Source organism: Haematobia irritans, chromosome 4 (genome assembly GCF_050003625.1).
Source record: "Haematobia irritans isolate KBUSLIRL chromosome 4, ASM5000362v1, whole genome shotgun sequence".
NCBI lineage: Eukaryota > Metazoa > Arthropoda > Insecta > Diptera > Muscidae > Haematobia > Haematobia irritans.
Window position 1 is genome coordinate 99,849,982 of NC_134400.1, and position 72,089 is coordinate 99,922,070.

Genomic DNA, 72,089 nt, shown 5'->3' on the forward strand with positions numbered 1-72,089 from the left:
TTCGAGTTGAGGAACACAGAGTCCAAGGATTTTATTGCAGGTTGACTGTCTGAGTATATATTAATGCCCACATTTTTTGGAACATTACTTCTCAGCCAATTCGCCACCTCTCTTATTGCTAATATTTCAGCCTGAAAAACACTACAGTGATTAGGTAATCTTTTCGCTATTTGAAGTTCCAAATCATTAGAATATACTCCGAAACCCACTTGTCCATCCAATTTGGAGCCATCAGTGTAGAAATCTATATATTCTTTATTCCCCGGGGTCTGTGTGCACCACGCCTCACTGTTGGGGATTAGAGTCTCAAACTTTTTGTCGAAAAGTGGACTCGCCAAAGTGTAATCCACTACGTTAGGCACATCTGACATTGTTTTGAGGACAGAACTGTGACCGTAACCTTTTTCCGACCACAGCGATAGTTCGCGCAACCGCACAGCCGTTGTTGCAGCTGACTGTTTGGCCACAATGTCTAAAGGCAATAGATGCAGCATGACATTAAGGGAATTTGTTCCTGTCTTGCTGAATGCGCCTGAAATACACAAACACGCCATACGCTGAACTTTATCTAAACCAGTCGGTTTCTGAAGTGCCGGCCACCAGACTACAACACCATATAGCATTATAGGTCTAACCACTGCCGTGTATAGCCAATGCACAATTTTTGGTTTTAGTCCCCACTTTTTTCCTATTGCCTTTTTGCACGAGTACAAAGCTACAGATGCCTTCCTCGCCCTTTCTTCAATATTAAGCTTAAAGTTCAGCTTCCTGTCCAAAATAACGCCAAGGTATTTTGCACAATCACCAAAGGGAATTTCAATACCCCCTAAGGAAATAGGCCTAACCGTGGGAGTTTTGCGATCTTTGCAGTACATGACTAATTCTGTCTTTGCGGGATTTACCCCAAGACCATTGTCTTTCGCCCATTTTTCAGTCATCCGGAGGGCCCTCTGAATAATATCTCTGATTGTGGATGGGAATTTTCCCCTGACTGCCAGAGCTACATCATCTGCGTATGCCACCACTTTTATCCTTTCTTTTTCTAGAGTAACCAGAAGGCTATTTATAGCAACATTCCAAAGAAGAGGTGATAGAACTCCTCCTTGGGGAGTGCCTCTGTTCACATACTTTTGTATGTTTGCTTGTCCTAGTGTGGCTGAAATACGTCTCTTCATTAGCAGTTCGTCTAACAGCCTGAGTATACATGGATCAACATTCAGAGTTGTCAGTCCATTTAATATCGAGCTCGGATGGACATTATTGAACGCCCCTTCGATGTCTAGAAACGCCACGATTGTGTATTCTTTGACAGATAGTGAGCTTTCAATAAAGCTGACTAGTTCATGTAGTGCGGTCTCAGTAGACCTGCCCTTCGAGTATGCATGCTGTCGTTTCGAGAACAAACTTGAATCGATGCTAGTTCTAAGATAAATATCTATCATCCTCTCCAGAGTCTTAAGTAGGAATGAGGATAAGCTGATTGGTCGGAAATCCTTCGCCCTCGAGTGAGAGGCTTTTCCCGCTTTAGGTATGAAGACGACTTTTGTTTCCCTCCACTTTCCTGGGATATATGATAAGTTGATACATCCTGTATATATCACCGACAACCAGGGGATAATTTTGTCAGTTACAGCTTGTAACTCCGCCGGAGTAATTCCATCAGGTCCAGGGGATTTGAATGGTCCAAAGCTATTTAGCGCCCATCTTATTCTAGTTTCCGATACAATTTCCTCGACAGGAAACGACCGCTGAGCAACTGTGGCACCGCCAGTACATGGTTCAACCGTCTGATTTCCAGGAAAATGTGTGTCCAATAGTACCTCCAGCGTCTCCTCACTGGACGTTGTCCAATTGCCCTCCGATGTTTTAATGAAACCTGGAGCGGAGTTGGTGGATGCTAGAACCTTCCGTAGTCTGGAAGCCTCGGACGTATTCTCAATACTGCTGCAGTAAGCATTCCAAGAGTTATGCTGAGCCTTTCTCAGTTCTCGCTTGTATCCTCTCAGAATCTTCTTGTAAGCGTCCCAGTCCTCAGAAGCTCTGGTGGACTTTGCCTTGTTAAAGAGGTTCCTGCAGGATTTCCTCATATTACTTAATTCCGTAGACCACCATGGTGGTCGATGTTTCCCCCTTGGCTTTCCTCTAGGGCATGCAGCTTTCAGTGAGATGTTGAAGGCCTTAGTAATCCGCTCCACTGCGTATTCGATATCTTGCACATTTCTCATATTTGTCTCTGTTATTTCCGGTATCATCATATTGAACGATTCCCTATACCTATTCCAGTCAGCTTTCCTAACATTTGGCGGAAATATGATCTTGGTGATATGAACATCAAATTTGAAACTGATGTAGCGATGATCTGAGAAGCTGTGTTCACTTAAAACCTGCCACTCAGATATCATTTCATTCAGTTCTTGTGAGGCCAAGGTGATGTCCAAAACCTCTTGCCTGTTTTTAGTGACAAAGGTTGGGACATCTCCCTTGTTGCAAACTACCAGATTAGTACGCAAAATAAACTCTATTAGCGACTCTCCCCTTGCATTAGTATCACTACTTCCCCATATACTATGATGTGCATTCGCATCGCATCCCATAATGAGTTTCGTCTTTGTTTTCCGTGACTCCTCCACTAAGGTCTTAACGGCATATGGAGGCATCTCCCTGTCATGTCCCATGTAGACCGAAGATACCCAATATTTGCATTTGGCTATTTCTAAACTGGCAACGACAGTGTCTGTATTGCACATTGAAGGAAGCAGAAACAAGTTGAGCTCGTTTTTAGCAATTATACAGGCTCGATTTACATCATTACCACTATACTGCAATAGTTTGAACCCCGGAGTACTTAATTCACATATTTTGTTTTTATAAACATATGGTTCTTGAATAAGAACTATATCTATGTCCCCTTTCATCAGGAGAACTTTTAAGGCAGCACATGCAGCCTTACAATGATGAAGATTTATCTGGAGGATCCGTAGGACCATCGAGATTTTCAACAACCGTCACATCAGCCACTTCAATCGAGTCATCAAGAATGTCCTCTTCAGAGATATCGGTGACTCTCGCAATAACCATAGGTTCAACTTTGGTGAGTTCTGAGGCAGTAGAAGCCTCCTCACGCATACGGTATCTATCCATGTCTTCAAATGTCTTGGTATCCCCCTCGACTTCGCAAGAGGATCCGCTTACTTCTGATTCAGACAGAGGCTTGTCCATTTCTGAATCCTTTAGCTGATCGTTTTTATACACCTTCATTTGGATATAATGAAAGCCATAACATACACGGCCCTGGGACTTTGCTAGATGTGGCAAAGACTGAGTGTTCAATATAAACACTGCATGCCGTCTTGGCCCATCCACTTCATCCAAACGGCCAACCTTCCAATCAGCTGTTGGAAGATCTGGATTGCATTGTTTCAGTCTATTTAAAATAGATTCAGGGTCAGGAGGGTTTGCAGGTATCCACGCATGTGCTCTTGGTCTAGCCGGTATGTCTTTCTTCTCGACTAACTCTAGAGCAGCTCCTTCCCAAACTTCACCAATTAGTATCAGAGCAGCTTTAAAACATTCTATAGACCTCTGGTCCTCAAATGCGACTAGCTTAAATCGTCCTTGATACCAACCAGCCTCTTGGTGTCGAGGATCTGGGCCGGGAAACTTTTCCAGCACCTGTGAGTAGACGCCAGACAAAGCATTCTCAATTTCCCCCCATTTTTGCTTTGGAACCATACCGTCCAATGCTCCTTTATTAATGATAGCCATCACAAGGCTGTCTTTAGCAACTGAGGCAAACGATCGTTGATCCCTTTTGGAGGATGGCAGCTCATCCGGTGATCGTTCTCTTTTTCCAGCCTCAAGAATTCCTTGAGCCCATTTTAAGGAATCGCTTTGTTTAGCCGACAACGTGCTTGGGTCGACTGATCCTAATTTCTTTAGGATAAACAAAGCATTTCTGCGTTCTTTGAATCTTTTTCGTTAGGGATTACCTCCTTTTGATGCCGTTACCTTGGAAAAGGTCCGACTTGTCAAATTGTCGCCACCTGTCGACCCGTCTACAGGTCGACTAATTGGGCCTAACTCTTGGTCATTGCCCAAATCTATAACTCCAGTCGATACTCGTCCACTGGGCCCTGAAGTTAGCAACCCAGTGGATGTCTTTGAATTTCTCTGCATGGTGGCCTAATATCCCACCACACTTGAAATTCGTAGTAGGTACTTATTACGACGATTTTATCCGCTATTAAAAAACACGTCCGTTCCGTTCGACGGTTGAAAACCTAAAAAAATTGAAATTTTTATATGAAAACCTTCTTTTGCCCATATCTCCTAAACTAAGCGTCCTAGAGCGAAAAGGACTTTAATTCATGACCACCCTCAAAAAATTGAAAAATCCATCCAAAACCTAAAAAAAATTGAAATTTTTATATGAAAACCTTCTTTTGCCCATATCTCCTAAACTAAGCGTCCTAGAGCGAAAAGGACTTTAATTCATGACCACCCTCAAAAAATTGAAAAATCCATCCAAAACCTAAAAAAAATTGAAATTTTTATATGAAAAACTTCTTTTGCCCATATCTCCTTAAATATGCGTCCTAGAGCGAAAAGGACTTTAATTCACGACCACCCCAAAAAATTGAAAAATTCACCCAAAACATAAAAAATTGAAATTTTTATATGAAAAACTTCTTTTGCCCATATCTCCTAAACTTAGCGTCCTAGAGCGAAAAGGACTTTAATTCGTGACCACCCCAAAAAATTGAAAAATCCACCCAAAACCTAAAAAAATTGAAATTTTTATATGAAAACCTTCTTTTGCCCATATCTCCTAAACTAAGCGTCCTAGAGCGAAAAGGACTTTAATTCGTGACCACCCCCAAAAAAATTGAAAAATCCACCCAAAACCTAAAAAAATTGAAATTTTTATATGAAAACCTTCTTTTGCCCATATCTCCTTAAATATGCGTCCTAGAGCCATATCTTCTAAACTAAGCGTCCTAGAGCGAAAAGGACTTTAATTCGTGACCACCCTCAAAAAATTGAAAAATCCACCCAAAACCTAAAAAAATTGAAATTTTTATATGAAAACCTTCTTTTGCCCATATCTCCTTAAATATGCGTCCTAGAGCGAAAAGGACTTTAATTCGTGACCACCCCCAAAAATTGAAAAATCCACCCAAAACCTAAAAAAATTGAAATTTTTATATGAAAAACTTCTTTTGTCCATATCTCCTAAACTAAGCGTCCTAGAGCGAAAAGGACTTTAATTCGTGACCACCCCCCAAAAAATTGAAATATCTCCTTAAATATACGTCCTAGATCGAAAAGGACTTTAATTCATGACCACCCCCAAAAAATTGCAAAATCCACCCAAAACCTAAAAAAATTGAAATTTTTATATGAAACACTTCTTTTGCCCATATCTCCTTAAATATGCGTCTTAGAGCGAAAAGGACTTTAATTCGTGACCACCCCAAAAAATTGAAAAATCCACCCAAAACCTAAAAAAATTGAAATTTTTATATGAAAAACTTCTTTTGCCCATATCTCCTAAACTAAGCGTCCTAGAGCGAAAAGGACTTTAATTCATGACCACCCCAAAAAATTGAAAAATCCACCCAAAACCTAAAAAAAAAAGAAATTTTTATATGAAAAACTTCTTTTGCCCATATCTCCTAAACTAAGCATCCTAGAGCGAAAAGGACTTTAATTCGTGACCACCCCCAAAAAATTGAAAAATCCACCCAAAACCTAAAAAAATTGAAATTTTTATATGAAAAACTTCTTTTGCAAATATCTCCTTAAATATGCGTCCTAGAGCGAAAAGGACTTTAATTCGTGACCACCCCCAAAAAATTGAAAAATCCACCCAAAACCTAAAAAAATTGAAATTTTTATATGAAAAACTTATTTTGTCCATATCTCCTAAACTAAGCGTCCTAGAGCGAAAAGGACTTTAATTCGTGACCACCCCCAAAAAATTGAAAAATCCACCCAAAACCTAAAAAAATTGAAATTTTTATATGAAAAACTTCTTTTGCCCATATCTCCTAAACTAAGCGTCCTAGAGCGAAAAGGACTTTAATTCGTGACCACCCCCAAAAAATTGAAAAATCCACCCAAAACCTAAAAAAATTGAAATTTTTATATGAAAAACTTCTTTTGCCCATATCTCCTAAACTAAGCGTCCTAGAGCGAGAAGGACTTTAATTCATGACCACCCCAAAATATTGAAAAATCCACCCAAAACCTAAAAAAATTGAAATTTTTATATGAAAAACTTCTTTTGCCCATATCTCCTAAACTAAGTATCCTAGAGCGAAAAGGACTTTAATTCGTGACCACCCCCACAAAATTGAAAAATCCACCCAAAACCTAAAAAAATTTAAATTTTTATATGAAAAACTTCTTTTGCCCATATCTCCTAAACTAAGCGTCCTAGAGCGAAAAGGACTTTAATTCATGACCACCCCCAAAAAATTGAAAAATCCACCCAAAACCTAAAAAAATTGAAATTTTTATATGAAAACCTTCTTTTGCCCATATCTCCTAAACTAAGCGTCTTAGAGCGAAAAGGACTTTAATTCGTGACCACCCCCAAAAAATTGAAAAATCCACCCAAAACCTAAAAAATTGAAATTTTTATATGAAAAACTTCTTTTGCTCATATCTCCTAAACTAAGCGTCCTAGAGCGAAAAGGACTTTAATTCGTGACCACCCCAAAAAATTGAAAAATCCACCCAAAACCTAAAAAAATTGAAATTTTTATATGAAAACCTTCTTTTGCCCATATCTCCTAAACTAAGCGTCCTAGAGCGAAAAGGACTTTAATTCATGACCACCCCAAAAAATTGAAAAATCCACCCAAAACCTAAAAAAATTGAAATTTTTATATGAAAAACTTCTTTTGCCCATATCTCCTTAAATACGCGTCCTAGAGCGAAAAGGACTTTAATTCGTGACCACCCCAAAAAATTGAAAAATCCACCCAAAACCTAAAAAAATTGAAATTTTTATATGAAAAACTTCTTTTGCCCATATCTCCTAAACTAAGCGTCCTAGAGCGAAAAGGACTTTAATTCGTGACCACCCCCAAAAAATTGAAATATCTCCTTAAATATGCGTCCTAGAGCGAAAAGGACTTTAATTCATGCCCACCCCCAAAAAATTGAAAAATCCACCCAAAACCTAAAAAATTGAAATTTTTATATGAAAAACTTCTTTTGCCCATATCTCCTAAACTAAGCGTCCTAGAGCGAAAAGGACTTTAATTCGTGACCACCCCCAAAAAATTGCAAAATCCACACAAAACCTAAAAAAATTTAAATTTTTATATGAAAGACTTCTTTTGTCCATATCTCCTAAACTAAGCGTCCTAGAGCGAAAAGGACTTTAATTCGTGACCACCCCCAAAAAATTGAAAAATCCACCCAAAACCTAAAAAAATTGAAATTTTTATATGAAAAACTTCTTTTGCCCATATCTCCTAAACTAAGCGTCCTAGAGCGAAAAGGACTTTAATTCGTGACCACCCCCAAAAAATTGAAAAATCCACCCAAAACCTAAAAAAATTGATATTTTTATATGAAAAACTTCTTTTTCCCATATCTCCTAAACTAAGCGTCCTAGAGCGAAAAGGACTTTAATTCATGACCACCCCAAAAAATTGAAAAATCCACCCAAAACCTAAAAAAAAGAAATTTTTATATGAAAAACTTCTTTTGCCCATATCTCCTAAACTAAGCATCCCAGAGCGAAAAGGACTTTAATTCGTGACCACCCCCAAAAAATTGAAAAATCCACCCAAAACCTAAAAAAATTGAAATTTTTATATGAAAAACTTCTTTTGCAAATATCTCCTTAAATATGCGTCCTAGAGCGAAAAGGACTTTAATTCGTGACCACCCCCAAAAAATTGAAAAATCCACCCAAAACCTAAAAAAATTGAAATTTTTATATGAAAAACTTCTTGTGTCCATATCTCCTAAACTAAGCGTCCTAGAGCGAAAAGGACTTTAATTCGTGACCACCCCCAAAAAATTGAAAAATCCACCCAAAACCTAAAAAAATTGAAATTTTTATATGAAAAACTTCTTTTGCCCATATCTCCTAAACTAAGCGTCCTAGAGCGAAAAGGACTTTAATTCGTGACCACCCCAAAAAATTGAAAAATCCACCCAAAACCTAAAAAAATTGAAATTTTTATATGAAAAACTTCTTTTGCCCATATCTCCTAAACTAAGCGTCCTAGAGCGAAAAGGACTTTAATTCGTGACCACCCCCAAAAAATTGAAAAATCCACCCAAAACCTAAAAAAATTGAAATTTTTATATGAAAAACTTCTTTTGCCCATATCTCCTAAACTAAGCGTCCTAGAGCGAAAAGGACTTTAATTCATGACCACCCCAAAAAATTGAAAAATCCACCCAAAACCTAAAAAAATTGAAATTTTTATATGAAAAACTTCTTTTGCCCATATCTCCTAAACTAAGCATCCTAGAGCGAAAAGGACTTTAATTCGTGACCACCCCCACAAAATTGAAAAATCCACCCAAAACCTAAAAAAATTGAAATTTTTATATGAAAAACTTCTTTTGCCCATATTTCCTTAAATATGCGTCCTAGAGCGAAAAGGACTTTAATTCATGACCACCCCAAAAAATTGAAAAATCCACCCAAAACCTAAAAAAATTTAAATTTTTATATGAAAACCTTCTTTTGCCCATATCTCCTAAACTAAGCGTCCTAGAGCGAAAAGGACTTTAATTCGTGACCACCCCCAAAAAATTGAAAAATCTACCCAAAACCTAAAAAAATTGAAATTTTTATATGAAAAACTTCTTTTGCCCATATCTCCTAAACTAAGCGTCCTAGAGCGAATAGGACTTTAATTCGTGACCACCCCAAAAATTTGAAAAATCCACCCAAAACCTAAAAAAATTGAAATTTTTATATGAAAAACTTCTTTTGCCCATATCTCCTAAACTAAGCGTCCTAGAGCGAAAAGGACTTTAATTCGTGACCACCCCCAAAAAATTGAAATATCTCCTTAAATATGCGTCCTAGAGCGAAAAGGACTTTAATTCATGACCACCCCCAAAAAATTGAAAAATCCACCCAAAACCTAAAAAATTGAAATTTTTATATGAAAAACTTCTTTTGCCCATATCTACTAAACTAAGCGTCCTAGAGCGAAAAGGACTTTAATTCGTGACCACCCCCAAAAAATTGCAAAATCCACCCAAAACCTAAAAAAATTTAAATTTTTATATGAAAAACTTCTTTTGTCCATATCTCCTAAACTAAGCGTCCTAGAGCGAAAAGGACTTTAATTCGTGACCACCCCAAAAAATTGAAAAATCCACCCAAAACCTAAAAAAATTGAAATTTTTATATGAAAAACTTCTTTTGCCCATATCTCCTAAACTAAGCGTCCTAGAGCGAAAAGGACTTTAATTCGTGACCACACCCAAAAAATTGAAAAATCCACCCAAAACCTAAAAAAATTGAAATTTTTATATGAAAAACTTCTTTGGCCCATATCTCCTAAACTAAGCATCCTAGAGCGAAAAGGACTTTAATTCGTGACCACCCCCAAAAAATTGAAAAATCCACCCAAAACCTAAAAAAATTGAAATTTTTATATGAAAAACTTCTTTTGCAAATATCTCCTTAAATATGCGTCCTAGAGCGAAAAGGACTTTAATTCGTGACCACCCCCAAAAAATTGAAAAATCCACCCAAAACCTAAAAAAATTGAAATTTTTATATGAAAAACTTCTTTTGTCCATATCTCCTAAACTAAGCGTCCTAGAGCGAAAAGGACTTTAATTCATGACCACCCCCAAAAAATTGAAAAATCCACCCAAAACCTAAAAAAATTGAAATTTTTATATGAAAAACTTCTTTTGCCCATATCTCCTAAACTAAGCGTCCTAGAGCGAAAAGGACATTAATTCATGACTACCCCAAAAAATTGAAAAATCCACCCAATACCTAAAAAAATTGAAATTTTTATATGAAAAACTTCTTTTGCCCATATCTCCTTAAATATGCGTCCTAGAGCGAAAAGGACATTAATTCGTGACCACCCCAAAAAATTGAAAAATCCACCCAAAACCTAAAAAAATTGAAATTTTTATATGAAAACCTTCTTTTGCCCATATCTCCTAAACTAAGCGTCCTAGAGCGAAAAGGACTTTAATTCATGACCACCCCAAAAAATTGAAAAATCCACCCAAAACCTAAAAAAATTGAAATTTTTATATGAAAAACTTCTTTTGTCCATATCTCCTAAACTAAGCGTCCTAGAGCGAAAAGGACTTTAATTCGTGACCACCCCCAAAAAATTGAAAATCCACCCAAAACCTAAAAAAATTGAAATTTTTATATGAAAAACTTCTTTTGCCCATATCTCCTAAACTAAGCGTCCTAGAGCGAAAAGGACTTTAATTCATGACCACCCTCAAAAAATTGAAAAATCCACCCAAAACCTAAAAAAAATTGAAATTTTTATATGAAAAACTTCTTTTGCCCATATCTCCTAAACTAAGCGTCCTAGAGCGAAAAGGACTTTAATTCATGACCACCCCAAAAATTTAAAAATTCACCCAAAACATAAAAAAATTGAAATTTTTATATGAAAAACTTCTTTTGCCCATATCTCCTAAACTAAGCGTCCTAGAGCGAAAAGGACTTTAATTCGTGACCACCCCAAAAAATTGAAAAATCCACCCAAAACCTAAAAAAATTGAAATTTTTATATGAAAACCTTCTTTTGCCCATATCTCCTAAACTAAGCGTCCTAGAGCGAAAAGGACTTTAATTTGTGACCACCCCCAAAAAATTGAAAAATCCACCCAAAACCTAAAAAAATTGAAATTTTTATATGAAAACCTTCTTTTGCCCATATCTCCTTAAATATGCGTCCTAGAGCGAAAAGGACTTTAATTCGTGACCACCCCCAAAAAATTGAAAAATCCACCCAAAACCTAAAAAAATTTAAATTTTTATATGAAAAACTTCTTTTGCCCATATCTCCTTAAATATGCGTCCTAGAGCGAAAAGGACTTTAATTCGTGACCACCCCCAAAAAATTTAAAAATCCACCCAAAACCTAAAAAAATTGAAATTTTTATATGATAAACTTCTTTTGCCCATATCTCCTAAACTAAGCGTCCTAGAGCGAAAAGGACTTTAATTCGTGACCACCCCCCAAAAATTGAAAAATCCACCCAAAACCAAAAAAATTGAAATTTTTATATGAAAACCTTCTTTTGCCCATATCTCCTAAACTAAGCGTCCTAGAGCGAAAAGGACTTTAATTCGTGACCACCCTCAAAAAATTGAAAAATCCACCCAAAACCTAAAAAATTTGAAATTTTTATATGAAAACCTTCTTTTGCCCATATCTCCTAAACTAAGCGTCCTAGAGCGAAAAGGACTTTAATTCGTGACCACCCCCAAAAAATTGAAAAATCCGCCCAAAACCTAAAAAAATTGACATTTTTATATGAAAACCTTCTTTTGCCCATATCTCCTTAAATATGCGTCCTAGAGCGAAAAGGACTTTAATTCGTGACCACCCCCAAAAAATTGAAAAATCCACCCAAAACCTAAAAAAATTGAAATTTTTATATGAAAAACTTCTTTTGCCCATATCTCCTTAAATATGCGTCCTAGAGCGAAAAGGACTTTAATTCGTGACCACCCCCAAAAAATTGAAAAATCCACCCAAAACCTAAAAAAATTGAAATTTTTATATGAAAAACTTATTTTGCCCATATCTCCTTAAATATGCGTCCTAGAGCGAAAAGGACTTTAATTCGTGACCAACCCCAAAAAATTGAAAAATCCACCCAAAACCTAAAAAAATTGAAATTTTTATATGAAAAACTTCTTTTGCCCATATCTCCTAAACTAAGCGTCCTAGAGCGAAAAGGACTTTAATTCGTGACCACCCCCAAAAAATTGAAAAATCCACCCAAAACCTAAAAAAAATTGAAATTTTTATATGAAAAACTTCTTTTGCCCATATATCCTTAAATATGCGTCCTAGAGCGAAAAGGACTTTAATTCGTGACCACCCCCAAAAAATTGAAAAATCCACCCAAAACCTAAAAAAATTGAAATTTTTATATGAAAAACTTCTTTTGCCCATATCTCCTAAACTAAGCGTCCTAGAGCGAAAAGGACTTTAATTCGTGACCACCCCCAAAAAATTGAAAAATCCACCCAAAACCTAAAAAAATTGAAATTTTTATATGAAAAACTTCTTTTGCCCATATCTCCTAAACTAAGCGTCCTAGAGCGAAAAGGACTTTAATTCGTGACCACCCCCAAAAAATTGAAAAATCCACCCAAAACCTAAAAAAATTGAAATTTTTATATGAAAAACTTCTTTTGCCCATATCTCCTTAAATATGCGTCCTAGAGCGAAAAGGACTTTAATTCGTGACCACCCCCAAAAAATTGAAAAATCCACCCAAAACCTAAAAAAATTGAAATTTTTATATGATAAACTTCTTTTGCCCATATCTCCTAAACTAAGCGTCCTAGAGCGAAAAGGACTTTAATTCGTGACCACCCCCAAAAAATTGAAAAATCCACCCAAAACCTAAAAAAATTGAAATTTTTATATGAAAAACTTCTTTTGCCCATATCTCCTAAACTAAGCGTCCTAGAGCGAAAAGGACTTTAATTCGTGACCACCCCCAAAAAATTGAAAAATCCACCCAAAACCTAAAAAAATTTAAATTTTTATATGAAAAACTTCTTTTGTCCATATCTCCTTAAATATGCGTCCTAGAGCGAAAAGGACTTTAATTCATGACCACCCCAAACAATTGAAAAATCCACCCAAAACCTAAAAAAATTGAAATTTTTATATGAAAAACTTCTTTTGCCCATATCTCATTAAATATGCGTCCTAGAGCGAAAAGGACTTTAATTCATGACCACCCCAAAAAATTGAAAAATCCACCCAAAACCTAAAAAAATTGAAATTTTTATATGAAAACCTTCTTTTGCCCATATCTCCTAAACTAAGCGTCCTAGAGCGAAAAGGACTTTAATTCGTGACCACCCCCAAAAAATTGAAAAATCCACCCAAAACCAAAAAAAATTGAAATTTTTATATGAAAAACTTCTTTTGCCCATATCTCCTAAACTAAGCGTCCTAGAGCGAAAAGGACTTTAATTCGTGACCACCCCAAAGAATTGAAAAATCCACCCAAAACCTAAAAAAATTGAAATTTGTATATGAAAACCTTCTTTTGCCCATATCTCCTAAACTAAGCGTCCTAGAGCGAAAAGGACTTTAATTCGTGACCACCCCCAAAAAATTGAAAAATCCAACCAAAACCTAAAAAAATTGAAATTTGTATATGAAAACCTTCTTTTGCCCATATCTCCTAAACTAAGCGTCCTAGAGCGAAAAGGACTTTAATTCGTGACCACCCCCAAAAAATTGAAAAATTCACCCAAAACATAAAAAAATTGAAATTTTTATATGATAAACTTCTTTTGCCCATATCTCCTAAACTAAGCGTCCTAGAGCGAAAAGGACTTTAATTCGTGACCACCCCCAAAAAATTGAAAAATCCACCCAAAACCTAAAAAAATTGAAATTTTTATATGAAAAACTTCTTTTGCCCATATCTCCTTAAATATGCGTCCTAGAGCGAAAAGGACTTTAATTCATGACCACCCCAAAAAATTGAAAAATCCACCCAAAACCTAAAAAAATTGAAATTTTTATATGAAAACCTTCTTTTGCCCATATCTCCTAAACTAAGCGTCCTAGAGCGAAAAGGACTTTAATTCGTGACCACCCCCAAAAAATTGAAAAATCCACCCAAAACCAAAAAAAATTGAAATTTTTATATGAAAAACTTCTTTTGCCCATATCTCCTAAACTAAGCGTCCTAGAGCGAAAAGGACTTTAATTCGTGACCACCCCAAAGAATTGAAAAATCCACCCAAAACCTAAAAAAATTGAAATTTTTATATGAAAACCTTCTTTTGCCCATATCTCCTAAACTAAGCGTCCTAGAGCGAAAAGGACTTTAATTCGTGACCACCCCCAAAAAATTGAAAAATCCAACCAAAACCTAAAAAAATTGAAATTTTTATATGAAAACCTTCTTTTGCCCATATCTCCTAAACTAAGCGTCCTAGAGCGAAAAGGACTTTAATTCGTGACCACCCCCAAAAAATTGAAAAATTCACCCAAAACATAAAAAAATTGAAATTTTTATATGATAAACTTCTTTTGCCCATATCTCCTAAACTAAGCGTCCTAGAGCGAAAAGGACTTTCATTCGTGACCACCCCAAAAAATTGAAAAATCCACCCAAAACCTAAAAAAATTGAAATTTTTATATGAAAACCTTCTTTTGCCCATATCTCCTAAACTAAGCGTCCTAGAGCGAAAAGGACTTTATTTCATGACCACCCCAAAAAATTGAAAAATCCACCCAAAATCTAAAAAATTTAAATTTTTATATGAAAAACTTCTTTTGCTCATATCTCCTAAACTAGGCGTCCTAGAGCGAAAAGGACTTTAATTCATGACCACCCCAAAAAATTGAAAAATCCACCCAAAACCTAAAAAAAATTGAAATTTTTATATGAAAAACTTCTTTTGCCCATATCTCCTTAAATATGCGTCCTAGAGCGAAAAGGACTTTAATTCGTGACCACCCCCAAAAAATTGAAAAATCCACCCAAAACCTAAAAAAATTGAAATTTTTATATGAAAACCTTCTTTTGCCCATATCTCCTAAACTAAGCGTCCTAGAGCGAAAAGGACTTCAATTCATGACCACCCCCAAAAAATTGAAAAATCCAACCAAAACCTAAAAAAATTGAAATTTTTATATGAAAAACTTCTTTTGCCCATATCTCCTTAAATATGCGTCCTAGAGCGAAAAGGACTTTAATTCGTGACCACCCCAAAAAATTGAAAAATCCACCCAAAACCTAAAAAAATTGAAATTTTTATATGAAAACCTTATTTTGCCCATATCTCCTAAACTAAGCGTCCTAGAGCGAAAAGGACTTTAATTCGTGACCACCCCAAAAAATTGAAAAATCCACCCAAAACCTAAAAAAATTGAAATTTTTATATGAAAAACTTCTTTTGCCCATATCTCCTTAAATATGCGTCCTAGAGCGAAAAGGACTTTAATTCGTGACCACCCCCAAAAAATTGAAAAATCCACCCAAAACCTAAAAAAATTGAAATTTTTATATGAAAAACTTCTTTTGCCCATATCTCCTAAACTAAGCGTCCTAGAGCGAAAAGGACTTTAATTCGTGACCACCCCCAAAAAATTGAAAAATCAACCCAAAACCTAAAAAAATTGAAATTTTTATATGAAAAACTTCTTTTGCCCATATCTCCTAAACTAAGCGTCCTAGAGCGAAAAATTGAAAAATCCACCCAAAACCTAAAAAATTGAAATTTTTATATGAAAAACTTCTTTTGCCCATATCTCCTAAACTAGGCGTCCTAGAGCGAAAAGGACTTTAATTCATGACCACCCCAAAAAAATGAAAAATCCACCCAAAACCTAAAAAAATTGGAATTTTTATATGAAAAACTTCTTTTGCCCATATCTCCTTAAATATGCGTCCTAGAGCGAAAAGGACTTTAATTCGTGACCACCCCCAAAAAATTGAAAAATCCACCCAAAACCTAAAAAAATTGGAATTTTTATATGAAAAACTTCTTTTGCCCATATCTCCTAAACTAAGCGTCCTAGAGTGAAAAGGACTTTAATTCATGACCACCCCCAAAAAATTGAAAAATCCACCCAAAACCTAAAAAAATTGAAATTTTTATATGAAAAACTTCTTTTGTCCATATCTCCTTAAATATGCGTCCTAGAGCGAAAAGGACTTTAATTCGTGACCACCCCAAAAAATTGAAAAATCCACCCAAAACCTAAAAAAATTGAAATTTTTATATGAAAACCTTCTTTTGCCCATATCTCCTAAACTAAGCGTCCTAGAGCGAAAAGGACTTTAATTCGTGACCACCCCCAAAAAATTGAAAAATCCACCCAAAACCTAAAAAAATTGAAATTTTTATATGAAAAACTTCTTTTGCCCATATCTCCATAAATATGCGTCCTAGAGCGAAAAGGACTTTAATTCGTGACCACCCCAAAAAATTGAAAAATCCACCCAAAACCTAAAAAAATTGAAATTTTTATATGAAAAACTTCTTTTGCCCATATCTCCTTAAATATGCGTCCTAGAGCGAAAAGGACTTTAATTCGTGACCACCCCCAAAAAATTGTAAAATCCACCCAAAACCTAAAAAAATTGAAATTTTTATATGAAAAACTTCTTTTGTCCATATCTCCTAAACTAAGCGTCCTAGAGCGAAAAGGACTTTAATTCGTGACCACCCCCAAAAAATTGAAAAATCCACCCAAAACCTAAAAAAATTTAAATTTTTATATGAAAAACTTCTTTTGCCCATATCTCCTAAACTAAGCGTCCTAGAGCGAAAAGGACTTTAATTCATGACCACCCCAAAAAATTGAAAAATCCACCCAAAACCTAAAAAAATTGAAATTTTTATATGAAAAACTTCCTTTGTCCATATCTCCTAAACTAAGCGTCCTAGAGCGAAAAGGACTTTAATTCGTGACCACCCCCAAAAAATTGAAAAATCCAACCAAAACCTAAAAAAATTGAAATTTTTATATGAAAAACTTCTTTTGCAAATATCTCCTTAAATATGCGTCCTAGAGCGAAAAGGACTTTAATTCGTGACCACCCCCAAAAAATTGAAAAATCCACCCAAAACCTAAAGAAATTGAAATTTTTATATGAAAACCTTCTTTTGCCCATATCTCCTAAACTAAGCGTCCTAGAGCGAAAAGGACTTTAATTCATGACCACCCCCAAAAAATTTAAAAATCCACCCAAAACCTAAAAAAATTGAAATTTTTATATGAAAAACTTCTTTTGCCCATATCTCCTAAACTAAGCGTCCTAGAGCGAAAAGGACTTTAATTCGTGACCACCCCCAAAAAATTGAAAAATCCACCAAAAACCTAAAAAAATTTAAATTTTTATATGAAAAACTTCTTTTGCCCATATCTCCTAAACTAAGCGTCCTAGAGCGAAAAGGACTTTAATTCGTGACCACCCCCAAAAAATTGAAAAATCCACCCAAAACCTAAAAAAATTGAAATTTTTATATGAAAAACTTCTTTTGCCCATATCTCCTTAAATATGCGTCCTAGAGCGAAAAGGACTTTAATTCGTGACCACCCCAAAAAATTGAAAAATCCACCCAAAACCTAAAAAAATTGAAATTTTTATATGAAAACCTTCTTTTGCCCATATCTCCTTAAATATGCGTCCTAGAGCGAAAAGGACTTTAATTCGTGACCACCCCCAAAAAATTGAAAAATCCAACCAAAACCTAAAAAAATTGAAATTTTTATATGAAAAACTTCTTTTGCAAATATCTCCTTAAATATGCGTCCTAGAGCGAAAAGGACTTTAATTCGTGACCACCCCCAAAAAATTGAAAAATCCACCCAAAACCTAAAAAAATTGAAATTTTTATATGAAAACCTTCTTTTGCCCATATCTCCTAAACTAAGCGTCCTAGAGCGAAAAGGACTTTAATTCATGACCACCCCCAAAAAATTTAAAAATCCACCCAAAACCTAAAAAAATTGAAATTTTTATATGAAAAACTTCTTTTGCCCATATCTCCTAAACTAAGCGTCCTAGAGCGAAAAGGACTTTAATTCGTGACCACCCCCAAAAAATTGAAAAATCCACCAAAAACCTAAAAAAATTTAAATTTTTATATGAAAAACTTATTTTGCAAATATCTCCTTAAATATGCGTCCTAGAGCGAAAAGGACTTTAATTCGTGACCACCCCCAAAAAATTGAAAAATCCACCAAAAACCTAAAAAAATTTAAATTTTTATATGAAAATCTTCTTTTGCCCATATCTCCTTAAATATGCGTCCTAGAGCGAAAAGGACTTTAATTCGTGACCACCCCAAAAAATTGAAAAATCCACCCAAAACCTAAAAAAATTGAAATTTTTATATGAAAAACTTCTTTTGCCCATATCTCCTAAACTAAGCGTCCTAGAGCGAAAAGGACTTTAATTCGTGACCACCCCCAAAAAATTGAAAAATCTACCCAAAACCTAAAAAAATTGAAATTTTTATATGAAAAACTTCTTTTGCCCATATGTCCTTAAATATGCGTCCTAGAGCGAAAAGGACTTTAATTCATGACCACCCCCAAAAAATTGAAAAATCCACCCAAAACCTAAAAAAATTGAAATTTTTATATGAAAAACTTCTTTTGCCCATATCTCCTTAAATATGCGTCCTAGAGCGAAAAGGACTTTAATTCGTGACCACCCCAAAAAATTGAAAAATCCACCCAAAACCTAAAAAAAATTGAAATTTTTATATGAAAAACTTCTTTTGCCCATATCTCCTAAACTAAGCGTCCTAGAGCGAAAAGGACTTTAATTCATGACCACCCCAAAAAATTGCAAAATCCACCCAAAACCTAAAAAAATTGAAATTTTTATATGAAAAACTTCTTTTGTCCATATCTCCTAAACTAAGCGTCCTAGAGCGAAAAGGACTTTAATTCGTGACCACCCCCAAAAAATTGAAAAATCCACCCAAAACCTAAAAAAATTGAAATTTTTATATGAAAAACTTCTTTTGCCCATATCTCCTTAAATATGCGTCCTAGAGCGAAAAGGAATTTAATTCGTGACCACCCCCAAAAAATTGAAAAATCCACCCAAAACCTAAAAAAATTGAAATTTTTATATGAAAACCTTCTTTTGCCCATATCTCCTAAACTAAGCGTCCTAGAGCGAAAAGGACTTTAATTCGTGACCACCCCAAAAAATTGAAAAATCCACCCAAAACCTAAAAAATTGAAATTTTTATATGAAAAACTTCTTTTGCCCATATCTCCTTAAATATGCGTCCTAGAGCGAAAAGGACTTTAATTCGTGACCACCCCCAAAAAATTGTAAAATCCACCCAAAACCTAAAAAAATTGAAATTTTTATATGAAAAACTTCTTTTGCCCATATCTCCTTAAATATGCGTCCTAGAGCGAAAAGGACTTTAATTCATGACCACCCCCAAAAAATTGAAAAATCCACCCAAAACCTAAAAAAATTGAAATTTTTATATGAAAACCTTTTTTTGCCCATATCTCCTAAACTAAGCGTCCTAGAGCGAAAAGGACTTTAATTCGTGACCACCCCCAAAAAATTGAAAAATCCACCCAAAACCTAAAAAAATTGAAATTTTTATATGAAAAACTTCTTTTGTCCATATCTCCTAAACTAAGCGTCCTAGAGCGAAAAGGACTTTAATTCATGACCACCCCCAAAAAATTGAAAAATCCACCCAAAACCTAAAATAATTGAAATTTTTATATGAAAACCTTCTTTTGCCCATATCTCCTAAACTAAGCGTCCTAGAGCGAAAAGGACTTTAATTCGTGACCACCCCCAAAAAATTGTAAAATCCACCCAAAACCTAAAAAAAATTGAAATTTTTATATGTAAAAACTTCTTTTGCCCATATCTCCTTAAATATGCGTCCTAGAGCGAAAAGGACTTTAATTCATGACCACCCCCAAAAAATTGAAAAATCCACCCAAAACCTAAAAAAATTGAAATTTTTATATGAAAACCTTCTTTGGCCCATATCTCCTAAACTAAGCGTCCTAGAGCGAAAAGGACTTTAATTCGTGACCACCCCCAAAAAATTGAAAAATCCACCCAAAACCTAAAAAAATTGAAATTTTTATATGAAAAACTTCTTTTGTCCATATCTCCTAAACTAAGCGTCCTAGAGCGAAAAGGACTTTAATTCATGACCACCCCCAAAAAATTGAAAAATCCACCCAAAACCTAAAATAATTGAAATTATTATATGAAAAACTTCTTTTGCCCATATCTCCTTAAATATGCGTCCTAGAGCGAAAAGGACTTTAATTCGTGACCACCCCCAAAAAATTGCAAAATCCACCCAAAACCTAAAAAAATTGAAATTTTTATATGAAAAACTTCTTTTGCCCATATTTCCTAAACTAAGAGTCCTAGAGCGAAAAGGACTTTAATTCGTGACCACCCCCAAAAAATTGAAAAATCCACCCAAAACCTAAAAAAATTGAAATTTTTATATGAAAAACTTCTTTTGCCCATATCTCCTAAACTAAGCGTCCTAGAGCGAAAAGGATTTTAATTCGTGACCACCCCCAAAAAATTGAAAAATTCACCCAAAACCTAAAAAATTGAAATTTTTATATGAAAAACTTCTTTTGCCCATATCTCCTAAACTAAGCGTCCTAGAGCGAAAAGGACTTTATTCGTGACCACCCCAAAAAATTGAAAAATCCACCCAAAACCTAAAAAAATTGAAATTTTTATATGAAAAACTTCTTTTGCCCATATCTCCTAAACTAAGCGTCCTAGAGCGAAAAGGACTTTAATTCATGACCACCCCAAAAAATTGAAAAATTCACCCAAAACATAAAAAAATTGAAATTTTTATATGAAAACCTTCTTTTGCCCATATCTCCTAAACTAAGCGTCCTAGAGCGAAAAGGACTTTAATTCATGACCACCCCAAAAAATTGAAAAATTCACCCAAAACATAAAAAAATTGAAATTTTTATATGATAAACTTCTTTTGTCCATATCTCCTTAAATATGCGTCCTAGAGCGAAAAGGACTTTAATTCGTGACCACCCCCAAAAAATTGAAAAATCCACCCAAAACCTAAAAAAATTGAAACTTTTATATGAAAAACTTCTTTTGTCCATATCTCCTAAACTAAGCGTCCTAGAGCGAAAAGGACTTTAATTCGTGACCACCCCAAAAAATTGAAAAATCCACCCAAAACCTAAAAAAATTGAAATTTTTATATGAAAACCTTCTTTTGCCCATATCTCCTAAACTAAGCCTCCTAGAGCGAAAAGGACTTTAATTCATGACCACCCCCAAAAAATTGAAAAATCCACCCAAAACCTAAAAAAATTGAAATTTTTATATGAAAAACTTCTTTTGCCCATATCTCCTTAAATATGCGTCCTAGAGCGAAAAGGACTTTAATTCATGACCACCCCCAAAAAATTGGAAAATCCACCCAAAACCTAAAAAAATTGAAATTTTTATATGAAAAACTTCTTTTGCCCATATCTCCTAAACTAAGCGTCCTAGAGCGAAAAGGACTTTAATTCGTGACCACCCCAAAGAATTGAAAAATCCACCCAAAACCTAAAAAAATTGAAATTTTTATATGAAAAACTTCTTTTGTCCATATCTCCTAAACTAAGCGCCCTAGAGCGAAAAGGACTTTAATTCATGACCACCCCCAAAAAATTTAAAAATCCACCCAAAATCTAAAAAAATTGAAATTTTTATATGAAAACCTTCTTTTGCCCATATCTCCTAAACTAAGCGTCCTAGAGCGAAAAGGACTTTAATTCATGACCACCCCAAAAAATTGAAAAATTCACCCAAAACATAAAAAATTGAAATTTTTATATGAAAACCTTCTTTTGCCCATATCTCCTAAACTAAGCGCCCTAGAGCGAAAAGGACTTTAATTCATGACCACCCCAAAAAATTGAAAAATTCACCCAAAACATAAAAAAATTGAAATTTTTATATGATAAACTTCTTTTGTCCATATCTCCTTAAATATGCGTCCTAGAGCGAAAAGGACTTTAATTCGTGACCACCCCCAAAAAATTGAAAAATCCACCCAAAACCTAAAAAAATTTAAATTTTTATATGAAAAACTTCTTTTGTCCATATCTCCTAAACTAAGCGTCCTAGAGCGAAAAGGACTTTAATTCGTGACCACCCCAAAAAATTGAAAAATCCACCCAAAACCTAAAAAAATTGAAATTTTTATATGAAAACCTTCTTTTGCCCATATCTCCTAAACTAATCCTTCTAGAGTGAAAAGGACTTTAATTCATGACCACCCCCAAAAAATTGAAAAATCCACCCAAAACCTAAAAAATTGAATTTTTTATATGAAAACCTTCTTTTGCCCATATCTCCTAAACTAAGCGTCCTAGAGCGAAAAGGACTTTAATTCGTGACCATCCCAAAAAATTGAAAAATCCACCCAAAACCTAAAAAAATTGAAATTTTTATATGAAAAACTTCTTTTGCCCATATCTCCTAAACTAAGCGTCCTAGAGCGAAAAGGACTTTAATTCGTGACCACCCCCAAAAAATTGAAAAATCCACCCAAAACCTAAAAAATTGAAATTTTTATATGAAAACCTTCTTTTGCCCATATCTCCTAAACTAAGCGTCCTAGAGCGAAAAGGACTTTAATTCGTGACCATCCCAAAAAATTGAAAAATCCACCCAAGACCTAAAAAAAATTGAAATTTTTATATGAAAAACTTCTTTTGCCCATATCTCCTAAACTAAGCGTCCTAGAGCGAAAAGGACTTTAATTCGTGACCACCCCCAAAAAATTTAAAAATCCACCCAAAACCTAAAAAAATTTAAATTTTTATATGAAAAACTTCTTTTGTCCATATCTCCTTAAATATGCGTCCTAGAGCGAAAAGGACTTTAATTCGTGACCACCCCCAAAAAATTGAAAAATCCACCCAAAACCTAAAAAAATTGAAATTTTTATATGAAAAACTTATTTTGTCCATATCACCTAAACTAAGCGTCCTAGAGCGAAAAGGACTTTAATTCGTGACCACCCCCAAAAAATTGAAAAATCCACCCAAAACCTAAAAAAATTGAAATTTTTATATGAAAAACTTCTTTTGCCCATATCTCCTTAAATATGCGTCCTAGAGCGAAAAGGACTTTAATTCGTGACCACCCCAAAAAATTGAAAAATCCACCCAAAACCTAAAAAAATTGAAATTTTTATATGAAAACCTTCTTTTGCCCATATCTCCTAAACTAAGCGTCCTAGAGCGAAAAGGACTTTAATTCATGACCACCCCCAAAAAATTTAAAAATCCACCCAAAACCTAAAAAAATTGAAATTTTTATATGAAAAACTTCTTTTGCCCATATCTCCTAAACTAAGCGTCCTAGAGCGAAAAGGACTTTAATTCGTTACCACCCCCAAAAAATTGAAAAATCCACCCAAAACCTAAAAAAATTTAAATTTTTATATGAAAAACTTCTTTTGCCCATATCTCCTAAACTAAGCGTCCTAGAGCGAAAAGGACTTTAATTCGTGACCACCCCCAAAAAATTTAAAAATCCACCCAAAACCTAAAAAAATTGAAATTTTTATATGAAAAACTTCTTTTGCAAATATCTCCTTAAATATGCGTCCTAGAGCGAAAAGGACTTTAATTCGTGACCACCCCAAAAAATTGAAAAATCCACCCAAAACCTAAAAAAATTTAAATTTTTATATGAAAAACTTCTTTTGCCCATATCTCCTAAACTAAGCGTCCTAGAGCGAAAAGGACTTTAATTCATGACCACCCCAAAAAATTGAAAAATCCACCCAAAACCTAAAAAAATTGAAATTTTTATATGAAAAACTTCTTTTGCCCATATCTCCTTAAATATGCGTCCTAGAGCGAAAAGGACTTTAATTCGTGACCACCCCCAAAAAATTGAAAAATCCACCCAAAACCTAAAAAAATTGAAATTTTTATATGAAAAACTACTTTTGCCCATATCTCCTTAAATATGCGTCCTAGAGCGAAAAGGACTTTAGTTCGTGACCACCCCAAAAAATTTAAAAATCCACCCAAAACCTAAAAAAATTGAAATTTTTATATGAAAACCTTCTTTTGCCCATATCTCCTAAACTAAGCGTCCTAGAGCGAAAAGGACTTTAATTCATGACCACCCCCAAAAAATTGAAAAATCCACCCAAAACCTAAAAAAATTGAAATTTTTATATGAAAAACTTCTTTTGCCCATATCTCCTAAACTAAGCGTCCTAGAGCGAAAAGGACTTTAATTCGTGACCACCCCCAAAAAATTGAAAAATCCACCCAAAACCTAAAAAATTGAAATTTTTATATGAAAACCTTCTTTTGCCCATATCTCCTAAACTAAGCGTCCTAGAGCGAAAAGGACTTTAATTCGTGACCATCCCAAAAAATTGAAAAATCCACCCAAAACCTAAAAAAATTGAAATTTTTATATGAAAAACTTCTTTTGCCCATATCTCCTAAACTAAGCGTCCTAGAGCGAAAAGGACTTTAATTCGTGACCACCCCCAAAAAATTTAAAAATCCACCCAAAACCTAAAAAAATTTAAATTTTTATATGAAAAACTTCTTTTGTCCATATCTCCTTAAATATGCGTCCTAGAGCGAAAAGGACTTTAATTCGTGACCACCCCCAAAAAATTGAAAAATCCACCCAAAACCTAAAAAAATTGAAATTTTTATATGAAAAACTTATTTTGTCCATATCACCTAAACTAAGCGTCCTAGAGCGAAAAGGACTTTAATTCGTGACCACCCCCAAAAAATTGAAAAATCCACCCAAAACCTAAAAAAATTGAAATTTTTATATGAAAAACTTCTTTTGCCCATATCTCCTTAAATATGCGTCCTAGAGCGAAAAGGACTTTAATTCGTGACCACCCCAAAAAATTGAAAAATCCACCCAAAACCAAAAAAAATTGAAATTTTTATATGAAAACCTTCTTTTGCCCATATCTCCTAAACTAAGCGTCCTAGAGCGAAAAGGACTTTAATTCGTTACCACCCCCAAAAAATTGAAAAATCCACCCAAAACCTAAAAAAATTTAAATTTTTATATGAAAAACTTCTTTTGCCCATATCTCCTAAACTAAGCGTCCTAGAGCGAAAAGGACTTTAATTCGTGACAACCCCCAAAAAATTTAAAAATCCACCCAAAACCTAAAAAAATTGAAATTTTTATATGAAAAACTTCTTTTGCAAATATCTCCTTAAATATGCGTCCTAGAGCGAAAAGGACTTTAATTCGTGACCACCCCAAAAAATTGAAAAATCCACCCAAAACCTAAAAAAATTGAAATTTTTATATGAAAAACTTCTTTTGCCCATATCTCCTAAACTAAGCGTCCTAGAGCGAAAAGGACTTTAATTCATGACCACCCCAAAAAATTGAAAAATCCACCCAAAACCTAAAAAAATTGAAATTTTTATATGAAAAACTTCTTTTGCCCATATCTCCTTAAATATGCGTCCTAGAGCGAAAAGGACTTTAATTCGTGACCACCCCCAAAAAATTGAAAAATCCACCCAAAACCTAAAAAAATTGAAATTTTTATATGAAAAACTACTTTTGCCCATATCTCCTTAAATATGCGTCCTAGAGCGAAAAGGACTTTAGTTCGTGACCACCCCAAAAAATTTAAAAATCCACCCAAAACCTAAAAAATTGAAATTTTTATATGAAAACCTTCTTTTGCCCATATCTCCTAAACTAAGCGTCCTAGAGCGAAAAGGACTTTAATTCATGACCACCCCCAAAAAAATGAAAAATCCACCCAAAACCTAAAAAAATTGAAATTTTTATATGAAAACCTTCTTTTGCCCATATCTCCTAAACTAAGCGTCCTAGAGCGAAAAGGACTTTAATTCGTTACCACCCCCAAAAAATTGAAAAATCCACCCAAAACCTAAAAAAATTGAAATTTTTATATGAAAAACTTCTTTTGCCCATATCTCCTTAAATATGCGTCCTAGAGCGAAAAGGACTGTAATTCGTGACCACCCCCAAAAAATTGAAAAATCCACCCAAAACCTAAAAAAATTGAAATTTTTATATGAAAGACTTCTTTTGTCCATATCTCCGAAACTAAGCGTCCTAGAGCGAAAAGGACTTTAATTCGTGACCACCCCCAAAAAATTGAAAAATCCACCCAAAACCTAAAAAAATTTAAATTTTTATATGAAAAACTTATTTTGCCCATATCTCCTAAACAAAGCGTCCTAGAGCGAAAAGGACTTTAATTCGTGACCACCCCCAAAAAATTGCAAAATCCACCCAAAACCTAAAAAAGTGAAATTTTTATATGAAAACCTTCTTTTGCCCATATCTCCTAAACTAAGCGTCCTAGAGCGAAAAGGACTTTAATTCGTGACCACCCCCAAAAAATTGAAAAATCTACCCAAAACCTAAAAAAATTGAAATTTTTATATGAAAAACTTCTTTTGCCCATATCTCCTTAAATCTGCGTCCTAGAGCGAAAAGGACTTTTTTTCGTGACCACCCCAAAAAATTGAAAAATCCACCCAAAACCTAAAAAAATTGAAATTTTTATATGAAAACCTTCTTTTGCCCATATCTCCTAAACTAAGCGTCCTAGAGCGAAAAGGACTTTAATTCGTGACCACCCCCAAAAAATTGCAAAATCCACCCAAAACCTAAAAAAATTGAAATTTTTATATGAAAAACGTCTTTTGCCCATATCTCCTTAAATATGCGTCCTAGAGCGAAAAGGACTTTAATTCGTGACCACCCCCAAAAAATTGAAAAATCTACCCAAAACCTAAAAAAATTGAAATTTTTATATGAAATCCTTCTTTTGCCCATATCTCCTAAACTAAGCGTCCTAGAGCGAAAAGGACTTTAATTCGTGACCACCCCCAAAAAATTGCAAAATCCACCCAAAACCTAAAAAAATTGAAATTTTTATATGAAAAACTTCTTTTGTCCATATCTCCTAAACTAAGCGTCCTAGAGCGAAAAGGACTTTAATTCGTGACCACCCCCAAAAAATTGAAAAATCCACCCAAAACCTAAAAAAATTGAAATTTTTATATGAAAAACTTCTTTTGCCCATATCTCCTTAAATATGCGTCCTAGAGCGAAAAGGACTTTAATTCGTGACCACCCCCAAAAAATTGAAAAATCCACCCAAAACCTAAAAAAATTGAAATTTTTATATGAAAACCTTCTTTTGCCCATATCTCCCCTAATATGCGTCCTAGAGCGAAAAGGACTTTAATTCGTGACCACCCCCAAAAAATTGAAAAATCCACCCAAAACCTAAAAAAATTTAAATTTTTATATGAAAAACTTATTTTGCCCATATCTCCTAAACAAAGCGTCCTAGAGCGAAAAGGACTTTAATTCGTGACCACCCCCAAAAAATTGCAAAATCCACCCAAAACCTAAAAAAATTGAAATTTTTATATGAAAACCTTCTTTTGCCCATATCTCCTAAACTAAGCGTCCTAGAGCGAAAAGGACTTTAATTCGTTACCACCCCCAAAAAATTTAAAAATACACCCAAAACCTAAAAAAATTGAAATTTTTATATGAAAAACTTCTTTTGCCCATATCTCCTTAAATCTGCGTCCTAGAGCGAAAAGGACTTTTTTTCGTGACCACCCCAAAAAATTGAAAAATCCACCCAAAACCTAAAAAAATTGAAATTTTTATATGAAAACCTTCTTTTGCCCATATCTCCTAAACTAAGCGTCCTAGAGCGAAAAGGACTTTAATTCGTGACCACCCCCAAAAATTTGCAAAATCCACCCAAAACCTAAAAAAATTGAAATTTTTATATGAAAAACGTCTTTTGCCCATATCTCCTTAAATATGCGTCCTAGAGCGAAAAGGACTTTAATTCGTGACCACCCCCAAAAAATTGAAAAATCTACCCAAAACCTAAAAAAATTGAAATTTTTATATGAAATCCTTCTTTTGCCCATATCTCCTAAACTAAGCGTCCTAGAGCGAAAAGGACTTTAATTCGTGACCACCCCCAAAAAATTGCAAAATCCACCCAAAACCTAAAAAAATTGAAATTTTTATATGAAAACCTTCTTTTGTCCATATCTCCTAAACTAAGCGTCCTAGAGCGAAAAGGACTTTAATTCGTGACCACCCCCAAAAAATTGAAAAATCCACCCAAAACCTAAAAAAATTGAAATTTTTATATGAAAAACTTCTTTTGCCCATATCTCCTTAAATATGCGTCCTAGAGCGAAAAGGACTTTAATTCGTGACCACCCCCAAAAAATTGAAAAATCCACCCAAAACCTAAAAAAATTGAAATTTTTATATGAAAACCTTCTTTTGCCCATATCTCCTAAACTAAGCGTCCTAGAGCGAAAAGGACTTTAATTCGTGACCACCCCCAAAAAATTGCAAAATCCACCCAAAACCTAAAAAAATTGAAATTTTTATATGAAAAACGTCTTTTGCCCATATCTCCTTAAATATGCGTCCTAGAGCGAAAAGGACTTTAATTCGTGACCACCCCCAAAAAATTGAAAAATCTACCCAAAACCTAAAAAAATTGAAATTTTTATATGAAATCCTTCTTTTGCCCATATCTCCTAAACTAAGCGTCCTAGAGCGAAAAGGACTTTAATTCGTGACCACCCCCAAAAAATTGCAAAATCCACCCAAAACCTAAAAAAATTGAAATTTTTATATGAAAAACTTCTTTTGTCCATATCTCCTAAACTAAGCGTCCTAGAGCGAAAAGGACTTTAATTCGTGACCACCCCCAAAAAATTGAAAAATCCACCCAAAACCTAAAAAAATTGAAATTTTTATATGAAAAACTTCTTTTGCCCATATCTCCTTAAATATGCGTCCTAGAGCGAAAAGGACTTTAATTCGTGACCACCCCCAAAAAATTGAAAAATCCACCCAAAACCTAAAAAAATTGAAATTTTTATATGAAAACCTTCTTTTGCCCATATCTCCCCTAATATGCGTCCTAGAGCGAAAAGGACTTTAATTCGTGACCACCCCCAAAAAATTGAAAAATCCACCCAAAACCTAAAAAAATTTAAATTTTTATATGAAAAACTTATTTTGCCCATATCTCCTAAACAAAGCGTCCTAGAGCGAAAAGGACTTTAATTCGTGACCACCCCCAAAAAATTGCAAAATCCACCCAAAACCTAAAAAAATTGAAATTTTTATATGAAAACCTTCTTTTGCCCATATCTCCTAAACTAAGCGTCCTAGAGCGAAAAGGACTTTAATTCGTTACCACCCCCAAAAAATTTCAAAATACACCCAAAACCTAAAAAAATTGAAATTTTTATATGAAAAACTTCTTTTGCCCATATCTCCTTAAATCTGCGTCCTAGAGCGAAAAGGACTTTTTTTCGTGACCACCCCAAAAAATTGAAAAATCCACCCAAAACCTAAAAAAATTGAAATTTTTATATGAAAACCTTCTTTTGCCCATATCTCCTAAACTAAGCGTCCTAGAGCGAAAAGGACTTTAATTCGTGACCACCCCCAAAAATTTGCAAAATCCACCCAAAACCTAAAAAAATTGAAATTTTTATATGAAAAACGTCTTTTGCCCATATCTCCTTAAATATGCGTCCTAGAGCGAAAAGGACTTTAATTCGTGACCACCCCCAAAAAATTGAAAAATCTACCCAAAACCTAAAAAAATTGAAATTTTTATATGAAATCCTTCTTTTGCCCATATCTCCTAAACTAAGCGTCCTAGAGCGAAAAGGACTTTAATTCGTGACCACCCCCAAAAAATTGCAAAATCCACCCAAAACCTAAAAAAATTGAAATTTTTATATGAAAACCTTCTTTTGTCCATATCTCCTAAACTAAGCGTCCTAGAGCGAAAAGGACTTTAATTCGTGACCACCCCCAAAAAATTGAAAAATCCACCCAAAACCTAAAAAAATTGAAATTTTTATATGAAAAACTTCTTTTGCCCATATCTCCTTAAATATGCGTCCTAGAGCGAAAAGGACTTTAATTCGTGACCACCCCCAAAAAATTGAAAAATCCACCCAAAACCTAAAAAAATTGAAATTTTTATATGAAAACCTTCTTTTGCCCATATCTCCCCTAATATGCGTCCTAGAGCGAAAAGGACTTTAATTCGTGACCACCCCCAAAAAATTGAAAAATCCACCCAAAACCTAAAAAAATTGGAATTTTTATATGAAAAACTTCTTTTGCCCATATCTCCTAAACTAAGCGTCCTAGAGCGAAAAGGACTTTAATTCGTGACCACCCCAAAAAATTGAAAAATCCACCCAAAACCTAAAAAAATTGAAATTTTTATATGAAAACCTTCTTTGGCCCATATCTCCTAAACTAAGCGTCCTAAAGCGAAAAGGACTTTAATTCGTGACCACCCCCAAAAAATTGCAAAATCCACCCAAAACCTAAAAAAAATTTAAATTTTTATATGAAAAACTTCTTTTGTCCATATCTCCTAAACTAAGCGTCCTAGAGCGAAAAGGACTTTAATTCGTGACCACCCCCAAAAAATTGAAAAATCCACCCAAAACCTAAAAAAATTGAAATTTTTATATGAAAAACTTCTTTTGCCCATATCTCCTTAAATATGCGTCCTAGAGCGAAAAGGACTTTAATTCGTGACCACCCCCAAAAAATTGAAAAATCCACCCAAAACCTAAAAAAATTGAAATTTTTATATGAAAACCTTCTTTTGCCCATATCTTCTTAAATATGCGTCCTAGAGCGAAAAGGACTTTAATTCGTGACCATCCCCAAAAAATTGAAAAATAAACCCAAAACCTAAAAAAATTGGAATTTTTATATGAAAAACTTCTTTTGCCCATATCTCCTAAACTAAGCGTCCTAGAGCGAAAAGGACTTTAATTCGTGACCACCCCCAAAAAATTGTAAAATCCACCCAAAACCTAAAAAAATTGAAATTTTTATATGAAAAACTTCTTTTGCATATATCTCCTAAACTAAGCGTCCTAGAGCGAAAAGGACTTTAATTCGTGACCACCCCCAAAAAATTGAAAAATCCACCCAAAACCTAAAAAAATTAAAATTTTTATATGAAAAACTTCTTTTGCCCATATCTCCTTAAATATGCGTCCTAGAGCGAAAAGGACTTTAATTCGTGACCACCCCCAAAAAATTGAAAAATCCACCCAAAACCTAAAAAAATTGAAATTTTTATATGAAAAACTTCTTTTGCCCATATCTCCTTAAATATGCGTCCTAGAGCGAAAAGGACTTTAATTCGTGACCACCCCCAAAAAATTGAAAAATCCACCCAAAACCTAAAAAAATTGAAATTTTTATATGAAAACCTTCTTTTGCCCATATCTCCTTAAATATGCGTCCTAGAGCGAAAAGGACTTTAATTCGTGACCACCCCAAAAAATTGAAAAATCCACCCAAAACCTAAAAAAATTTAAATTTTTATATGAAAACCGTCTTTTGCCCATATCTCCTAAACTAAGCGTCCTAGAACGAAAAGGACTTTAATTCGTGACCACCCCCAAAAAATTGAAAAATCCACCCAAAACCTAAAAAAATTGAAATTTTTATATGAAAAACTTCTTTTGCAAATATCTCCTTAAATATGCGTCCTAGAGCGAAAAGGACTTTAATTCGTGACCACCCCAAAAAATTGAAAAGTCCACCCAAAACCTAAAAAAATTGAAATTTTTATATGAAAAACTTCTTTTGCCCATATCTCCTAAACTAAGCGTCCTAGAGCGAAAAGGACTTTAATTCATGACCACCCCAAAAAATTGAAAAATCCACCCAAAACCTAAAAAAAAATTGAAATTTTTATATGAAAAACTTCTTTTGCCCATATCTCCTTAAATATGCGTCCTAGAGCGAAAAGGACTTTAATTCGTGACCACCCCAAAAAATTTAAAAATCCACCCAAAACCTAAAAAAATTGAAATTTTTATATGAAAAACTTCTTTTGCCCATATCTCCTTAAATATGCGTCCTAGAGCGAAAAGGACTTTAATTCATGACCACCCCCAAAAAATTGAAAAATCCACCCAAAACCTAAAAAAATTTAAATTTTTATATGAAAAACTTCTTTTGCCCATATCTCCTTAAAAATGCGTCCTAGAGCGAAAAGGACTTTAATTCGTGACCACCCCAAAAAATTGAAAAATCCACCCAAAACCTAAAAAAAATTGAAATTTTTATATGAAAAACTTCTTTTGCCCATATCTCCTAAACTAAGCGTCCTAGAGCGAAAAGGACTTTAATTCATGACCACCCCAAAAAATTGAAAAATCCACCCAAAACCTAAAAAAATTGAAATTTTTATATGAAAAACTTCTTTTGTCCATATCTCCTAAACTAAGCGTCCTAGAGCGAAAAGGACTTTAATTCGTGACCACCCCCAAAAAATTGAAAAATCCACCCAAAACCTAAAAAAATTGAAATTTTTATATGAAAAACTTCTTTTGCCCATATCTCCTTAAATATGCGTCCTAGAGCGAAAAGGACTTTAATTCGCGACCACCCCAAAAAAATTGAAAAATCCACCCAAAACCTAAAAAAATTGAAATTTGTATATGAAAAACTTCTTTTGCCCATATCTCCTAAACTAAGCGTCCTAGAGCGAAAAGGTCTTTAATTCATGACCACCCCAAAAAATTGAAAAATCCACCCAAAACCTAAAAAAATTGAAATTTTTATATGAAAAACTTCTTTTGTCCATATCTCCTAAACTAAGCGTCCTAGAGCGAAAAGGACTTTAATTCGTGACCACCCCCAAAAAATTGAAAAATCCACCCAAAACCTAAAAAAATTGAAATTTTTATATGAAAACCTTATTTTGCCCATATCTCCTAAACTAAGCGTCCTAGAGCGAAAAGGACTTTAATTCGTGACCACCCCAAAAAATTGAGAAATCCACCCAAAACCTAAAAAAATTGAAATTTTTATATGAAAAACTTCTTTTGCCCATATCTCCTTAAATATGCGTCCTAGAGCGAAAAGGACTTTAATTCGTGACCACCCCCAAAAAATTGAAAAATCCACCCAAAACCTAAAAAAATTGAAATTTTTATATGAAAAACTTCTTTTGCCCATATCTCCTTAAATATGCGTCCTAGAGCGAAAAGGACTTTAATTCATGACCACCCCCAAAAAATTTAAAAATCCACCCAAAACCTAAAAAAATTAAAATTTTTATATGAAAAACTTCTTTCGCCCATATCTCCTAAACTAAGCGTCCTAGAGCGAAAAGGACTTTAATTCGTGACCACCCCAAAGAATTGAAAAATCCACCCAAAACCTAAAAAAATTGAAATTTTTATATGAAAAACTTCTTTTGTCCATATCTCCTAAACTAAGCGTCCTAGAGCGAAAAGGACTTTAATTCATGACCACCCCAAAAAATTGAAAAATCCACCCAAAATCTAAAAAAAATGAAATTTTTATATGAAACCCTTCTTTTGCCCATATCTCCTTAAATATGCGTCCTAGAGCGAAAAGGACTTTAATTCGTGACCACCCCAAAAAATTGAAAAATCCACCCAAAACCTAAAAAAATTGAAATTTTTATATGAAAACCTTCTTTTGCCCATATCTCCTAAACTAAGCGTCCTAGAGCGAAAAGGACTTTAATTCGTGACCACCCCCAAAAAATTGCAAAATCCACCCAAAACCTAAAAAAATTGAAATTTTTATATGAAAAATTTCTTTTGCCCATATCTCCTTAAATATGCGTCCTAGAGCGAAAAGGACTTTAATTCGTGACCACCCCCAAAAAATTGAAAAATCCACCCAAAACCTAAAAAAATTGAAATTTTTATATGAAAACCTTCTTTTGCCCATATCTCCTAAACTAAGCGTCCTAGAGCGAAAAGGACTTTAATTCATGACCACCCCCAAAAAATTGAAAAATCCACCCAAAACCTAAAAAAAATTAAATTTTTATATGAAAAACTTCTTTTGCCCATATCTCCTTAAATCTGCGTCCTAGAGCGAAAAGGACTTTAATTCGTGACCACCCCAAAAAATTGAAAAATCCACCCAAAACCTAAAAAAATTGAAATTTTTATATGAAAACCTTCTTTTGCCCATATCTCCTAAACTAAGCGTCCTAGAGCGAAAAGGACTTTAATTCGTGACCACCCCCAAAAAATTGCAAAATCCACCCAAAACCTAAAAACAATGAAATTTTTATATGAAAAACTTCTTTTGTCCATATCTCCTAAACTAAGCGTCCTAGAGCGAAAAGGACTTTAATTCGTGACCACCCCCAAAAAATTGAAAAATCCACCCAAAACCTAAAAAAATTGAAATTTTTATATGAAAAACTTCTTTTGCCCATATCTCCTTAAATATGCGTCCTAGAGCGAAAAGGACTTTAATTCGTGACCACCCCCAAAAAATTGAAAAATCTACCCAAAACCTAAAAAAATTAAAATTTTTATATGAAAACCTTCTTTTGCCCATATCTCCTAAACTAAGCGTCCTAGAGCGAAAAGGACTTTAATTCGTGACCACCCCCAAAAAATTGCAAAATCCACCCAAAACCTAAAAAAATTGAAATTTTTATATGAAAAACTTCTTTTGTCCATATCTCCTAAACTAAGCGTCCTAGAGCGAAAAGGACTTTAATTCGTGACCACCCCCAAAAAATTGAAAAATCCACCCAAAACCTAAAAAAATTGAAATTTTTATATGAAAAACTTCTTTTGCCCATATCTCCTTAAATATGCGTCCTAGAGCGAAAAGGACTTTAATTCGTGACCACCCACAAAAAATTGAAAAATCCACCCAAAACCTAAAAAAATTGAAATTTTTATATGAAAACCTTCTTTTGCCCATATCTCCTTAAATATGCGTCCTAGAGCGAAAAGGACTTTAATTCGTGACCACCCCCAAAAAATTGAAAAATCCACCCAAAACCTAAAAAAATTGGAATTTTTATATGAAAAACTTCTTTTGCCCATATCTCCTAAACTAAGCGTCCTAGAGCGAAAAGGACTTTAATTCGTGACCTCCCCAAAAAATTGAAAAATCCACCCAAAACCTAAAAAAATTGAAATTTTTATATGAAAACCTTCTTTGGCCCATATCTCCTAAACTAAGCGTCCTAAAGCGAAAAGGACTTTAATTCGTGACCACCCCCAAAAAATTGCAAAATCCACCCAAAACCTAAAAAAAATTTAAATTTTTATATGAAAAACTTCTTTTGTCCATATCTCCTAAACTAAGCGTCCTAGAGCGAAAAGGACTTTAATTCGTGACCACCCCCAAAAAATTGAAATTTTTATATGAAAAACTTCTTTTGCCCATATCTCCTTAAATATGCGTCCTAGAGCGAAAAGGACTTTAATTCGTGACCACCCCCAAAAAATTGAAAAATCCACCCAAAACCTAAAAAAATTGAAATTTTTATATGAAAACTTCTTTTGCCCATATCTCCTTAAATATGCGTCCTAGAGCGAAAAGGACTTTAATTCGTGACCATCCCCAAAAAATTGAAAAATAAACCCAAAACCTAAAAAAATTGAAATTTTTATATGAAAAACTTCTTTTGCCCATATCTCCTTAAATATGCGTCCTAGAGCGAAAAGGACTTTAATTCGTGACCACCCCAAAAAATTGAAAAATCCACCCAAAACCTAAAAAAATTGAAATTTTTATATGAAAACCTTCTTTTGCCCATATCTCCTAAACTAAGCGTCCTAGAGCGAAAAGGACTTTAATTCATGACCACCCCCAAAAAATTTAAAAATCCACCCAAAACCTAAAAAAATTGAAATTTTTATATGAAAAACTTCTTTTGCCCATATCTCCTAAACTAAGCGTCCTAGAGCGAAAAGGACTTTAATTCGTGACCACCCCCAAAAAATTGAAAAATCCACCCAAAACCTAAAAAAATTTAAATTTTTATATGAAAAACTTCTTTTGCCCATATCTCCTAAACTAAGCGTCCTAGTGCGAAAAGGACTTTAATTCGTGACCACCCCCAAAAAATTGAAAAATCCACCCAAAACCTAAAAAAATTGAAATTTTTATATGAAAAACTTCTTTTGCAAATATCTCCTTAAATATGCGTCCTAGAGCGAAAAGGACTTTAATTCGTGACCACCCCAAAAAATTGAAAAATCCACCCAAAACCTAAAAAAATTGAAATTTTTATATGAAAAACTTCTTTTGCCCATATCTCCTAAACTAAGCGTCCTAGAGCGAAAAGGACTTTAATTCATGACCACCCCAAAAAATTGAAAAATCCACCCAAAACCTAAAAAATTTGAAATTTTTATATGAAAAACTTCTTTTGCCCATATCTACTTAAATATGCGTCCTAGAGCGAAAAGGACTTTAATTCGTGACCACCCCCAAAAAATTGAAAAAACCACCCAAAACCTAAAAAAATTGAAATTTTTATATGAAAAACTACTTTTGCCCATATCTCCTTAAATATGCGTCCTAGAGCGAAAAGGACTTTAGTTCGTGACCACCCCAAAAAATTTAAAAATCCACCCAAAACCTAAAAAATTTGAAATTTTTATATGAAAACCTTCTTTTGCCCATATCTCCTAAACTAAGCGTCCTAGAGCGAAAAGGACTTTAATTCATGACCACCCCCAAAAAATTGAAAAATCCACCCAAAACCTAAAAAAATTTAAATTTTTATATGAAAAACTTCTTTTGCCCATATCTCCTTAAATATGCGTCCTAGAGCGAAAAGGACTTTAATTCGTGACCACCCCAAAAAATTGAAAAATCCACCCAAAACCTAAAAAAATTGAAATTTTTATATGAAAACCTTCTTTTGCCCATATCTCCTAAACTAAGCGTCCTAGAGCGAAAAGGACTTTAATTCGTTACCACCCCCAAAAAATTGAAAAATCCACCCAAAACCTAAAAAAATTGAAATTTTTATATGAAAAACTTCTTTTGCCCATATCTCCTTAAATATGCGTCCTAGAGCGAAAAGGACTTTAATTCGTGACCACCCCCAAAAAATTGAAAAATCCACCCAAAACCTAAAAAAATTGAAATTTTTATATGAAAGACTTCTTTTGTCCATATCTCCTAAACTAAGCGTCCTAGAGCGAAAAGGACTTTAATTCGTGACCACCCCCAAAAAATTGAAAAATCCACCCAAAACCTAAAAAAATTTAAATTTTTATATGAAAAACTTCTTTTGCCCATATCTCCTTAAATCTGCGTCCTAGAGCGAAAAGGACTTTAATTCGTGACCACCCCAAAAAATTGAAAAATCCACCCAAAACCTGAAAAAATTGAAATTTTTATATGAAAAGCTTCTTTTGCCCATATCTCCTAAACTAAGCGTCCTAGAGCGAAAAGGACTTTAATTCGTGACCACCCCAAAAAAATTTAAAAATCCACCCAAAACCTAAAAAAATTGAAATTTTTATATGAAAAACTTCTTTTGCCCATATCTCCTTAAATATGCGTCCTAGAGCGAAAAGGACTTTAATTCATGACCACCCCCAAAAATTGAAAAATACACCAAAACCTAAAAAAATTGAAATTTTTATATGAAAAACTTCTTTTGCCCATATCTCCTTAAATATGCGTCCTAGAGCGAAAAGGACTTTAATTCGTGACCACCCCAAAAAATTGAAAAATCCACCCAAAACCTAAAAAAAAAAGAAATTTTTATATGAAAAACTTCTTTTGCCCATATCTCCTAAACTAAGCGTCCTAGAGCGAAAAGGACTTTAATTCATGACCACCCCAAAAAATTGCAAAATCCACCCAAAACCTAAAAAAATTGAAATTTTTATATGAAAAACTTCTTTTGTCCATATCTCCTAAACTAAGCGTCCTAGAGCGAAAAGGACTTTAATTCGTGACCACCCCCAAAAAATTGAAAAATCCACCCAAAACCTAAAAAAATTGAAATTTTTATATGAAAAACTTCTTTTGCCCATATCTCCTTAAATATGCGTCCTAGAGCGAAAAGGACTTTAATTCGTGACCACCCCCAAAAAATTGAAAAATCCACCCAAAACCTAAAAAAATTGAAATTTTTATATGAAAACCTTCTTTTGCCCATATCTCCTTAAATATGCGTCCTAGAGCGAAAAGGACTTTAATTCGTGACCACCCCCAAAAAATTGAAAAATCCACCCAAAACCTAAAAAAATTTGAATTTTTATATGAAAAACTTCTTTTGCCCATATCTCCTAAACTAAGCGTCCTAGAGCGAAAAGGACTTTAATTCGTGACCATCCCCAAAAAATTGAAAAATAAACCCAAAACCTAAAAAAATTGAAATTTTTATATGAAAACCTTCTTTTGCCCATATCTCCTTAAATATGCGTCCTAGAGCGAAAAGGACTTTAATTCGTGACCATCCCCAAAAAATTGAAAAATAAACCCAAAACCTAAAAAAATTGGAATTTTTATATGAAAAACTTCTTTTGCCCATATCTCCTTAAATATGCGTCCTAGAGCGAAAAGGACTTTAATTCGTGACCACCCCCAAAAAATTGAAAAATCCACCCAAAACCTAAAAAAATTGAAATTTTTATATGAAAAACTTCTTTTGCCCATATCTCCTTAAATATGCGTCCTAGAGCGAAAAGGACTTTAATTCGTGACCACCCCCAAAAAATTGAAAAATCCACCCAAAACCTAAAAAAATTGAAATTTTTATATGAAAAACTTCTTTTGCCCATATCTCCTTAAATATGCGTCCTAGAGCGAAAAGGACTTTAATTCGTGACCACCCCAAAAAATTGAAAAATCCACCCAAAACCTAAAAAAATTTAAATTTTTATATGAAAACCTTCTTTTGCCCATATCTCCTAAACTAAGCGTCCTAGAACAAAAAGGACTTTAATTCGTGACCACCCCCAAAAAAAGTGAAAAATCCGCCCAAAACCTAAAAAAATTGAAATTTTTATATGAAAAACTTCTTTTGCCCATATCTCCTTAAATATGCGTCCTAGAGCGAAAAGGACTTTAATTCGTGACCACCCCAAAAAATTTAAAAATCCACCCAAAACCTAAAAAAATTGAAATTTTTATATGAAAAACTTCTTTTGCCCATATCTCCTTAAATATGCGTCCTAGAGCGAAAAGGACTTTAATTCATGACCACCCCCAAAAAATTGAAAAATCCACCCAAAACCTAAAAAAATTTAAATTTTTATATGAAAAACTTCTTTTGCCCATATCTCCTTAAATATGCGTCCTAGAGCGAAAAGGACTTTAATTCGGGACCACCCCAAAAAATTGAAAAATCCACCCAAAACCTAAAAAAAATTGAAATTTTTATATGAAAAACTTCTTTTGCCCATATCTCCTAAACTAAGCGTCCTAGAGCGAAAAGGACTTTAATTCATGACCACCCCAAAAAATTGAAAAATCCACCCAAAACCTAAAAAAATTGAAATTTTTATATGAAAAACTTCTTTTGTCCATATCTCCTAAACTAAGCGTCCTAGAGCGAAAAGGACTTTAATTCGTGACCACCCCCAAAAAATTGAAAAATCCACCCAAAACCTAAAAAAATTGAAATTTTTATATGAAAAACTTCTTTTGCCCATATCTCCTTAAATATGCGTCCTAGAGCGAAAAGGACTTTAATTCGCGACCACCCCCAAAAAATTGAAAAATCCACCCAAAACCTAAAAAATTGAAATTTTTATATGAAAAACTTCTTTTGCCCATATCTCCTTAAATATGCGTCCTAGAGCGAAAAGGACTTTAATTCGTGACCACCCCCAAAAAATTGAAAAATCCACCCAAAACCTAAAAAAATTGAAATTTTTATATGAAAAACTTCTTTTGCCCATATCTCCTTAAATATGCGTCCTAGAGCGAAAATGACTTCAATTCATGACCACCCCCAAAAAAATTTATAAATCCACCCAAAACCTAAAAAAATTAAAATTTTTATATGAAAAACTTCTTTCGCCCATATCTCCTAAACTAAGCGTCCTAGAGCGAAAAGGACTTTAATTCGTGACCACCCCAAAGAATTGAAAAATCCACCCAAAACCTAAAAAAATTGAAATTTTTATATGAAAAACTTCTTTTGTCCATATCTCCTAAACTAAGCGTCCTAGAGCGAAAAGGACTTTAATTCATGACCACCCCAAAAAATTGAAAAATCCACCCAAAATCTAAAAAAATTGAAATTTTTATATGAAAACCTTCTTTTGCCCATATCTCCTTAAATATGCGTCCTAGAGCGAAAAGGACTTTAATTCGCGACCACCCCCAAAAAATTGAAAAATCCACCCAAAACCTAAAAAAATTGAAATTTGTATATGAAAAACTTCTTTTGCCCATATCTCCTAAACTAAGCGTCCTAGAGCGAAAAGGACTTTAATTCGTGACCACCCCAAAAAATTGAAAAATCCACCCAAAACCTAAAAAATTGAAATTTTTATATGAAAAACTTCTTTTGCCCATATCTCCTTAAATATGCGTCCTAGAGCGAAAAGGACTTTAATTCGTGACCACCCCCAAAAAATTGAAAAATCCACCCAAAACCTAAAAAAATTGAAATTTTTATATGAAAAACTTCTTTTGCCCATTTCTCCTTAAATATGCGTCCTAGAGCGAAAAGGACTTTAATTCGTGACCACCCCCAAAAAATTGAAAAATCCACCCAAAACCTAAAAAAATTGAAATTTTTATATGAAAAACTTCTTTTGCCCATATCTCCTTAAATATGCGTCCTAGAGCGAAAAGGACTTTAATTCGTGACCACCCCCAAAAAATTGAAAAATCCACCCAAAACCTAAAAAAATTGAAATTTTTATATGAAAAACTTCTTTTGCCCATATCTCCTTAAATATGCGTCCTAGAGCGAAAAGGACTTTAATTCGTGACCACCCCAAAAAATTGAAAAATCCACCCAAAACCTAAAAAAATTTAAATTTTTATATGAAAACCTTCTTTTGCCCATATCTCCTAAACTAAGCGTCCTAGAACAAAAAGGACTTTAATTCGTGACCACCCCCAAAAAAAGTGAAAAATCCGCCCAAAACCTAAAAAAATTGAAATTTTTATATGAAAAGCTTCTTTTGCCCATATCTCCTAAACTAAGCGTCCTAGAGCGAAAAGGACTTTAATTCGTGACCACCCCAAAAAATTGAAAAATCCACCCAAAACCTAAAAAAATTGAAATTTTTATATGAAAACCTTCTTTTGCCCATATCTCCTTAAATATGCGTCCTAGAGCGAAAAGGACTTTAATTCGTGACCACCCCCAAAAAATTGAAAAATCCACCCAAAACCTAAAAAAATTTGAATTTTTATATGAAAAACTTCTTTTGCCCATATCTCCTAAACTAAGCGTCCTAGAGCGAAAAGGACTTTAATTCGTGACCATCCCCAAAAAATTGAAAAATAAACCCAAAACCTAAAAAAATTGAAATTTTTATATGAAAACCTTCTTTTGCCCATATCTCCTTAAATATGCGTCCTAGAGCGAAAAGGACTTTAATTCGTGACCATCCCCAAAAAATTGAAAAATAAACCCAAAACCTAAAAAAATTGGAATTTTTATATGAAAAACTTCTTTTGCCCATATCTCCTAAACTAAGCGTCCTAGAGCGAAAAGGACTTTAATTCGTGACCACCCCAAAAAATTGAAAAATCCACCCAAAACCTAAAAAAATTGAAATTTTTATATGAAAAACTTCTTTTGCCCATATCTCCTTAAATATGCGTCCTAGAGCGAAAAGGACTTTAATTCGTGACCACCCCCAAAAAATTGAAAAATCCACCCAAAACCTAAAAAAATTGAAATTTTTATATGAAAAACTTCTTTTGCCCATATCTCCTTAAATATGCGTCCTAGAGCGAAAAGGACTTTAATTCGTGACCACCCCCAAAAAATTGAAAAATCCACCCAAAACCTAAAAAAATTGAAATTTTTATATGAAAAACTTCTTTTGCCCATATCTCCTTAAATATGCGTCCTAGAGCGAAAAGGACTTTAATTCGTGACCACCCCAAAAAATTGAAAAATCCACCCAAAACCTAAAAAAATTTAAATTTTTATATGAAAACCTTCTTTTGCCCATATCTCCTAAACTAAGCGTCCTAGAACAAAAAGGACTTTAATTCGTGACCACCCCCAAAAAAAGTGAAAAATCCGCCCAAAACCTAAAAAAATTGAAATTTTTATATGAAAAACTTCTTTTGCCCATATCTCCTTAAATATGCGTCCTAGAGCGAAAAGGACTTTAATTCGTGACCACCCCAAAAAATTTAAAAATCCACCCAAAACCTAAAAAAATTGAAATTTTTATATGAAAAACTTCTTTTGCCCATATCTCCTTAAATATGCGTCCTAGAGCGAAAAGGACTTTAATTCATGACCACCCCCAAAAAATTGAAAAATCCACCCAAAACCTAAAAAAATTTAAATTTTTATATGAAAAACTTCTTTTGCCCATATCTCCTTAAATATGCGTCCTAGAGCGAAAAGGACTTTAATTCGAGACCACCCCAAAAAATTGAAAAATCCACCCAAAACCTAAAAAAATTGAAATTTTTATATGAAAAACTTCTTTTGCCCATATCTCCTAAACTAAGCGTCCTAGAGCGAAAAGGACTTTAATTCATGACCACCCCAAAAAATTGAAAAATCCACCCAAAACCTAAAAAAATTGAAATTTTTATATGAAAAACTTCTTTTGTCCATATCTCCTAAACTAAGCGTCCTAGAGCGAAAAGGACTTTAATTCGTGACCACCCCCAAAAAATTGAAAAATCCACCCAAAACCTAAAAAAATTGAAATTTTTATATGAAAACCTTCTTTTGCCCATATCTCCTTAAATATGCGTCCTAGAGCGAAAAGGACTTTAATTCGTGACCATCCCCAAAAAATTGAAAAATAAACCCAAAACCTAAAAAAATTGGAATTTTTATATGAAAAACTTCTTTTGCCCATATCTCCTAAACTAAGCGTCCTAGAGCGAAAAGGACTTTAATTCGTGACCACCCCAAAAAATTGAAAAATCCACCCAAAACCTAAAAAAATTGAAATTTTTATATGAAAAACTTCTTTTGCCCATATCTCCTTAAATATGCGTCCTAGAGCGAAAAGGACTTTAATTCGTGACCACCCCCAAAAAATTGAAAAATCCACCCAAAACCTAAAAAAATTGAAATTTTTATATGAAAAACTTCTTTTGCCCATATCTCCTTAAATATGCGTCCTAGAGCGAAAAGGACTTTAATTCGTGACCACCCCCAAAAAATTGAAAAATCCACCCAAAACCTAAAAAAATTGAAATTTTTATATGAAAAACTTCTTTTGCCCATATCTCCTTAAATATGCGTCCTAGAGCGAAAAGGACTTTAATTCGTGACCACCCCAAAAAATTGAAAAATCCACCCAAAACCTAAAAAAATTTAAATTTTTATATGAAAACCTTCTTTTGCCCATATCTCCTAAACTAAGCGTCCTAGAACAAAAAGGACTTTAATTCGTGACCACCCCCAAAAAAAGTGAAAAATCCGCCCAAAACCTAAAAAAATTGAAATTTTTATATGAAAAACTTCTTTTGCCCATATCTCCTTAAATATGCGTCCTAGAGCGAAAAGGACTTTAATTCGTGACCACCCCAAAAAATTTAAAAATCCACCCAAAACCTAAAAAAATTGAAATTTTTATATGAAAAACTTCTTTTGCCCATATCTCCTTAAATATGCGTCCTAGAGCGAAAAGGACTTTAATTCATGACCACCCCCAAAAAATTGAAAAATCCACCCAAAACCTAAAAAAATTTAAATTTTTATATGAAAAACTTCTTTTGCCCATATCTCCTTAAATATGCGTCCTAGAGCGAAAAGGACTTTAATTCGAGACCACCCCAAAAAATTGAAAAATCCACCCAAAACCTAAAAAAAATTGAAATTTTTATATGAAAAACTTCTTTTGCCCATATCTCCTAAACTAAGCGTCCTAGAGCGAAAAGGACTTTAATTCATGACCACCCCAAAAAATTGAAAAATCCACCCAAAACCTAAAAAAATTGAAATTTTTATATGAAAAACTTCTTTTGTCCATATCTCCTAAACTAAGCGTCCTAGAGCGAAAAGGACTTTAATTCGTGACCACCCCCAAAAAATTGAAAAATCCACCCAAAACCTAAAAAAATTGAAATTTTTATATGAAAAACTTCTTTTGCCCATATCTCCTTAAATATGCGTCCTAGAGCGAAAAGGACTTTAATTCGCGACCACCCCCAAAAAATTGAAAAATCCACCCAAAACCTAAAAAATTGAAATTTTTATATGAAAAACTTCTTTTGCCCATATCTCCTTAAATATGCGTCCTAGAGCGAAAAGGACTTTAATTCGTGACCACCCCCAAAAAATTGAAAAATCCACCCAAAACCTAAAAAAATTGAAATTTTTATATGAAAAACTTCTTTTGCCCATATCTCCTTAAATATGCGTCCTAGAGCGAAAAGGACTTCAATTCATGACCACCCCCAAAAAATTTATAAATACACCCAAAACCTAAAAAAATTAAAATTTTTATATGAAAAACTTCTTTCGCCCATATCTCCTAAACTAAGCGTCCTAGAGCGAAAAGGACTTTAATTCGTGACCACCCCAAAGAATTGAAAAATCCACCCAAAACCTAAAAAAATTGAAATTTTTATATGAAAAACTTCTTTTGTCCATATCTCCTAAACTAAGCGTCCTAGAGCGAAAAGGACTTTAATTCATGACCACCCCAAAAAATTGAAAAATCCACCCAAAATCTAAAAAAATTGAAATTTTTATATGAAAACCTTCTTTTGCCCATATCTCCTTAAATATGCGTCCTAGAGCGAAAAGGACTTTAATTCGCGACCACCCCCAAAAAATTGAAAAATCCACCCAAAACCTAAAAAAATTGAAATTTGTATATGAAAAACTTCTTTTGCCCATATCTCCTAAACTAAGCGTCCTAGAGCGAAAAGGACTTTAATTCGTGACCACCCCAAAAAATTGAAAAATCCACCCAAAACCTAAAAAATTGAAATTTTTATATGAAAAACTTCTTTTGCCCATATCTCCTTAAATATGCGTCCTAGAGCGAAAAGGACTTTAATTCGTGACCACCCCCAAAAAATTGAAAAATCCACCCAAAACCTAAAAAAATTGAAATTTTTATATGAAAAACTTCTTTTGCCCATATCTCCTTAAATATGCGTCCTAGAGCGAAAGGACTTTAATTCGTGACCACCCCCAAAAAATTGAAAAATCCACCCAAAACCTAAAAAAATTGAAATTTTTATATGAAAAACTTCTTTTGCCCATATCTCCTTAAATATGCGTCCTAGAGCGAAAAGGACTTTAATTCGTGACCACCCCCAAAAAATTGAAAAATCCACCCAAAACCTAAAAAAATTGAAATTTTTATATGAAAAACTTCTTTTGCCCATATCTCCTTAAATATGCGTCCTAGAGCGAAAAGGACTTTAATTCGTGACCACCCCAAAAAATTGAAAAATCCACCCAAAACCTAAAAAAATTGAAATTTTTATATGAAAACCTTCTTTTGCCCATATCTCCTAAACTAAGCGTCCTAGAACAAAAAGGACTTTAATTCGTGACCACCCCCAAAAAAAGTGAAAAATCCGCCCAAAACCTAAAAAAATTGAAATTTTTATATGAAAAGCTTCTTTTGCCCATATCTCCTAAACTAAGCGTCCTAGAGCGAAAAGGACTTTAATTCGTGACCACCCCAAAAAATTTAAAAATCCACACAAAACCTAAAAAAATTGAAATTTTTATATGAAAAACTTCTTTTGCCCATATCTCCTTAAATATGCGTCCTAGAGCGAAAAGGACTTTAATTCATGACCACCCCCAAAAAATTGAAAAATCCACCCAAAACCTAAAAAAAATTAAATTTTTATATGAAAAACTTCTTTTGCCCATATCTCCTTAAATATGCGTCCTAGAGCGAAAAGGACTTTAATTCGTGACCACCCCAAAAAATTGAAAAATCCACCCAAAACCTAAAAAAAATTGAAATTTTTATATGAAAAACTTCTTTTGCCCATATCTCCTAAACTAAGCGTCCTAGAGCGAAAAGGACTTTAATTCATGACCACCCCAAAAAATTGAAAAATCCACCCAAAACCTAAAAAAATTGAAATTTTTATATGAAAAACTTCTTTTGTCCATATCTCCTAAACTAAGCGTCCTAGAGCGAAAAGGACTTTAATTCGTGACCACCCCCAAAAAATTGAAAAATCCACCCAAAACCTAAAAAAATTGAAATTTTTATATGAAAAACTTCTTTTGCCCATATCTCCTTAAATATGCGTCCTAGAGCGAAAAGGACTTTAATTCGCGACCACCCCCAAAAAATTGAAAAATCCACCCAAAACCTAAAAAAATTGAAATTTGTATATGAAAAACTTCTTTTGCCCATATCTCCTAAACTAAGCGTCCTAGAGCGAAAAGGACTTTAATTCATGACCACCCCAAAAAATTGAAAAATCCACCCAAAACCTAAAAAAATTGAAATTTTTATATGAAAAACTTCTTTTGTCCATATCTCCTAAACTAAGCGTCCTAGAGCGAAAAGGACTTTAATTCGTGACCACCCCCAAAAAATTGAAAAATCCACCCAAAACCTAAAAAAATTGAAATTTTTATATGAAAACCTTCTTTTGCCCATATCTCCTAAACTAAGCGTCCTAGAGCGAAAAGGACTTTAATTCGTGACCACCCCAAAAAATTGAAAAATCCACCCAAAACCTAAAAAATTGAAATTTTTATATGAAAAACTTCTTTTGCCCATATCTCCTTAAATATGCGTCCTAGAGCGAAAAGGACTTTAATTCGTGACCACCCCCAAAAAATTGAAAAATCCACCCAAAACCTAAAAAAATTGAAATTTTTATATGAAAAACTTCTTTTGCCCATATCTCCTTAAATATGCGTCCTAGAGCGAAAAGGACTTTAATTCATGACCACCCCCAAAAAATTTAAAAATCCACCCAAAACCTAAAAAAATTAAAATTTTTATATGAAAAACTTCTTTCGCCCATATCTCCTAAACTAAGCGTCCTAGAGCGAAAAGGACTTTAATTCGTGACCACCCCAAAGAATTGAAAAATCCACCCAAAACCTAAAAAAATTGAAATTTTTATATGAAAAACTTCTTTTGTCCATATCTCCTAAACTAAGCGTCCTAGAGCGAAAAGGACTTTAATTCATGACCACCCCAAAAAATTGAAAAATCCACCCAAAATCTAAAAAAATTGAAATTTTTATATGAAAACCTTCTTTTGCCCATATCTCCTTAAATATGCGTCCTAGAGCGAAAAGGACTTTAATTCATGACCACCCCAGAAAATTGAAAAATTCACCCAAAACATAAAAAAATTGAAATTTTTATATGAAAACCTTCTTTTGCCCATATCTCCTAAACTAAGCGTCCTAGAGCGAAAAGGACTTTAATTCATGACCACCCCAAAAAATTGAAAAATTCACCCAAAACATAAAAAAATTGAAATTTTTATATGATAAACTTCTTTTGCCCATATCTCCTAAACTAAGCGTCCTAGAGCGAAAAGGACTTTAATTCGTGACCATCCCAAAAAATTGAAAAATCCACCAAAAACCTAAAAAAATTGAAATTTTTATATGAAAAACTTCTTTTGCCCATATCTCCTTAAATATGCGTCCTAGAGCGAAAAGGACATTAATTCATGACCACCCCCAAAAAATTGAAAAATCCACCCAAAACCTAAAAAAATTGAAATTTTTATATGAAAAACTTCTTTTGTCCATATCTCCTAAACTAAGCGTCCTAGAACAAAAAGGACTTTAATTCGTGACCACCACCAAAAAAGTGAAAAATCCACCCAAAACCTAAAAAAATTGAAATTTTTATATGAAAAGCTTCTTTTGCCCATATCTCCTAAACTAAGCGTCCTAGAGCGAAAAGGACTTTAATTCGTGACCACCCCAAAAAATTTAAAAATCCACCCAAAACCTAAAAAAATTGAAATTTTTATATGAAAAACTTCTTTTGCCCATATCTCCTTAAATATGCGTCCTAGAGCGAAAAGGACTTTAATTCATGACCACCCCCAAAAAATTGAAAAATCCACCCAAAACCTAAAAAAATTTAAATTTTTATATGAAAAACTTCTTTTGTCCATATCTCCTAAACTAAGCGTCCTAGAGCGAAAAGGACTTTAATTCGTGACCACCCCAAAAAATTGAAAAATCCACCCAAAACCTAAAAAAATTGAAATTTTTATATGAAAACCTTCTTTTGCCCATATCTCCTAAACTAAGCCTCCTAGAGCGAAAAGGACTTTAATTCATGACCACCCCCAAAAAATTGAAAAATCCACCCAAAACCTAAAAAATTGAAATTTTTATATGAAAACCTTCTTTTGCCCATATCTCCTAAACTAAGCGTCCTAGAGCGAAAAGGACTTTAATTCGTGACAATTCGAGATATGGACAAAAGAAGTTTTTCATATAAAAATTTCAATTTTCAAAATATTTAAGGAGATATGGGCAAAAGAAGTTTTTCATATAAAAATTTCAATTTTTTTAGGTTTTGGGTGGATTTTTCAATTTTTTGGGGGTGGTCACGAATTAAAGTCCTTTTCGCTCTAGGACGCATATTTAAGGAGATATGGGCAAAAGAAGTTTTTCATATAAAAATTTCAATTTTTTTAGGTTTTGGGTGGATTTTTCAATTTTTTGGGGGTGGTCACGAATTAAAGTCCTTTTCGCTCTAGGACGCATATTTAAGGAGATATGGGCAAAAGAAGTTTTTCATATAAAAATTTCAATTTTTTTAGGTTTTGGGTAGATTTTTCAATTTTTTGGGGGTGGTCACGAATTAAAGTCCTTTTCGCTCTAGGATGCTTAGTTTAGGAGATATGGACAAAAGAAGTTTTTCATATAAAAATTTAAATTTTTTTAGGTTTTGGGTGGATTTTTCAATTTTTTAAGGGTGGTCACGAATTAAAGTCCTTTTCGCTCTAGGACGCTTAGTTTAGGATATATGGACAAAAGAAGTTTTTCATAAAAAAATTTCAATTTTTTTAGGTTTTGGGTGGATTTTTCAATTTTTTGGGGTGGTCATGAATTAAAGTCCTTTCAATTTTTTTAGGTTTTGGGTGGATTTTTCAATTTTTTGGGGTGGTCATGAATTAAAGTCCTTTTCGCTCTAGGACGCTTAGTTTAGGAGATATGGGCAAAAGAAGTTTTTCATATAAAAATTTCAATTTTTTTAGGTTTTGGGTGGATTTTTCAATTTTTTGGGGGTGGTCACGAATTAAAGTCCTTTTCGCTCTAGGACGCTTAGTTTAGGAGATATGGACAAAAGAAGTTTTTCATATAAAAATTTCAATTTTTTTTAGGTTTTGGGTGGATTTTTCAATTTTTTGGGGTGGTCATGAATTAAAGTCCTTTTCGCTCTAGGACGCTTAGTTTAGGAGATATGGGCAAAAGAAGGTTTTCATATAAAAATTTCAATTTTTTTAGGTTTTGGGTGGATTTTTCAATTTTTTGGGGGTGGTCACGAATTAAAGTCATTTTCGCTCTAGGACGCTTAGTTTAGGATATATGGGCAAAAGAAGTTTATCATATAAAAATTTCAATTTTTTTAGGTTTTGGGTGGATTTTTCAATTTTTTGGGGGTGGTCACGAATTAAAGTCCTTTTCGCTCTAGGACGCTTAGTTTAGGAGATATGGACAAAAGAAGTTTTTCATATAAAAATTTAAATTTTTTTAGGTTTTGGGTGGATTTTTCAATTTTTTGAGGGTGGTCACGAATTAAAGTCCTTTTCGCTCTAGGACGCATATTTAAGGAGATATGGGCAAAAGAAGTTTTTCATATAAAAATTTCAATTTTTTTAGGTTTTGGGTGGATTTTTTAATTTTTTGGGGTGGTCATGAATTAAAGTCCTTTTCGCTCTAGGACGCTTAGTTTAGGAGATATGGGCAAAAGAAGTTTTTCATATAAAAATTTCAATTTTTTTAGGTTTTGGGTGGATTTTTCAATTTTTTGGGGGTGGTCACGAATTAAAGTCCTTTTCGCTCTAGGACGCTTAGTTTAGGAGATATGGACAAAAGAAGTTTTTCATATAAAAATTTCAATTTTTTTAGGTTTTGGGTGGATTTTTCAATTTTTTGGGGTGGTCATGAATTAAAGTCCTTTTCGCTCTAGGACGCTTAGTTTAGGAGATATGGGCAAAGGAAGGTTTTCATGTAAAAATTTCAATTTTTTTAGGTTTTGGGTGGATTTTTCAATTTTTTGGGGGTGGTCACGAATTAAAGTCATTTTCGCTCTAGGACGCTTAGTTTAGGATATATGGGCAAAAGAAGTTTATCATATAAAAATTTCAATTTTTTTAGGTTTTGGGTGGATTTTTCAATTTTTTGGGGGTGGTCACGAATTAAAATCCTTTTCGCTCTAGGACGCTTAGTTTAGGAGATATGGACAAAAGAAGTTTTTCATATAAAAATTTCAATTTTTTTAGGTTTTGGGTGGATTTTTCAATTTTTTGGGGGTGGTCACGAATTAAAGTCCTTTTCGCTCTAGGACGCTTAGTTTAGGATATATGGGCAAAAGAAGTTTATCATATAAAAATTTCAATTTTTTTAGGTTTTGGGTGGATTTTTCAATTTTTTGGGGGTGGTCACGAATTAAAGTCCTTTTCGCTCTAGGACGCTTAGTTTAGGAGATATGGACAAAAGAAGTTTTTCATATAAAAATTTCAATTTTTTTAGGTTTTGGGTGGATTTTTCAATTTTTTGGGGTGGTCATGAATTAAAGTCCTTTTCGCTCTAGGACGCTTAGTTTAGGAGATATGGGCAAAAGAAGTTTTTCATATAAAAATTTCAATTTTTTTAGGTTTTGGGTGGATTTTTCAATTTTTTGGGGGTGGTCACGAATTAAGGTCCTTTTCGCTCTAGGACGCTTAGTTTAGGAGATATGGACAAAAGAAGTTTTTCATATAAAAATTTCAATTTTTTTAGGTTTTGGGTGGATTTTTCAATTTTTTGGGGTGGTCATGAATTAAAGTCCTTTTCGCTCTAGGACGCTTAGTTTAGGAGATATGGGCAAAAGAAGGTTTTCATATAAAAATTTAAATTTTTTTAGGTTTTGGGTGGATTTTTCAATTTTTTGGGGGTGGTCACGAACTAAAGTCATTTTCGCTCTAGGACGCTTAGTTTAGGATATATGGGCAAAAGAAGTTTATCATATAAAAATTTCAATTTTTTTAGGTTTTGGGTGGATTTTTCAATTTTTTGGGGTGGTCTCGAATTAAAGTCCTTTTCGCTCTAGGACGCTTAGTTTAGGAGATATGGACAAAAGAAGTTTTTCATATAAAAATTTCAATTTTTTTAGGTTTTGGGTGGATTTTTCAATTTTTTGGGGGTGGTCACGAATTAAAGTCCTTTTCGCTCTAGGACGCTTAGTTTAGGAAATATGGACAAAAGAAATTTTTCATATAAAAATTTAAATTTTTTTTAGGTTTTGGGTGGATTTTTCAATTTTTTGAGGGTAGTCACGAATTAAAGTCCTTTTCGCTCTAGGACGCTTAGTTTAGGATATATGGGCAAAAGAAGTTTATCATATAAAAATTTCAATTTTTTTAGGTTTTGGGTGGATTTTTCAATTTTTTGGGGTGGTCATGAATTAAAGTCCTTTTCGCTCTAGGACGCTTAGTTTAGGAGATATGGGCAAAATAAGGTTTTCATATAAAAATTTCAATTTTTTTAGGTTTTGGGTGGATTTTTCAATTTTTTGGGGATGGTCACGAATTAAAGTCCTTTTCGCTCTAGGACGCTTAGTTTAGGAGATATGGGCAAAAGAAGTTTTTCATATAAAAATTTCAATTTTTTTAGGTTTTGGGTGGATTTTTCAATTTTTTGGGGGTGGTCACGAATTAAAGTCCTTTTCGCTCTAGGACGCTTAGTTTAGGAGATATGGACAAAAGAAGTTTTTCATATAAAAATTTAAATTTTTTTAGGTTTTGGGTGGATTTTTCAATTTTTTGGGGGTGGTCACGAATTAAAGTCCTTTTCGCTCTAGGACGCTTAGTTTAGGAGATATGGACAAAAAAAGTTTTTCATATAAAAATTTCAATTTTTTTAGGTTTTGGGTGGATTTTTCAATTTTTTGGGGGTGGTCATGAATTAAAGTCCTTTTCGCTCTAGGACGCTTAGTTTAGGAGATATGGGCAAAAGAAGGTTTTCATATAAAAATTTCATTTTTTTTAGGTTTTGGGTGGATTTTTCAATTTTTTGGGGTGGTCACGAATTAAAGTCCTTTTCGCTCTAGGACGCTTAGTTTAGGAGATATGGGCAAAAGAAGTTTTTCATATAAAAATTTAATTTTTTTTTAGGTTTTGGGTGGATTTTTCAATTTTTTTGGGGGTGGTCACGAATTAAAGTCCTTTTCGCTCTAGGACGCTTAGTTTAGGAGATATGGGCAAAAGAAGTTTTTCATATAAAAATTTCAATTTTTTTAGGTTTTGGGTGGATTTTTCAATTTTTTGGGGGTGGTCACGAATTAAAGTCCTTTTCGCTCTAAGACGCTTAGTTTAGGAGATATGGACAAAATAAGTTTTTCATATAAAAATTTAAATTTTTTTAGGTTTTGGGTGGATTTTTCAATTTTTTGAAATAAAATTTTCAATTTTGTTAGGTTTTGGGTGGATTTTTCAATTTTTTGGGGTGGTCACGAATTAAAGTCCTTTTCGCTCTAGGACGCTTAGTTTAGGAGATATGGGCAAAAGAAGTTTTTCATATAAAATTTTCAATTTTTTTAGGTTTTGGGTGGATTTTTCAATTTTTTGGGGGTGTTCATGAATTAAAGTCCTTTTCGCTCTAGGACGCATATTTAAGGAGATATGGGCAAAAGAAGTTTTTCATATAAAAATTTCAATTTTTTTAGGTTTTGGGTGGATTTTTCAATTTTTTGGGGGTGGTCATGAATTAAAGTCCTTTTCGCTCTAGGACGCATATTTAAGGAGATATGGGCAAAAGAAGTTTTTCATATAAAAATTTCAATTTTTTAGGTTTTGGGTGGATTTTTCAATTTTTTGGGGGTGGTCACGAATTAAAATCCTTTTCGCTCTAGGACGCTTAGTTTAGGAGATATGGACAAAAGAAGTTTTTCATATAAAAATTTCAATTTTTTTAGGTTTTGGGTGGATTTTTCAATTTTTTGGGGTGGTCATGAATTAAAGTCCTTTTCGCTCTAGGACGCTTAGTTTAGGAGATATGGGCAAAAGAAGGTTTTCATATAAAAATTTCAATTTTTTTAGGTTTTGGGTGGATTTTTCAATTTTTTGGGGGTGGTCACGAATTAAAGTCATTTTCGCTCTAGGACGCTTAGTTTAGGATATATGGGCAAAAGAAGTTTATCATATAAAAATTTCAATTTTTTTAGGTTTTGGGTGGATTTTTCAATTTTTTAGGGGTGGTCACGAATTAAAGTCCTTTTCGCTCTAGGACGCTTAGTTTAGGAGATATGGACAAAAGAAGTTTTTCATATAAAAATTTAAATTTTTTTAGGTTTTGGGTGGATTTTTCAATTTTTTGGGGGTGGTCACGAATTAAAGTCCTTTTCGCTCTAGGACGCTTAGTTTAGGAGATATGGACAAAAGAAGTTTTTCATATAAAAATTTAAATTTTTTTAGGTTTTGGGTGGATTTTTCAATTTTTTGAGGGTGGTCACGAATTAAAGTCCTTTTCGCTCTAGGACGCTTAGTTTAGGAGATATGGACAAAAGAAGTTTTTCATATAAAAATTTAAATTTTTTTAGGTTTTGGGTGGATTTTTTAATTTTTTGGGGTGGTCATGAATTAAAGTCCTTTTCGCTCTAGGACGCTTAGTTTAGGAGATATGGGCAAAAGAAGTTTTTCATATAAAAATTTCAATTTTTTTAGGTTTTGGGTGGATTTTTCAATTTTTTGGGGGTGGTCACGAATTAAAGTCCTTTTCGCTCTAGGACGCTTAGTTTAGGAGATATGGACAAAAGAAGTTTTTCATATAAAAATTTCAATTTTTTTAGGTTTTGGGTGGATTTTTCAATTTTTTGGGGTGGTCATGAATTAAAGTCCTTTTCGCTCTAGGACGCCTAGTTTAGGAGATATGGACAAAAGAAGTTTTTCATATAAAAATTTCAATTTTTTTAGGTTTTGGGTGGATTTTTCAATTTTTTGGGGTGGTCATGAATTAAAGTCCTTTTCGCTCTAGGACGCCTAGTTTAGGAGATATGGGCAAAGGAAGGTTTTCATGTAAAAATTTCAATTTTTTTAGGTTTTGGGTGGATTTTTCAATTTTTTGGGGGTGGTCACGAATTAAAGTCATTTTCGCTCTAGGACGCTTAGTTTAGGATATATGGGCAAAAAAAGTTTATCATATAAAAATTTCAATTTTTTTAGGTTTTGGGTGGATTTTTCAATTTTTTGGGGGTGGTCACGAATTAAAGTCCTTTTCGCTCTAGGACGCTTAGTTTAGGAGATATGGACAAAAGAAGTTTTTCATATAAATATTTAAATTTTTTTAAGTTTTGGGTGGATTTTTCAATTTTTTGAGGGTGGTCACGAATTAAAGTCCTTTTCGCTCTAGGACGCTTAGTTTAGGATATATGGGCAAAAGAAGTTTATCATATAAAAATTTCAATTTTTTTAGGTTTTGGGTGGATTTTTAAATTTTTTGGGGTGGTCATGAATTAAAGTCCTTTTCGCTCTAGGACGCTTAGTTTAGGAGATATGGGCAAAAGAAGTTTTTCATATAAAAATTTCAATTTTTTTAGGTTTTGGGTGGATTTTTCAATTTTTTGTGGGTGGTCACGAATTAAAGTCCTTTTCGCTCTAGGACGCTTAGTTTAGGAGATATGGGCAAAAGAAGGTTTTCATATAAAAATTTCAAGTTTTTTAGGTTTTGGGTGGATTTTTCAATTTTTTGGGGATGGTCACGAATTAAAGTCCTTTTCGCTCTATGACGCTTAGTTTAGGAGATATGGACAAAAGAAGTTTTTCATATAAAAATTTAAATTTTTTTAGGTTTTGGGTGGATTTTTCAATTTTTTGGGGGTGGTCACGAATTAAAGTCCTTTTCGCTCTAGGACGCTTAGTTTAGGAGATATGGACAAAAGAAGTTTTTCATATAAAAATTTCAATTTTTTTAGGTTTTGGGTGGATTTTTCAATTTTTTGGGGTGGTCATGAATTAAAGTCCTTTTCGCTCTAGGACGCTTAGTTTAGGAGATATGGGCAAAAGAAGTTTTTCAAATAAAAATTTCAATTTTTTTAGGTTTTGGGTGGATTTTTCAATTTTTTGGGGGTGGTCACGAATTAAAGTCCTTTTCGCTCTAGGACGCTTAGTTTAGGAGATATGGACAAAAGAAGTTTTTCATATAAAAATTTCAATTTTTTTAGGTTTTGGGTGGATTTTTCAATTTTTTGGGGGTGGTCACGAACTAAAGTCATTTTCGCTCTAGGACGCTTAGTTTAGGGTATATGGGCAAAAGAAGTTTATCATATAAAAATTTCAATTTGTTTAGGTTTTGGGTGGATTTTTCAATTTTTTGGGGTGGTCACGAATTAAAGTCCTTTTCGCTCTAGGACGCTTAGTTTAGGAGATATGGACAAAAGAAGTTTTTCATATAAAAATTTAAATTTTTTTAGGTTTTGGGTGGATTTTTCAATTTTTTGGGGGTGGTCACGAATTAAAGTCCTTTTCGCTCTAGGACGCTTAGTTTAGGAGATATGGACAAAAGAAATTTTTCATATAAAAATTTAAATTTGTTTAGGTTTTGGGTGGATTTTTCAATTTTTTGAGGGTAGTCACGAATTAAAGTCCTTTTCGCTCTAGGACGCTTAGTTTAGGATATATGGGCAAAAGAAGTTTATCATATAAAAATTTCAATTTTTTTAGGTTTTGGGTGGATTTTTCAATTTTTTGGGGTGGTCATGAATTAAAGTCCTTTTCGCTCTAGGACGCTTAGTTTAGGAGATATGGGCAAAAGAAGGTTTTCATATAAAAATTTCAATTTTTTTAGGTTTTGGGTGGATTTTTCAATTGTTTGGGGGTGGTCACGAATTAAAGTCCTTTTCGCTCTAGGACGCTTAGTTTAGGAGATATGGGCAAAAGAAGGTTTTCATATAAAAATTTCTTTTTTTTTTAGGTTTTGGGTGGATTTTTCAATTTTTTGGGGTGGTCACGAATTAAAGTCCTTTTCGCTCTAGGACGCATATTTAAGGAGATATGGGCAAAAGAAGTTTTTCATATAAAAATTTCAATTTTTTTAGGTTTTGGGTGGATTTTTCAATTTTTTGGGGGTGGTCACGAATTAAAGTCCTTTTCGCTCTAGGACGCTTAGTTTAGGAGATATGGACAAAAGAAGTTTTTCATATAAAAATTTCAATTTTTTTAGGTTTTGGGTGGATTTTTCAATTTTTTGGGGGTGGTCACGAATTAAAGTCCTTTTCGCTCTAGGACGCTTAGTTTAGGAGATATGGACAAAAGAAGTTTTTCATATAAATATTTAAATTTTTTTAAGTTTTGGGTGGATTTTTCAATTTTTTGAGGGTGGTCACGAATTAAAGTCCTTTTCGCTCTAGGACGCTTAGTTTAGGATATATGGGCAAAAGAAGTTTATCATATAAAAATTTCAATTTTTTTAGGTTTTGGGTGGATTTTTAAATTTTTTGAGGTGGTCATGAATTAAAGTCCTTTTCGCTCTAGGACGCTTAGTTTAGGAGATATGGGCAAAAGAAGTTTTTCATATAAAAATTTCAATTTTTTTAGGTTTTGGGTGGATTTTTCAATTTTTTGTGGGTGGTCACGAATTAAAGTCCTTTTCGCTCTAGGACGCTTAGTTTAGGAGATATGGGCAAAAGAAGGTTTTCATATAAAAATTTCAAGTTTTTTAGGTTTTGGGTGGATTTTTCAATTTTTTGGGGATGGTCACGAATTAAAGTCCTTTTCGCTCTATGACGCTTAGTTTAGGAGATATGGACAAAAGAAGTTTTTCATATAAAAATTTAAATTTTTTTAGGTTTTGGGTGGATTTTTCAATTTTTTGGGGGTGGTCACGAATTAAAGTCCTTTTCGCTCTAGGACGCTTAGTTTAGGAGATATGGACAAAAGAAGTTTTTCATATAAAAATTTCAATTTTTTTAGGTTTTGGGTGGATTTTTCAATTTTTTGGGGTGGTCATGAATTAAAGTCCTTTTCGCTCTAGGACGCTTAGTTTAGGAGATATGGGCAAAAGAAGTTTTTCAAATAAAAATTTCAATTTTTTTAGGTTTTGGGTGGATTTTTCAATTTTTTGGGGGTGGTCACGAATTAAAGTCCTTTTCGCTCTAGGACGCTTAGTTTAGGAGATATGGACAAAAGAAGTTTTTCATATAAAAATTTCAATTTTTTTAGGTTTTGGGTGGATTTTTCAATTTTTTGGGGGTGGTCACGAACTAAAGTCATTTTCGCTCTAGGACGCTTAGTTTAGGGTATATGGGCAAAAGAAGTTTATCATATAAAAATTTCAATTTGTTTAGGTTTTGGGTGGATTTTTCAATTTTTTGGGGTGGTCACGAATTAAAGTCCTTTTCGCTCTAGGACGCTTAGTTTAGGAGATATGGACAAAAGAAGTTTTTCATATAAAAATTTAAATTTTTTTAGGTTTTGGGTGGATTTTTCAATTTTTTGGGGGTGGTCACGAATTAAAGTCCTTTTCGCTCTAGGACGCTTAGTTTAGGAGATATGGACAAAAGAAATTTTTCATATAAAAATTTAAATTTGTTTAGGTTTTGGGTGGATTTTTCAATTTTTTGAGGGTAGTCACGAATTAAAGTCCTTTTCGCTCTAGGACGCTTAGTTTAGGATATATGGGCAAAAGAAGTTTATCATATAAAAATTTCAATTTTTTTAGGTTTTGGGTGGATTTTTCAATTTTTTGGGGTGGTCATGAATTAAAGTCCTTTTCGCTCTAGGACGCTTAGTTTAGGAGATATGGGCAAAAGAAGGTTTTCATATAAAAATTTCAATTTTTTTAGGTTTTGGGTGGATTTTTCAATTTTTTGGGGGTGGTCACGAATTAAAGTCCTTTTCGCTCTAGGACGCTTAGTTTAGGAGATATGGGCAAAAGAAGGTTTTCATATAAAAATTTCTTTTTTTTTTAGGTTTTGGGTGGATTTTTCAATTTTTTGGGGTGGTCACGAATTAAAGTCCTTTTCGCTCTAGGACGCATATTTAAGGAGATATGGGCAAAAGAAGTTTTTCATATAAAAATTTCAATTTTTTTAGGTTTTGGGTGGATTTTTCAATTTTTTGGGGGTGGTCACGAATTAAAGTCCTTTTCGCTCTAGGACGCTTAGTTTAGGAGATATGGACAAAAGAAGTTTTTCATATAAAAATTTCAATTTTTTTAGGTTTTGGGTGGATTTTTCAATTTTTTGGGGGTGGTCACGAATTAAAGTCCTTTTCGCTCTAGGACGCTTAGTTTAGGAGATATGGACAAAAGAAGTTTTTCATATAAATATTTAAATTTTTTTAAGTTTTGGGTGGATTTTTCAATTTTTTGAGGGTGGTCACGAATTAAAGTCCTTTTCGCTCTAGGACGCTTAGTTTAGGATATATGGGCAAAAGAAGTTTATCATATAAAAATTTCAATTTTTTTAGGTTTTGGGTGGATTTTTAAATTTTTTGAGGTGGTCATGAATTAAAGTCCTTTTCGCTCTAGGACGCTTAGTTTAGGAGATATGGGCAAAAGAAGTTTTTCATATAAAAATTTCAATTTTTTTAGGTTTTGGGTGGATTTTTCAATTTTTTGTGGGTGGTCACGAATTAAAGTCCTTTTCGCTCTAGGACGCTTAGTTTAGGAGATATGGGCAAAAGAAGGTTTTCATATAAAAATTTCAAGTTTTTTAGGTTTTGGGTGGATTTTTCAATTTTTTGGGGATGGTCACGAATTAAAGTCCTTTTCGCTCTATGACGCTTAGTTTAGGAGATATGGACAAAAGAAGTTTTTCATATAAAAATTTAAATTTTTTTAGGTTTTGGGTGGATTTTTCAATTTTTTGGGGGTGGTCACGAATTAAAGTCCTTTTCGCTCTAGGACGCTTAGTTTAGGAGATATGGACAAAAGAAGTTTTTCATATAAAAATTTCAATTTTTTTAGGTTTTGGGTGGATTTTTCAATTTTTTGGGGTGGTCATGAATTAAAGTCCTTTTCGCTCTAGGACGCTTAGTTTAGGAGATATGGGCAAAAGAAGTTTTTCAAATAAAAATTTCAATTTTTTTAGGTTTTGGGTGGATTTTTCAATTTTTTGGGGGTGGTCACGAATTAAAGTCCTTTTCGCTCTAGGACGCTTAGTTTAGGAGATATGGACAAAAGAAGTTTTTCATATAAAAATTTCAATTTTTTTAGGTTTTGGGTGGATTTTTCAATTTTTTGGGGGTGGTCACGAACTAAAGTCATTTTCGCTCTAGGACGCTTAGTTTAGGGTATATGGGCAAAAGAAGTTTATCATATAAAAATTTCAATTTGTTTAGGTTTTGGGTGGATTTTTCAATTTTTTGGGGTGGTCACGAATTAAAGTCCTTTTCGCTCTAGGACGCTTAGTTTAGGAGATATGGACAAAAGAAGTTTTTCATATAAAAATTTAAATTTTTTTAGGTTTTGGGTGGATTTTTCAATTTTTTGGGGGTGGTCACGAATTAAAGTCCTTTTCGCTCTAGGACGCTTAGTTTAGGAGATATGGACAAAAGAAATTTTTCATATAAAAATTTAAATTTGTTTAGGTTTTGGGTGGATTTTTCAATTTTTTGAGGGTAGTCACGAATTAAAGTCCTTTTCGCTCTAGGACGCTTAGTTTAGGATATATGGGCAAAAGAAGTTTATCATATAAAAATTTCAATTTTTTTAGGTTTTGGGTGGATTTTTCAATTTTTTGGGGTGGTCATGAATTAAAGTCCTTTTCGCTCTAGGACGCTTAGTTTAGGAGATATGGGCAAAAGAAGGTTTTCATATAAAAATTTCAATTTTTTTAGGTTTTGGGTGGATTTTTCAATTTTTTGGGGGTGGTCACGAATTAAAGTCCTTTTCGCTCTAGGACGCTTAGTTTAGGAGATATGGGCAAAAGAAGGTTTTCATATAAAAATTTCTTTTTTTTTTAGGTTTTGGGTGGATTTTTCAATTTTCTGGGGTGGTCACGAATTAAAGTCCTTTTCGCTCTAGGACGCATATTTAAGGAGATATGGGCAAAAGAAGTTTTTCATATAAAAATTTCAATTTTTTTAGGTTTTGGGTGGATTTTTCAATTTTTTGAGGGTAGTCACGAATTAAAGTCCTTTTCGCTCTAGGACGCTTAGTTTAGGATATATGGGCAAAAGAAGTTTATCATATAAAAATTTCAATTTTTTTAGGTTTTGGGTGGATTTTTCAATTTTTTGGGGTGGTCATGAATTAAAGTCCTTTTCGCTCTAGGACGCTTAGTTTAGGAGATATGGGCAAAAGAAGGTTTTCATATAAAAATTTCAATTTTTTTAGGTTTTGGGTGGATTTTTCAATTTTTTTGGGGGTGGTCACGAATTAAAGTCCTTTTCGCTCTAGGACGCTTAGTTTAGGAGATATGGGCAAAAGAAGTTTTTCATATAAAAATTTAAATTTTTTTAGGTTTTGGGTGGATTTTTTAATTTTTTTGGGGGTGGTCACGAATTAAAGTCCTTTCCGCTCTAGGACGCTTAGTTTAGGAGATATGGACAAAAGAAGTTTTTCATATAAAAATTTAAATTTTTTTAGGTTTTGGGTGGATTTTTCAATTTTTTGGGGGTGGTCACGAATTAAAGTCCTTTTCGCTCTAGGACGCTTAGTTTAGGAGATATGGACAAAAGAAGTTTTTCATATAAAAATTTCAATTTTTTTAGGTTTTGGGTGGATTTTTCAATTTTTTGGGGGTGGTCATGAATTAAAGTCCTTTTCGCTCTAGGACGCTTAGTTTAGGAGATATGGGCAAAAGAAGGTTTTCATATAAAAATTTCATTTTTTTTAGGTTTTGGGTGGATTTTTCAATTTTTTGGGGTGGTCACGAATTAAAGTCCTTTTCGCTCTAGGACGCATATTTAAGGAGATATGGGCAAAAGAAGTTTTTCATATAAAAATTTCAATTTTTTTAGGTTTTGGGTGGATTTTTCAATTTTTTGAGGGTAGTCACGAATTAAAGTCCTTTTCGCTCTAGGACGCTTAGTTTAGGATATATGGGCAAAAGAAGTTTATCATATAAAAATTTCAATTTTTTTAGGTTTTGGGTGGATTTTTCAATTTTTTGGGGTGGTCATGAATTAAAGTCCTTTTCGCTCTAGGACGCTTAGTTTAGGAGATATGGGCAAAAGAAGGTTTTCATATAAAAATTTCAATTTTTTTAGGTTTTGGGTGGATTTTTCAATTTTTTTGGGGGTGGTCACGAATTAAAGTCCTTTTCGCTCTAGGACGCTTAGTTTAGGAGATATGGGCAAAAGAAGTTTTTCATATAAAAATTTAAATTTTTTTAGGTTTTGGGTGGATTTTTCAATTTTTTTGAAATAAAATTTTCAATTTTTGTAGGTTTTGGGTGGATTTTTCAATTTTTTGGGGTGGTCACGAATTAAAGTCCTTTTCGCTCTAGGACGCTTAGTTTAGGAGATATGGGCAAAAGAAGTTTTTCATATAAAATTTTCAATGTTTTTAGGTTTTGGGTGGATTTTTCAATTTTTTGGGGGTGTTCATGAATTATAGTCCTTTTCGCTCTAGGACGCTTAGTTTAGGAGATATGGGCAAAAGAAGGTTTTCATATAAAAATTTCAATTTTTTTAGGTTTTGGGTGGATTTTTCAATTTTTTGGGGGTGGTCACGAATTAAAGTCCTTTTCGCTCTAGGACGCTTAGTTTAGGAGATATGGGCAAAAGAAGTTTTTCATATAAAAATTTCAATTTTTTTAGGTTTTGGGTGGATTTTTCAATTTTTTGGGGGTGGTCACGAATTAAAGTCCTTTTCGCTCTAGGACGCTTAGTTTAGGATATATGGGCAAAAGAAGTTTATCATATAAAAATTTCAATTTTTTAGGTTTTGGGTGGATTTTTCAATTTTTTGGGGTGGTCATGAATTAAAGTCCTTTTCGCTCTAGGACGCTTAGTTTAGGAGATATGGACAAAAGAAGTTTTTCATATAAAAATTTAAATTTTTTTAGGTTTTGGGTGGATTTTTCAATTTTTTGGGGGTGGTCACGAATTAAAGTCCTTTTCGCTCTAGGACGCTTAGTTTAGGAGATTTGGACAAAAGAAGTTTTTCATATAAAAATTTCAATTTTTTTAGGTTTTGGGTGGATTTTTCAATTTTTTGGGGGTGGTCATGAATTAAAGTCCTTTTCGCTCTAGGACGCTTAGTTTAGGAGATATGGGCAAAAGAAGGTTTTCATATAAAAATTTCATTTTTTTTAGGTTTTGGGTGGATTTTTCAATTTTTTGGGGTGGTCACGAATTAAAGTCCTTTTCGCTCTAGGACGCATATTTAAGGAGATATGGGCAAAAGAAGTTTTTCATATAAAAATTTCAATTTTTTTAGGTTTTGGGTGGATTTTTCAATTTTTTGAGGGTAGTCACGAATTAAAGTCCTTTTCGCTCTAGGACGCTTAGTTTAGGATATATGGGCAAAAGAAGTTTATCATATAAAAATTTCAATTTTTTTAGGTTTTGGGTGGATTTTTCAATTTTTTGGGGTGGTCATGAATTAAAGTCCTTTTCGCTCTAGGACGCTTAGTTTAGGAGATATGGGCAAAAGAAGGTTTTCATATAAAAATTTCAATTTTTTTAGGTTTTGGGTGGATTTTTCAATTTTTTTGGGGGTGGTCACGAATTAAAGTCCTTTTCGCTCTAGGACGCTTAGTTTAGGAGATATGGGCAAAAGAAGTTTTTCATATAAAAATTTAAATTTTTTTAGGTTTTGGGTGGATTTTTTAATTTTTTTGGGGGTGGTCACGAATTAAAGTCCTTTCCGCTCTAGGACGCTTAGTTTAGGAGATATGGGCAAAAGAAGTTTTTCATATAAAAATTTCAATTTTTTTAGGTTTTGGGTGGATTTTTCAATTTTTTGAAATAAAATTTTCAATTTTTTTAGGTTTTGGGTGGATTTTTCAATTTTTTGGGGTGGTCACGAATTAAAGTCCTTTTCGCTCTAGGACGCTTAGTTTAGGAGATATGGGCAAAAGAAGTTTTTCATATAAAATTTTCAATTTTTTTAGGTTTTGGGTGGATTTTTCAATTTTTTGGGGGTGTTCATGAATTAAAGTCCTTTTCGCTCTAGGACGCATATTTAAGGAGATATGGGCAAAAGAAGTTTTTCATATAAAAATTTCAATTTTTTAGGTTTTGGGTGGATTTTTCAATTTTTTGGGGGTGGTCACGAATTAAAGTCCTTTTCGCTCTAGGGCGCTTAGTTTAGGAGATATGGGCAAAAGAAGTTTTTCATATAAAAATTTCAATTTTTTTAGGTTTTGGGTGGATTTTTCAATTTTTTGGGGGTGGTCATGAATTAAAGTCCTTTTCGCTCTAGGACGCATATTTAAGGAGATATGGGCAAAAGAAGTTTTTCATATAAAAATTTCAATTTTTTTAGGTTTTGGGTGGATTTTTCAATTTTTTGGGGGTGGTCATGAATTAAAGTCCTTTTCGCTCTAGGACGCATATTTAAGTAGATATGGGCAAAAGAAGTTTTTCATATAAAAATTTCAATTTTTTAGGTTTTGGGTGGATTTTTCAATTTTTTGGGGGTGGTCACGAATTAAAATCCTTTTCGCTCTAGGACGCTTAGTTTAGGAGATATGGACAAAAGAAGTTTTTCATATAAAAATTTCAATTTTTTTAGGTTTTGGGTGGATTTTTCAATTTTTTGGGGTGGTCACGATTTAAAGTCCTTTTCGCTCTAGGACGCTTAGTTTAGGAGATATGGGCAAAAGAAGCTTTTCATATAAAAATTTCAATTTTTTTAGGTTTTGGGTGGATTTTTCAATTTTTTGGGGGTGGTCATGAATTAAAGTCCTTTTCGCTCTAGGACGCATATTTAAGGAGATATGGGCAAAAGAAGTTTTTCATATAAAAATTTCAATTTTTTTAGGTTTTGGGTGGATTTTTCAATTTTTTGGATTTTTCAATTTTCGCTCTAGGACGCATATTTAAGGAGATATGGGCAAAAGAAGTTTTTCATATAAAAATTTCAATTTTTTAGGTTTTGGGTGGATTTTTCAATTTTTTGGGGGTGGTCACGAATTAAAATCCTTTTCGCTCTAGGACGCTTAGTTTAGGAGATATGGACAAAAGAAGTTTTTCATATAAAAATTTCAATTTTTTTAGGTTTTGGGTGGATTTTTCAATTTTTTGGGGGTGGTCACGAATTAAAGTCCTTTTCGCTCTAGGACGCATATTTAAGGAGATATGGGCAAAAGAAGTTTTTCATATAAAAATTTCAATTTTTTTAGGTTTTTCAATTTTTTGGGGGTGGTCACGAATTAAAGTCCTTTTCGCTCTAGGACGCTTAGTTTAGGAGATATGGGCAAAAGAAGTTTTTCATATAAAAATTTCAATTTTTTTAGGTTTTGGGTGGATTTTTCAATTTTTTGGGGTGGTCACGAATTAAAGTCCTTTTCGCTCTATGACGCTTAGTTTAGGAGATATGGGCAAAAGAAGTTTTTCATATAAAAATTTCAATTTTTTTAGGTTTTGGGTGGATTTTTCAAATTTTTGGGGGTGGTCACGAATTAAAGTCCTTTTCGCTCTAGGACACTTAGTTTAGGAGATATGGGCAAAAGAAGTTTTTCATATAAAAATTTCAATTTTTTTTAGGTTTTGGGTGGATTTTTCAATTTTTTGAGGTGGTCATAAATTAAAGTCCTTTCCGCTCTAGGACGCTTAGTTTAGGAGATATGGGCAAAAGAAGTTTTTCATATAAAAATTTCAATTTTGTTAGGTTTTGGGTGGATTTTTCAATTTTTTGGGGGTGGTCACGAATTAAAGTCCTTTTCGCTCTAGGACGCTTAGTTTAGGAGATATGGGCAAAAGAAGTTTTTCATATAAAAATTTCAATTTTTTTAGGTTTTGGGTGGATTTTTCAATTTTTTGGGGGTGGTCACGAATTAAAGTCCTTTTCGCTCTAGGACGCATATTTAAGGAGATATGGACAAAAGAAGTTTTTCATATAAAAATTTCAATTTTTTTAGGTTTTGGGTGGATTTTTCAATTTTTTGGGGGTGGTCACGAATTAAAGTCATTTTCGCTCTAGGACGCTTAGTTTAGGATATATGGGCAAAAGAAGTTTATCATATAAAAATTTAAATTTTTTTAGGTTTTGGGTGGATTTTTCAATTTTTTGGGGGTGGTCACGAATTAAAGTCCTTTTCGCTCTAGGACGCTTAGTTTAGGAGATATGGACAAAAGAAGTTTTTCATATAAAAATTTCAATTTTTTTAGGTTTTGGGTGGATTTTTCAATTTTTTGGGGGTGGTCACGAATTAAAGTCCTTTTCGCTCTAGGACGCTTAGTTTAGGAGATATGGACAAAAGAAGTTTTTCATATAAATATTTAAATTTTTTTAAGTTTTGGGTGGATTTTTCAATTTTTTGGGGGTGGTCACGAATTAAAGTCCTTTTCGCTCTAGGACGCTTAGTTTAGGAGATATGGGCAAAAGAAGTTTTTCATATAAAATTTTCAATGTTTTTAGGTTTTGGGTGGATTTTTCAATTTTTTGGGGGTGTTCATGAATTATAGTCCTTTTCGCTCTAGGACGCTTAGTTTAGGAGATATGGGCAAAAGAAGGTTTTCATATAAAAATTTCAATTTTTTTAGGTTTTGGGTGGATTTTTCAATTTTTTGGGGGTGGTCACGAATTAAAGTCCTTTTCGCTCTAGGACGCTTAGTTTAGGAGATATGGGCAAAAGAAGTTTTTCATATAAAAATTTCAATTTTTTTAGGTTTTGGGTGGATTTTTCAATTTTTTGGGGGTGGTCACGAATTAAAGTCCTTTTCGCTCTAGGACGCTTAGTTTAGGATATATGGGCAAAAGAAGTTTATCATATAAAAATTTCAATTTTTTAGGTTTTGGGTGGATTTTTCAATTTTTTGGGGTGGTCATGAATTAAAGTCCTTTTCGCTCTAGGACGCTTAGTTTAGGAGATATGGACAAAAGAAGTTTTTCATATAAAAATTTAAATTTTTTTAGGTTTTGGGTGGATTTTTCAATTTTTTGGGGGTGGTCACGAATTAAAGTCCTTTTCGCTCTAGGACGCTTAGTTTAGGAGATTTGGACAAAAGAAGTTTTTCATATAAAAATTTCAATTTTTTTAGGTTTTGGGTGGATTTTTCAATTTTTTGGGGGTGGTCATGAATTAAAGTCCTTTTCGCTCTAGGACGCTTAGTTTAGGAGATATGGGCAAAAGAAGGTTTTCATATAAAAATTTCATTTTTTTTAGGTTTTGGGTGGATTTTTCAATTTTTTGGGGTGGTCACGAATTAAAGTCCTTTTCGCTCTAGGACGCATATTTAAGGAGATATGGGCAAAAGAAGTTTTTCATATAAAAATTTAAATTTTTTTAGGTTTTGGGTGGATTTTTCAATTTTTTGAGGGTAGTCACGAATTAAAGTCCTTTTCGCTCTAGGACGCTTAGTTTAGGATATATGGGCAAAAGAAGTTTATCATATAAAAATTTCAATTTTTTTAGGTTTTGGGTGGATTTTTCAATTTTTTGGGGTGGTCATGAATTAAAGTCCTTTTCGCTCTAGGACGCTTAGTTTAGGAGATATGGGCAAAAGAAGGTTTTCATATAAAAATTTCAATTTTTTTAGGTTTTGGGTGGATTTTTCAATTTTTTTGGGGGTGGTCACGAATTAAAGTCCTTTTCGCTCTAGGACGCTTAGTTTAGGAGATATGGGCAAAAGAAGTTTTTCATATAAAAATTTAAATTTTTTTAGGTTTTGGGTGGATTTTTTAATTTTTTTGGGGGTGGTCACGAATTAAAGTCCTTTCCGCTCTAGGACGCTTAGTTTAGGAGATATGGGCAAAAGAAGTTTTTCATATAAAAATTTCAATTTTTTTAGGTTTTGGGTGGATTTTTCAATTTTTTGAAATAAAATTTTCAATTTTTTTAGGTTTTGGGTGGATTTTTCAATTTTTTGGGGTGGTCACGAATTAAAGTCCTTTTCGCTCTAGGACGCTTAGTTTAGGAGATATGGGCAAAAGAAGTTTTTCATATAAAATTTTCAATTTTTTTAGGTTTTGGGTGGATTTTTCAATTTTTTGGGGGTGTTCATGAATTAAAGTCCTTTTCGCTCTAGGACGCATATTTAAGGAGATATGGGCAAAAGAAGTTTTTCATATAAAAATTTCAATTTTTTAGGTTTTGGGTGGATTTTTCAATTTTTTGGGGGTGGTCACGAATTAAAGTCCTTTTCGCTCTAGGGCGCTTAGTTTAGGAGATATGGGCAAAAGAAGTTTTTCATATAAAAATTTCAATTTTTTTAGGTTTTGGGTGGATTTTTCAATTTTTTGGGGGTGGTCATGAATTAAAGTCCTTTTCGCTCTAGGACGCATATTTAAGGAGATATGGGCAAAAGAAGTTTTTCATATAAAAATTTCAATTTTTTTAGGTTTTGGGTGGATTTTTCAATTTTTTGGGGGTGGTCATGAATTAAAGTCCTTTTCGCTCTAGGACGCATATTTAAGTAGATATGGGCAAAAGAAGTTTTTCATATAAAAATTTCAATTTTTTAGGTTTTGGGTGGATTTTTCAATTTTTTGGGGGTGGTCACGAATTAAAATCCTTTTCGCTCTAGGACGCTTAGTTTAGGAGATATGGACAAAAGAAGTTTTTCATATAAAAATTTCAATTTTTTTAGGTTTTGGGTGGATTTTTCAATTTTTTGGGGTGGTCACGATTTAAAGTCCTTTTCGCTCTAGGACGCTTAGTTTAGGAGATATGGGCAAAAGAAGCTTTTCATATAAAAATTTCAATTTTTTTAGGTTTTGGGTGGATTTTTCAATTTTTTGGGGGTGGTCATGAATTAAAGTCCTTTTCGCTCTAGGACGCATATTTAAGGAGATATGGGCAAAAGAAGTTTTTCATATAAAAATTTCAATTTTTTTAGGTTTTGGGTGGATTTTTCAATTTTTTGGATTTTTCAATTTTCGCTCTAGGACGCATATTTAAGGAGATATGGGCAAAAGAAGTTTTTCATATAAAAATTTCAATTTTTTAGGTTTTGGGTGGATTTTTCAATTTTTTGGGGGTGGTCACGAATTAAAATCCTTTTCGCTCTAGGACGCTTAGTTTAGGAGATATGGACAAAAGAAGTTTTTCATATAAAAATTTCAATTTTTTTAGGTTTTGGGTGGATTTTTCAATTTTTTGGGGGTGGTCACGAATTAAAGTCCTTTTCGCTCTAGGACGCATATTTAAGGAGATATGGGCAAAAGAAGTTTTTCATATAAAAATTTCAATTTTTTTAGGTTTTTCAATTTTTTGGGGGTGGTCACGAATTAAAGTCCTTTTCGCTCTAGGACGCTTAGTTTAGGAGATATGGGCAAAAGAAGTTTTTCATATAAAAATTTCAATTTTTTTAGGTTTTGGGTGGATTTTTCAATTTTTTGGGGTGGTCACGAATTAAAGTCCTTTTCGCTCTATGACGCTTAGTTTAGGAGATATGGGCAAAAGAAGTTTTTCATATAAAAATTTCAATTTTTTTAGGTTTTGGGTGGATTTTTCAAATTTTTGGGGGTGGTCACGAATTAAAGTCCTTTTCGCTCTAGGACACTTAGTTTAGGAGATATGGGCAAAAGAAGTTTTTCATATAAAAATTTCAATTTTTTTTAGGTTTTGGGTGGATTTTTCAATTTTTTGAGGTGGTCATAAATTAAAGTCCTTTCCGCTCTAGGACGCTTAGTTTAGGAGATATGGGCAAAAGAAGTTTTTCATATAAAAATTTCAATTTTGTTAGGTTTTGGGTGGATTTTTCAATTTTTTGGGGGTGGTCACGAATTAAAGTCCTTTTCGCTCTAGGACGCTTAGTTTAGGAGATATGGGCAAAAGAAGTTTTTCATATAAAAATTTCAATTTTTTTAGGTTTTGGGTGGATTTTTCAATTTTTTGGGGGTGGTCACGAATTAAAGTCCTTTTCGCTCTAGGACGCATATTTAAGGAGATATGGACAAAAGAAGTTTTTCATATAAAAATTTCAATTTTTTTAGGTTTTGGGTGGATTTTTCAATTTTTTGGGGGTGGTCACGAATTAAAGTCATTTTCGCTCTAGGACGCTTAGTTTAGGATATATGGGCAAAAGAAGTTTATCATATAAAAATTTAAATTTTTTTAGGTTTTGGGTGGATTTTTCAATTTTTTGGGGGTGGTCACGAATTAAAGTCCTTTTCGCTCTAGGACGCTTAGTTTAGGAGATATGGACAAAAGAAGTTTTTCATATAAAAATTTCAATTTTTTTAGGTTTTGGGTGGATTTTTCAATTTTTTGGGGGTGGTCACGAATTAAAGTCCTTTTCGCTCTAGGACGCTTAGTTTAGGAGATATGGACAAAAGAAGTTTTTCATATAAATATTTAAATTTTTTTAAGTTTTGGGTGGATTTTTCAATTTTTTGAGGGTGGTCACGAATTAAAGTCCTTTTCGCTCTAGGACGCTTAGTTTAGGAGATATGGGCAAAAGAAGTTTTTCATATAAAAATTTCAATTTTTTTAGGTTTTGGGTGGATTTTTCAATTTTTTGGGGGTGGTCACGAATTAAAGTCCTTTTCGCTCTAGGACGCATATTTAAGGAGATATGGACAAAAGAAGTTTTTCATATAAAAATTTCAATTTTTTTAGGTTTTGGGTGAATTTTTCAATTTTTTGGGGTGGTCATGAATTAAAGTCCTTTTCGCTCTAGGACGCTTAGTTTAGGAGATATGGGCAAAAGAAGGTTTTCATATAAAAATTTCAATTTTTTTAGGTTTTGGGTGGATTTTTCAATTTTTTGAGAGTGGTCACGAATTAAAGTCCTTTTCGCTCTAGGACGCTTAGTTTAGGAGATATGGGCAAAAGAAGTTTTTCATATAAAAATTTCAATTTTTTTAGGTTTTGGGTGGATTTTTCAATTTTTTGGGGGTGGTCACGAATTAAAGTCCTTTTCGCTCTAGGACGCTTAGTTTAGGAGATATGGACAAAAGAAGTTTTTCATATAAAAATTAAAATTTTTTTAGGTTTTGGGTGGATTTTTCAATTTTTTGGGGGTGGTCACGAATTAAAGTCCTTTTCGCTCTAGGACGCTTAGTTTAGGAGATATGGACAAAAGAAGTTTTTCATATAAAAATTTCAATTTTTTTAGGTTTTGGGTGGATTTTTCAATTTTTTGGGGGTGGTCATGAATTAAAGTCCTTTTCGCTCTAGGACGCTTAGTTTAGGAGATATGGGCAAAAGAAGGTTTTCATATAAAAATTTCATTTTTTTTAGGTTTTGGGTGGATTTTTCAATTTTTTGGGGTGGTCACGAATTAAAGTCCTTTTCGCTCTAGGACGCATATTTAAGGAGATATGGGCAAAAGAAGTTTTTCATATAAAAATTTCAATTTTTTTAGGTTTTGGGTGGATTTTTCAATTTTTTGAGGGTAGTCACGAATTAAAGTCCTTTTCGCTCTAGGACGCTTAGTTTAGGATATATGGGAAAAAGAAGTTTATCATATAAAAATTTCAATTTTTTTAGGTTTTGGGTGGATTTTTCAATTTTTTGGGGTGGTCATGAATTAAAGTCCTTTTCGCTCTAGGACGCTTAGTTTAGGAGATATGGGCAAAAGAAGGTTTTCATATAAAAATTTCAATTTTTTTAGGTTTTGGGTGGATTTTTCAATTTTTTTGGGGGTGGTCACGAATTAAAGTCCTTTTCGCTCTAGGACGCTTAGTTTAGGAGATATGGGCAAAAGAAGTTTTTCATATAAAAATTTAAATTTTTTTAGGTTTTGGGTGGATTTTTCAATTTTTTTGGGGGTGGTCACGAATTAAAGTCCTTTTCGCTCTAGGACGCTTAGTTTAGGAGATATGGGCAAAAGAAGTTTTTCATATAAAAATTTCAATTTTTTTAGGTTTTGGGTGGATTTTTCAATTTTTTGGGGGTGGTCACGAATTAAAGTCCTTTTCGCTCTAGGACGCTTAGTTTAGGAGATATGGACAAAAGAAGTTTTTCATATAAAAATTTAAATTTTTTTAGGTTTTGGGTGGATTTTTCAATTTTTTGAAATAAAATTTTCAATTTTTTTAGGTTTTGGGTGGATTTTTCAATTTTTTGGGGTGGTCACGAATTAAAGTCCTTTTCGCTCTAGGACGCTTAGTTTAGGAGATATGGGCAAAAGAAGTTTTTCATATAAAAATTTCAATTTTTTTAGGTTTTGGGTGGATTTTTCAATTTTTTGGGGGTGGTCATGAATTAAAGTCCTTTTCGCTCTAGGACGCATATTTAAGGAGATATGGGCAAAAGAAGTTTTTCATATAAAAATTTCAATTTTTTTAGGTTTTGGGTGGATTTTTCAATTTTTTGGGGGTGGTCATGAATTAAAGTCCTTTTCGCTCTAGGACGCATAGTTAAGGAGATATGGGCAAAAGAAGTTTTTCATATAAAAATTTCAATTTTTTAGGTTTTGGGTGGATTTTTCAATTTTTTGGGGGTGGTCACGAATTAAAATCCTTTTCGCTCTAGGACGCTTAGTTTAGGAGATATGGACAAAAGAAGTTTTTCATATAAAAATTTCAATTTTTTTAGGTTTTGGGTGGATTTTTCAATTTTTTGGGGTGGTCACGATTTAAAGTCCTTTTCGCTCTAGGACGCTTAGTTTAGGAGATATGGGCAAAAGAAGCTTTTCATATAAAATTTCAATTTTTTTAGGTTTTGGGTGGATTTTTCAATTTTTTGGGGGTGGTCATGAATTAAAGTCCTTTTCGCTCTAGGACGCATATTTAAGGAGATATGGGCAAAAGAAGTTTTTCATATAAAAATTTCAATTTTTTTAGGTTTTGGGTGGATTTTTCAATTTTTTGGATTTTTCAATTTTCGCTCTAGGACGCATATTTAAGGAGATATGGGCAAAAGAAGTTTTTCATATAAAAATTTCAATTTTTTTAGGTTTTGGGTGGATTTTTCAATTTTTTGGGGGTGGTCACGAATTAAAGTCCTTTTCGCTCTAGGACGCATATTTAAGGAGATATGGGCAAAAGAAGTTTTTCATATAAAAATTTCAATTTTTTTAGGTTTTTCAATTTTTTGGGGGTGGTCACGAATTAAAGTCCTTTTCGCTCTAGGACGCTTAGTTTAGGAGATATGGGCAAAAGAAGTTT